The sequence below is a fragment of the Phaethon aethereus genome (genome assembly GCF_964289735.1).
Source record: "Phaethon aethereus genome assembly, chromosome: Z".
NCBI lineage: Eukaryota > Metazoa > Chordata > Aves > Phaethontiformes > Phaethontidae > Phaethon > Phaethon aethereus.
The window spans coordinates 65,938,819-66,010,907 of NC_138577.1; the positions used below are offsets into that span (position 1 = coordinate 65,938,819).

Consider the following 72,089-nt stretch of genomic DNA (forward strand, 5'->3'; position numbering starts at 1 on the left):
ATGATAAAGTCTGATAAATTGTAACACATGCCATATGTTATGGCCTTGGTTCAGAAGCTTCCCAGAGGCAAGCTTTGAGAAACTGATCATTGCAAGACTGGACAAATTTCCCTCTTTCCTATTCCTCCTGAGTTCTCAATAGACCCAAAATGATTTGCAGAAGGGTGTCAAATTTGGCAGTGGCTTTAGATTAAAAGCAAAAGCAAAACAAACAAACAAACAAACAAACAAAAAGACATTAACTGAACAAACAAACCCAAAACCATTGCTGGGACACATAAATTTTGGGGCTTTTCATTTACATACCTTCCAGAACTAATGGCTTCTTTACCCAAAGTTTCACTTTATGTTTTTAAACAGCATTGACGTTTTAGTTAGAAATGATGCATTTGCTTATAAATTCACAAATGTTAACTGGAAATGTTCTAAAAAGGCTGAAATGGCTGGAAATGGAGAGAAGAGGCTCTCTGAGTGAAACTCAAATGATTTCCTGGCTGAGCACTAAAGAGAAAAAGCCCTCCGAGGTGAGCCAATGTCACTGGCTTTAAGATTTTTATTTCATTCAGAATGTCCCAGTTTTGCGCTTAGTATCTTTATGCTAGACCAATATTGAAAATACACTCTGTCAAAACCTGAGGGGCTGCTGATGGTCTTTGTGTAACGGTGACCTTTAGGATCCAGGATTTTCTTTAAATGAGATAAACATGAAACAGCAGTGCTCCTGTGAATCTAGATCAGCAATATTATCCCTTTCAGAAATTATGCTTAGTTCCCACTTTCACAGTTGCTGACTCAGTGATGCTCATATTTATCGGCTACTTTTAGCAGTATGAGTAGTCCATATGAATAACATCTTTAAAGAACAATTTCATGTAATAACCCAGAGTAGATGTTACTTGTCCTTCATCTCTTGTTTTTTTACTGACCACCTGCCACAGATATAGCCCTGAAACCGGTATGACTTCATAAAGGCTTTCCAGAGAAACAATGACGACTTCTACTCCCACAACTGTGACTAGAGAGCAAGAACCAATCTGCAGGATATAACATTCATTGAAATTGAACGTTGCCTTTGACATCTAGCCGCACAATCGCATATTTAATGTGAAATACCTCGAAACACTGGGCTAATTGTATTTCTATGAAGAGGGGGATGCCAAAGTTAAAGAAAAGCCTGTTAGAAATTGAAGACGTGTCTGCTTCCTCCATACCTTGCTCATTTTCTCCCTCAAATGTCTCTGTTGCAGACTCTTTTAATCTTCACACTATTCTTTGTAACCACACCAGCATTAGACAAAGGGGGTGGGCACATCGTCTCTTGACTATAGAAATGGAAATAAAATTTGTTTTGTCCTTTGCTGTAATTTGGGTACAATTGCCAGGAAAACGTGGAGTTCAGGGATTCTAAACAGCTGTTGGCTGCATCACTGTATAAAGTGATCAAAGCTGCAGGTGAAGGAAACCAGTCAGACATTTATTCAGGTCTTGTCAGTTCAGATTTAACTCAAAGAAATGTACTAAAAACCAGTATAGTGTTTACTATATATTGCAAAGAAAATACTGGATGGAAAATTTCTGCTATAGCTTTATTTTCTATTCCAGACTGTTGGGATAAAATACCTTAAAGCTATTGGAACATTCATAAAGATGAACCATATGAGCATTTGGAGAATACCCTTCATAATTATATATTGCTTTTTAGCAATTCATTCACATTGCAGCAGAAACCAGTAAGTTTAGTTTGATGTTAATGCATAGGTACTAAATAATCTGAGGCCTAATTTGTTGAGTGTACCATTCTCCTAGAGTGACTAGATGCAGATGCATTTGATAGCCATGCAAAAAGCAGGCTGGTAGGAAGAAAATTTTTCTGACACATTAGGTCTTCTCTTTTATCTCAAATAGCATAAGTAACTGAACTCATAACATGAAGTTAAAATTTAAAGAGACAGTGTTTGATGGTGGTCCTCTTATCTGCATGAAAGTCAGTTCTGTAAACCTTCCTAAATTTTTGGCTTCACCTCTGAAGAAGAGTGCTTACAAAGCTTTCTTTAATGAAGTTTAGTAATAGCTGGGTTGGCTCTAAAATGAGGAAAACCACACAAAGTACTCTAAGCATTTTAAAATTCACAAAACAAGAAAAAACTAAGTAATTGACATAAACTGCTGTCATATAGATAGAAAAACCAAATAATTGTTCATGTCAAATTTTCTTCCTGGAAAGGCTGAAAAAAGATTTTTTTTTTCTTTACTAGAATAAAGAACATCTTTTATTTCATTTCAGGACTGAACGTACAATTTCATATCTATCCATCGTTTGGTATTGACTGACCCCTTAAACTTACTAGAGGACCAGTCTTCAAGATTAAGCAAGAATGATGCCCAGAAACAGATTTACACTTCTATATTCAGTGAAATGCATAATGAACTATTGTCTTTTAAATGTATATGAATTCCTGTAATCCTCCTGAAGGTATGATATGAAGTAGCTGATGTGCCAGAGTTAACGGGTAGAATGCAGATGTTACAAACATACTTCCGAGGGGTGATCTGAACGCTAACATGAGAGTAAAATTTGCTTTTTTACAGCCAGTTATCCTGGTGGTTACGTGTGCCTTGACAAAGCATGAGGCATCTTGAATGCGACCAGCTGAGCCCAGAGAGACTGTCCTTATCCTGTTACGTGTCATGTTGTGCGGGTTAGGAGCAGGCATGCAGGTACAGATCTGCTCCCACGTCTCTTCTTCACAGGGAGCGCGGCTATGGCCAGCACGTCAAGTGTTTTATGTCCATATGGTAGCATGTACTACCTGGTGGAGTTTGGAAAGGTGAAGGTTATTTGGAATAGCCAAGTGGATAGGAGCTACGGCTCCAACCGAAGCAATAGTTTTTATACACAAATTGCATGCGTCTTGCTTTTCAACCTTTGTCACTTGGGCTGGTGCAGGGTTTTGGCAGCTGATGAGGCCACTTAAGTTGTCTTTGGGACCTGTGTTGGGGGCCCCTCAGCGACTGCTTCTTCTGATGCCATTACTAGGTTACATGCAGCCACAAAACCCATAGTTTTAGCACAGCCCCATCAGAGTCTGACAAGCAGACAGTCATGGTTCAGAATTTTACATGCTAGCCTGCGTATACCTGTGGAAACCAGTGCACATAAAAATATATAAATTGTTTTAAATAGAGTACAGAAAAAGAAAGAAAAGGATAAAAATATTGGAGGTATAAAGCATTGAAGCCTTTTGTTTATTAACATGGTATTGCATTCCTGTTATTGCTTTTCCATTCAGGTAGAGAGGGATTGCTATAAGGGAAAAAAACACCTATCAAATCTTGTTCTTTCAGATATTATTAAAAAGAACTAAAATTTCCCATTTTAAGTGAAAACTCAGTTAAGATGTGTTAGGCAGCTACTCTTAGAAGATCTTGCATTTATGCCAGGGCAGCGACAGTCAGGTACATGTGCATAAGAGGGGACAAGACCCGCAGCTTCTCTACCCATTGCCAATACATAGTGAGGCTGGTGCTAGAGAAACCCACCTCAGCGTGTGATCTCGTTAGTCCCACTAATTCATCCGGGCTCTGTGCAGCAGCCCACGTCACTGCTTGTAGCTGCTGCTGCTGTGGTCACCAGCCAGGCTGGAAAAGACCCGATTTTAGCTGACAAAGAGTGAGAGGCAAGGGGGAGCGGTGGCTCAGAGGGGGTACTGCTGCGGGGGCAGGATGCTGCTGGCGGGATCCAGACAAGCATCACCACCACCTCCAGAGCAGCCTTGCAGATCTCCCCCTTGGCCATACTCCTGTGGTGGCCATCATGTGCCCTCCCTGCCAAGCACCTCGGGCAGGCATTTGCCAGCTTGCATCAGGTATGGAGCCACTGAACCAGGGCAGGTATTTCCTGCTGTCCTGCTGAGCGCGAGCTGTGGAGTTTCTTCTGCCCAAGAGTGAGCATGTGGCTTGCTGACTGGGGCTAGCTGGTTCCTAATAGCCTGACCCCGTCAGGGCTGGGCTGCCCCAGCAAAGGATGCAAAAGTGCATATGGAAGAAAATTGTGCAGACCATGCTCCCCTTTCTGGACTGTGTTCTTAAGCTGACCTGACCAACGTCCTTCTTTTCTGGCCATTGAGACCAGGAAGGTGCAGTGGTGTTGGGGTAAACATGAAGATTCCAGAGACAAAGCAGCTGGAACCAACATATATTAAAATCAGAAGTTTTAGGTCATTGATTCTTCAGATGTTCTATATCTTACTAAGTGTTTTTTAAATCACTGTGAAGTGCAGCGGAGGCCTGAGCAACCTCATCCCGCCCTTAATATTTACCAGTAGGGTCTAAAATCTTGCACCTATCTTTCATCTGTTGTTTCCTCTTTTTTTTGTTCGTTATACATGAAATGAAAATAGTTGTTGATGATTACTAGTCTGGAAAGGTCTCCCAAGAGTTTCAGCCTTCTGCAGCAGTATGAGCTACCTGCGTGGCTGTGATACTGCTGGGAGAAATTTATGCAATTTGTCTTGAGTGTATCTGAGATTTTCCAAGATGCCCTGCAGCAGTGGCCGAGCCGTTAGAAAACACTTCCTACCATTAAGCCTAACGCCCCCACCAAGATTTAGGCTCTTTGTTTCCTGCCCTCTCACGGACCAAGAAACAAGATTTTTCCCCTGCTCCTTTGCAGCTGCCTTTTGTATACTTCAGGAGTGTTGTCATGTTCCCCTCACGGTAAATTAAACAGTCCTATTTCTTGCAGTCTTTCCTCGCTGAGCACATTTTCTAGGCCTCTGGCTATTCTCACTGCTCTCTTTGGACTCTCTCCAGCTTCTCCCCATCTTGCAGGAAGCGCCTTGCCCAAAACTGGATACAGTAGTTCGGCTGAGGTTTTGCAAAAGCTGACAGGAGTGGAACAAGTACTGTATAAGTACTGTATAAGCTGTATAAGCCCAGTAAGTTATGCCTCTGTTTACATATTCCAGTACAGTATTTGCTTTTCTAGCAAGAGCAGCAGATTAACTCCTGCTAGCTTCAGATCTGCTATGACCCCCAGATCCCCTTCTACAGAAGTACTACCCAAAAATTTGAGTATCTCTCTAAACACTCAATGATAGACACTATCTGCGTGTAATACCTTCTTATTGAACAGCACCTGCTTAAGAAGAAAAAAAATCAATTTGTCAAGATAATTTTAAGTGTTCATGGTGTTTACCAGTGCCACTGCCTGTACCTTTAGCTCAGTGCCTAAAATTCAATAGGGTTGCTTCCTAGTTCGATATCCTAGTTGCTGAAAATGTTGATTTGCACAAAGACAAGGACTTAATCTATGCCTGTGTTTTTGTATTAAACGGCTGAGCACTTTTCTGGTATGGTTCTCCAATTTTGCTCACACCCAACAGTACTTCATCCTGACCCGGTTTGCCTAGTTTACTTATAAAAAGATCACATCAGCCAATGTCAAAAACATAATGAAAAGCAAGATTTATGGCTTCTATTGTTTATTCACAAGACTTTTACCTTATTGTAGAGGAAATGAGATTGGTTGGAGGCAATTTTGTTCTTGATGAATCCTTGCTGTTAAAAAATGGTTTGTATAGTATCAGTATATCCCTTTTTTCCAAAATTTCAAACTTTTACTATTTTTTTAAAAACTTTTGCTGATTAGTTAATTTAGTTGTCTAAGGCAAATTTCTGTTAGCCTGCCCCACTTAAACTACAGGATTCTGCACAATACCTTGCAGTGATGAGCAGGATTTCAAAACCTCTGATGCAAGGCATTGCTGACTCTAGAGGAAGATCAGCCTATCCAAATTATTTTAAGGAATAGATTACTAGACATGGGTTAAAATAACAACCAAATCCCATAACTCTGGTCCGGCAATAAGAATAGATTCTTACGCTCTTAGCAAGCAAGTCACCCAAGAAGAATAACAAAGGCATAGAAAGACTTGCTTATGTTAGTCAGTGTAATTACTCTGAGTTTTGACTACCGGTAGTGACTATTAAAAGCTATAATAGGGTTTTTGCAATGGTGTCTTCGAAAGCCATGAGTAACTTAAACTCTTTAGGTGGTCAGGGTATAGCTTACATTAAGAGTAGACTCAAAAAGCAACAAAACCCAAAATGGATACAACAAACTTACAGGTGGTCCTGATAAATAAATCAGGGCTGAACACGCAGGGAGGAGGAAGAGCCATTGATGAGACTAGAAAATGTTACCAGCAGAATAAAGGAATATAATTCAGGGAGAACCTGTGGGCTGAGGCAAAGTACTGTTGGCTACAGCAGGTATTCCGTAATTGTAGAGATCGGAAGTGTCAGTAACCGGTTTTCGGAATCATTGTAGTAATAGTGTGTAGAAAGGAATAATGGCAACTGTTGCATGCATCTTTCACACTTCCATGAATGAGATCACCACGCGTTCGGTGTTTCACAGCGTCCCCGTGAAGGATGTGAAGGATGAAGGTAGTGTTTTATGGTGGAGTTGTAACAAAAATGGGCCATGCAGCAGGGAGAGGCTGGGTGAGGTGGGGCTTTGGCGTGCCAAAAATTATGCTCCAACATGGAACGTGTAGGTAGGGTTTTTTCTTCTTCTTCTTTTTTGTTTTTTTTTTTTTCCTTTAGATCTGACAGAGAGTGACTTGCCTTAGTTTGCATAAGAAATCAGTGAACTTGACCGGTTTACCGTATTTTTTTAGTGTCACGCTCTGGCCTTTGGGCTATTTTTAACGCACACTTTTAACTTGTCCTCAGAGAACCCTGCAGCCTCTCACATTACTAAACCTGATGGTCAGTATTACCTCCACTTACACCTGTAAAAAGGAAGCACAGAAAAGTTAAACCTACATTTTCAAAAGCGTCTTTTTCGGCTGGCCTATCAGGAACTATGGGTTTGAAGGACTTAAGCATACCCACCGCTTACAACGTCTGTCGCTGTCAGTGTGTCCTCCTGGGTCTTCTGCAGCAAGCGGCACGGGCGTGCTGGTGCTGGGGAATAGGCTTTTCTGGTGCAGCCATTAACTTTCTCCCTCGGGGATTTTAACTCTGGTTTTACAACTGCTTGCTTTTATTAGACTCAATAATTTTTGTGAACGCTCAAAGAGCGCTGTGTGGGTCAGATATCAAGCTGGGACGTGTAGCTCGTTCGCTGTTAGGTTTTCTCTCTACTTCTTATGAGTGCTGGGTAATACAGCAATAAATCAAGAAAATAGCACGGCGCTGGACGTACATGACTGTTCAGATTGGCAACATGAGGTGCATTCTCCCCCTAATGCCATGGTCCAAGACAGTGACATATTTTTATTTCACAGGAAAAAAAAAAAAAGATATATTTAGCAACCAGTAGAAGATAAGGAAATTCTGAGTGCATTGGACAAATAAATTTCTCTGACCTGATACTTCCTTTTTGTTTGTTTTCTTTTCAGTAGCGTCCACATATCATTCTGGAAACAGGAACGAAATCAGAAAATCAGTTTGCGGCACAGGCTTGGCATGGAAATGGTGTACTTCAGGGTGGTAGAAGTTGAGGCCTGCCAGATCAAAAACGAATAACACAGTCCAACTAGCCACAAATACACACCTCCAAAATACAGTCAGTAAGCAGCTGATTGCCACCCAGAGCCATTTCAGAAGTCACCCCTCTCTCAGGCGCAAATAGAAGGCACCTGTGGCCTTGCGTTACTCTTGACACACTGGCATACTGAGGGTACAGCATGCTAGTTTGTGCCCTCTGAGATCCTAAATTACCAAAAAGGACCTGTTCTGTAGCACGGGAATTGCCTGCGGTGCTTAGGAAACAGAGAGGTGTCTGGTGACCGTCACTTTTCTGCCCGCTCCCAGAGGGACGGCAGTCATTCCTGTCCTGCGCCTTTGCCTCTTGCCTGTATTGCAAAAGCTAACTCCTGGCTGAGAAACAGGCAACGTGAGGCCCTTAATCCGCTTTCCTCTTCCACACTGAACTTGCATGATCTGCAAGAGAGCCAGTCCAAATCGGGTTTTTCATAATCCAGGAAAACTCTGTCTGGATTGCCCCAGCGGGGGTTTCCCGAAGTGCAGAGGAGTGTGATGTTCACCATCCTACTTCTGGCCATTTGCTTTAAGAATATTAGTGCTAAAAACTGTCTACATAAAATGTAGAAACACGGTCTCTTTTAAATACGGATTTTGCCTTAGATATACCTGCCACCCTGTCACTAAAATTTGCTTCTTTGTGACCCTTCGGGCGGAGGGAACGGGAGAAGCGGAGGGGTGTAGCACTGGGCTTTGGCAAGATGGGAGGTTGGGTGCCCAGCTCCCCGCTTCGGACTTTAGATGTTCAGATCCTTCAGTAGAAGGACAAACAGCAGAGGAAGGTTAGGGAAGAGTGCAGTTTTTTCCTCTCATGTGTGATCTGGCAATGCTGTGAGCTTTACCAGTTATAGCAAATTGCAAGTCTGCTAACTCAGGGCTCCCCACTGAAAAGAACTTGCTCAAATTACTCAAATTGCTGTATTTCAGAGTGAAAAGCATGAAATACATCCTTTCTCACTTTGTTGATCAAAGTGCACTTTTAAATAGTAGCAATTTTGCACTTTACATAACTGTTTCCTGACATGGTTAGCTTTCCAGAATCTGACAGAAATGTTTCCTGCTGCTACGGTTAGCTTACTGCTGTTTATTTACAGACGCAATGTTCAGGCATCCTTTTTATACTCTCCCCGCCCCTTTTCTTTTTTTTGGAGGGTGTTTTTGCCCCACAGAGCCCTGTCCTCATGCAACCTTCCTGTGAAGAGCACTGCCAGCTTGGGTGGGCTACCGAGGAAACACTGAGAATTTGTTGGGCTTGAAACGAAAGCCAACGGACTGCGAATTTGTTAGAGGCTACAGGTGGTTTTGAACGGCTGACTGAAGCCTGTGCCGGAAACATTACGGCTCCTGAGCCTCCCAGGGGACTTCACCCGGCGGGGCTCCACAATCGCGCTAGTGACTCATGGGCAGAAGCTCACCTCCGAGCAAACAGTAGTGAGGAAAAAGTGACCAAGCCAAAATGACTCACAGGGAAATGAAACCCCCAGAGACAAGGCTGCTTTGACAGGCTGCTAACGCACTTAACTCTAGCAACACTCATGCAGCTGTCAGTACAGTCAGTGATGCGATTGATTGCATAACCGGTGGGAAAGTAAATCTAGGTATAGCCATAAACCTGTGGCAGTCTAGTCCTAAACTTAGCAACCTCTAGGACTTGCTGTCCAGCAGTTTTGTTGTAGAAAGTTGGATGGCCAAAGGTAAGTTTTGAGTGGATGGGTGCAGAGAATATCAATAGGAGCTTAAAACACACTGAAATTTCCAGCTAAGAAATGCAGCATTAAGGACGGCGAGGTCTTGAAAGGAGAAATCATGGCACAGAGAACTTTCTGGGTTCTTATATTTGTTAATGGGAAGCCGTTGAGATGAACTGAAGAGTCAAGAATGCAAAAACCACCTGAGAATACATGAAAAAAAGCATGAGAAACCTGCTCAGCTCTTGAGCACAACTTGAGGATGTGTCTTGGAAGTAAGAAGTCCCTACTGCTGTGACTTCTTGAAACTTTCAGGATCTGTTCTAAGTTACATAAAGTAAATTTCCCAATAATACTATTATCTGTCTGAACAGATTCAGACACGTGCAATATGAATCTGAAACAGTGCTGTACAAACAGGATACTCTTTCTTTGTATGAAACATCAGCTGTTGGGTCACATCCCTTCCTCTGGAATCAGCAGCTGGAAAATGTTAGATGAGTCACAAGGAGTTGAGAGCTTTGAAAAGCAGCACGCACCAAGTGACGTACCGGGTGAAGTCTCTAAACACACAACTTAAAACACCAAATTGGAGCCTTCAGAGCAGGAATACAGCTAAGCTGCTCTGAAAAGTAATTTATGTTGCAAATTGACAAATGGAATCAAGCTAAGGCGTTCAGGCAATATCAGAAAGGGCATGGTAGAAATGAATGCACAAAGAGCATGAGCATCCTTCTGACTTTTTTCTTTTAAGCAGCACTGATTTTGCAGTTACACTGCTTCCTGAGATAATTTACACCAGCTTACACAGCACTTTGAGCTCTGGCCATAACCTGGTAGACAGATGGTAGCCCAGAGCTCTGGATGCACTTACAAAATAGTTCAGATGAATTGGTGTAGGCAGTCAGGATTGTCAGTACCCTAGTAGGTTACCTAGGAATTTTAGTTTATGTTTACGTAGCAATTAAACTATAAATGCAGGATGTATTTTCTTCTTTATTCTGCAGCATAGGTAGACAGTATTTGAGTATCCAAATATTGGACTCATTTTCAGGAGGACTTAACTACAGCGTGTCTGCTCTGTTTTAACATGTTCCCCCACTTAACCTGAAACTAGAGACACAGTGGTGGCTGCTGTGTGAATGTTGCCAGGCATGTCCATGTCAGTGGCAAAGCCAGGGTCTTCAGGCCCAAGCTGGGCTAAGCAGGCACAGCTGAGGCATCAAGGCATGCCCCTGCTCCCCACACAGCTGGCCAAGAGTCTCATCTCCTGCTACCTCTTTTCCTAAAGGGGCTGCCAGCCTGCCTCTTCTCCTGCAACTCCTCACTCACAAAATGTGGGCAGAAAAACCATCAACAACTGTCCTCTAAAGTCAAGTTTGCTTCCTGCGTGTTTTCACACAGGTCAAATAAATCGTTCCCCCTGCAATGAGCAAGGCTGGCAAACCAATAACAAGATGAGGAGAAGGCTGAGGTACATAAACAACTTCTTTGCCTCAGTCTTCACTGTCAGTCTGTCTTCCCACACCTCTAAAGGAGATGGACCTCAAAGCAGGGAATTGGGGAACAAAGTCCCTCCCACTGTAAGAGAAGATCAGGTTCATGACACCCGAGGAACCTGAACATGCACAAGTCTATGCAACCTGATGAGATGCATCCTGAGGGAGCTGGCTGATGTAGTTGCCAAGCCACTCTCCATGATATTTGAAAAGTCCTGGCAGTCAGGTGAAGTCCCTGGAGACTGAAAGAAGTGAAACATTGCACCCATTTTTAAAAGGGTTCAAAAGGAAGACCCTGGGAACTACCAACCTGTCAGCCTCACCTCTGTGCCTGGGAAGATCATAGAACAGAACCTCCTAGAAGCTGTGCTAAGGCACATGGAGGGCAGGGAGGTGATTTGAGACAGCCGGCATGGCTTCACCAAGGGCAAGTCCTGCCTGACCAACCTAGTGGCCTTCTATGAAGGAGTGACCACATCAGTGGACATGGGAAGAGTTACAGATAACTGTCTATCTGGACTTCTGTAAGGCCTTTGACATGGTCCCCTACAACAGCCTTCTCTCGAAACTGGAGAGATATGGATTTGATGGGTGGACTGTAGGGTGGATGAGGAATTGATTGGATGGTCACATCCAGCAGCTGGTGGCCAATGGCTCGATGTCCAGATGGAGATTGGTGATGAGTGAGGTCAATACCTATGGGGTCCATACAGGGACTAGTACTCTTTAATTCTTCATCAATGACATAGACAGTGGGATCAAGTGCACCCTCAGCAAGTTTGCAGTGACACCAAGCTGAGTGGTGCGGTTGACATGCCTGAGGGATGGGATGTCATCCAGAGGGACCTGGACAAGCTGGAGGCATGGGCCTCAAGGACAAGCTCAAGGACTTGGGGGTACTGGTGCATGCTAAGCTGGACATGAGCCATCAAGGTGCACTCGCAGCTTAGAAGGCCAGCCGTGTCCTGTGCTGCATCCAAAGAACGTGGCCAGCAGGTCGAGGGAGGGGATTCTGCCCCTCTACTCTGCTCTGGTGAGACCCAACCTGGAGTCCTGCATGCAACTCTGGAGCCCTCAGCACAGGAAAGACATGGACCTGTTGGAGTGGGTCCAGAGGAGGCCACCAAAATGATCTGAGCGATGGAACACCTCTCCTGTGAGGACAGGCTGAGAGACTTGGGGTTGTTCAGCCTGGAGAAGAGAAGGCTCCTGGGAGGCCTTATTGCAGCCTTCCAGTCCTTAAAGGGGGCTTCTAAGAAAGATGGGGGCAAACTTTTTAGCAGGGCCTGTAGCGATAGGACAAGGGGTAATGGTTTTAAACTGAAAGAGGGTAGATTTGAGGTAGATATAAGTAAGAAATGTTTCACAATGAGGGTGGTGAAACACCAGCACAGGCTGCCCAGAGAGGTGGTAGATGCCCCATCCCTGGAAACATTCCAGGTCAGGTTGGACGGGGCTCTGAGCAACCTGATCTAGTTGAAGATGTCCCTGCTCATTGTCAAGGGAGTTGGACTAGATGACATTTAAAGGTCCCTTTCAACACAAACTATTCTGAGATTCTATAGTTCAGCAAGGCATTTCAGAGCTCTGCGTCTGAAAAGGAAAATATCTATTACAAACTGGAGTGTAACACTCATGTTTGTCTCTGCAAACCTTGCATCTCTTCAGCTCTAACTCAGACAGGCACAACTTCTTCTGGATTTCCTATTTCCCCTTAACTGTTTTCTATATCCTCTCCACATTTCTTTTTTTTTCTCTTGGTCTTTCATTTCTCTCAGCTGGAGTGTAAGTTACCCATATTTTCATGGCTGTAGCAGCAAAGCCCATGTAAGATCCTGTATTTCTATTTTCTTCTCATGAATTCAAATGAATCTTGGAAAACAGTGATGTGAGTAACCACAAGAAGGGGTCCATGGGGGCCATGCTGTGTTTGCCAGGGAAGTTTTTAGGAAGCCATAAAAAGACAGAAATTCCCGATTCTAGAACTAGAATAGTTCTATATTCTACCTGTATAAAGATATAGTCTACCATTGCTTCGTGGTAGGATCATCTGGCTTTAAATTACGGGTAATACAAATAATGACAGATATTTGCCTGTTCTGAAAGATCTCAGAAGATGAACATCCCACAGCCTCTCCCTTGGCACCCTGCTCGAGCACATTCCTACCCTTCCACCTTTGAAAGCCTTTTCCACATTTCTAGGTATTACCTCAACCTCTTTTATGACATTGAAGACTACTCTGTCTTGCTTTACCTCCATGAAGAGCAGTTTGTCAGCTTCATTTTTGGACTAAACCAACCCGTGTCTTTCAGTCACTGCCTGTCAGACACATTCTCAGCCGTCGTTCGCACCACGCTTGCTGCGTTCCCCTGGACTCTCGCCACTGGGCACCCATCTTCTCTGAGCTGGGGTGCCCAAGTAGGGTGTCTTTTTCCAGCTGTAGCCTTGCCAATGCTGAGTAGTGCTAAACTATTACCTCACTTGGCTTGCTGGTTATACTCCGGGTTATTCCAGTATAGTGTTTGGTTTTTTTTTTCACAGGAACATGATGCTGTTGAGACAGATCTGGGCTCATTTTCATTCTATTTAAATTTGCTTTTTGAGTTTGAACTTCTTATCTGAAATATTATTTTTTTTCTTTTGTAATATGGTAGTACAGCTTTAATAGTGGAAATTTAATTGAAGCGTGGCATTAAAGTAATATTGATTTAAAACTGTTACTGTTCTTTTGCATAAGTTTTATATGCATGCAGACAGAATTTAGCTAACTTCCACTGAATAAACTTATGAATATGAATCAGTATTTTTAACCCATCTCCTCAGGATGTTGTTGTCAGCATAAACTCCAAGGTGTAAGGCTTAATATTTTCTTCATTTGGTAATTAACAATGTAGGCTTTATCAAATTAATTGATAAACACATGCTGTTTTGCCCTAATTTTCATTTAAAATATAATGCTCAGTGATAACAATATCTAGTTCCTAATTAATTATTTTATCTGCATAGCTTAAAATGTGCTGTGAAAAACAGGTATCCATTATTATTCCTATTTTGCAGAATTCATCTTTGTTTTTTTCGTGTTTGATTTGCTGAGGGACAAAGATTGATTCACCAGATCCTCCATGATAGGTTATTGCAAGGTGAGAACCAACATTTCCTGAGTCAACCTACATGTCCATAATGCTTTGAAAACACTCTCACTAGCTTTTCTATTACACAAATGATTATTTAACAAGGGGGTTAAAAAGGCAGCTGTACTGCATCGACTGACTGTGAGACACATAGACTGCTTTTTTCTCCCAGTCCTTCTAGTCAACTTCCCAGCTCCAGGAAGCCTCCCCGCAAACCCGAGGAGCACGGGCTTGCTCCATACCACCACCTCTCCGGATCAGCTGTTACGCTGCCGATTCTCAGGTCCAGCTCGAGGTCTCTTTGTGCCATAGGCAAAATCAAATGTTGCCGTCCCAAGGATGAGGACGGTAGAACCTCCATCACCTTCGCTCTTGATGCAGCCAAGTTCCGCTCTGCTGCGGCTGCGTGGAGCATACAGACGGGAGAGACTCCCAGCCTCCCTCCTCCCCCGGCTCCCCAGCCCCAAGCCCTGGCACAGGGGTGCGAAATACCCTGCTCACCCCAGCCCCCCATGTGCACAAGGGCTGTCGTATGCACGCCGGAGAGGAGCAAACGTGAGTTAATGTCTCAGAGAGTCAAACTGCATCATCTTTTCAAAACGTGCCTAACAATGGTGATTCACGCAGCATTACAGGAAAGACATCTACGAATTCCTAGGGGCATTCCTTAAAATGACCACACCATTATTTTTTTTAGGTATGGTTACTCCGTAACCTTTTTCTCTTGTTTAAATCTGACGAAGCTGATGCTACATACGTGCCACAGCCACTATTGCTGATGCAAAAGTGCATGTCACCTTCACCTATTTAGGAAGACTCTATTAATCATAATGTATATGAAATAATCCTTGGCAAATTTCTGTCTCTAGAATGTCAGCATATTAAAAGTTCTTTTACACAGTAAGGAGTCCTTCATGTTTATTATCAACAAAAAGACCTGTTATTTGTGGTATTCAAGAATGACTTTTCGGTTGTAGTTTGATCAAAGACCCTAATCTACGGATCCTTATGTCTTTGTTAAAATGTGGCATGTTGCTGCGAAGATTAAAAACCAGTGCCAAAGGTCAAGCAATCATTATTTCAGCAGCTGCAAGTTCCAAAGGAGTGTGCAACCCTTTTAAATATTTCAGCTTTAAAAGCTTTTCTTGTGTAGCAAATTTAAATATTACTAACAATAACATTGGGATTTAAAAAGGCCTTTCAATCACCTTTCATACCTCTTTTGGGTATGGTTCACTTACTTCCCAAAGCCAGTAGACCACAGGTTAAGAAAATAAGATCAATTAATCAATTAATCATTGCGCTAATTCTATTCACTGTTTCTCATCATTTACATATGTATATATAGATGTGTATATATATAACATCTCTATGTATATACCTATACTACAGGTAGGTAAGATAAAACTGCTTTCTAACCAGAGGGTTAGCTCTAGCCCAAATACACTGCTGTCTGTTGTGCTTCCTAATGGTGAGGTCAGTGGCCATTTGCATCAGGAACTCTGTGTGCATGATCAGTCTTCTATGGTACAACCGAAGTCCTCAAACCAAAATCAATCCCTGTGTAAATTCACTCAGTGGGAGAGACAGTCAGGGCATATGGAATTGCACTTATTTGGTCTCATGTCTGGAAAATTTCAGGGGCAGACCTACATCTGGTATTGATTGGTAGATCACTGCTTGTGTTTTTAAAAAAATGCTGCCTTATCTTTTTTCTATGCTAAACCAAAACCAATATATGTTCTAAAACTTACAAATGCAGATATTACTTTTTCCCCCAATAAAAGTGGTTTTAAAGAGAGGACTGTATCAACATTCTTTTAAACTGTATTACATGCATTAGGAAAACGGCCTTTTAATTCTGTTTATGAGAGGTGGAGAACGAAATATATTGTGTTTGCCATGCACAGGCCCACAGTCTCCTCCTGGGATTACTAAAAATGGCATCAAGTGTCACGTCTGACCCAGCCACTCTGCAGCCTTGAAAGCGAAGTACATGCCTACCATTGTCTGGCAGCGATCATTTCCCAGATGCAGGTCTGGCATTTAGGTTAGCTTAATAGCTATTGTTTAGCAGACAACAAAAGGAATCACCTTTTACTTCACCAGATATTCCCCAAAAAACCCTCAGAAGTCACGTAAAGAACAGGTGTGGACAAACAGAAAAGGACCCCTCCCCTTATTGTAAGGGGGAATTTCTTCTTACAGTATTCTTATTGTAAGAAGGAAACACAGACATCACGGCTACCCTTAGAGCTTGCATATTTATTGAACAAATCCTACTAAAATAGCTAAAATACATTGGGTACTTGTAGTGCATTATTAAAGATCACACTGTTACAAAAGCCTGCGTTTTCAGCAGTACACAACTGCAACTATACATAAATGCCACAACTGCTGAATATTACTTCTTGCTCTATATACAGCACAGTAGACATATCTAATCTAATCTATTGGAAAACAAAATGTACAAGAAAAGGGATACAGAAGGTCAGGAAAGGAAAGAAATCTAGGAAGTGCAGTGCATGCATTGGTATTTAACAGTCAGAAGCTAAAACAGTTCAGAACAAGGCCTGCCCTGTAAAGGAAGAGCTAAAAGACAGAGTTATATAAAAAATTAAGGTGGGCTTTCAGACTGTGTCTAACACAACAACACTCCATGAGTAGATGATACTGTTTAGTTTTGTGTTTTGTGTTGTTTTGTATTGATAGTAGTCTGGGAGCAAGAACAAAAATGTAAAGTCCACATGTTGACAGTACCGTGGAAATGTACTCTTCTCCTTTAGGACTTCTCCTCCCAGAAATTTCCTGTGTTTTTCTTACTATATCCCCTATTTTATGGATTTGAAGAGGACATTAAAAATTGCCCCTTCTTTAAAAAAAGGCTTTTTTAAAAAAAAAAGACAGAAATAAAAAGAGATTTTGAGAGGTTGGTGGAAAATTATTGCTTGTCTTTCTCCTTTAGGTGGATAGGAGTCAAAAAGGAGATTTTACGTAAATTACAGTTTTGTGATTGCTCCCACTATAACTGCATGTTTTTGAGTGGACCCTGATAGGGAATCAGTTCCTCACTTGTACACTATAAGTAGTTACTCACCTACAGCACTGAATAAGAAAGCCACACTGAAGACACAAGTAAACAAGTCAGTCCAGTCTAAAGAACAACATTCAGAAAAACAAAGTACCAACACCTTCTCAGAACATGGAAATAAAAAATAACTCCATCCAGCTACCTTGCCAAGGAGCATATTTAAAGTCCAAAATAGCACCATTCATCAGTGTCTCAAATCCCGTGGCAGCATCACAATAACTTACCACAAGGAAACCATGAGTTTCATACTACTTCTATACATCAAAAGACTACATGGATAAAATATAGAGATATACAGACAATCAATGAAAATAAACTACTAGGCTTGTTACATCTAAATGAAAATAAAGGGGGACTCTTAGCCTCTGCAAGAAGCAGTTTGGGATGGTGGAAATGGAGAGAGTGGTTTACCGGTTGTGTGTGAGCAGTGGAGTTTGAGTAGTGGAAGACATTGCTGTGGTAGAACTAGGCCTGAGGGCCCACCTGTAATGTTTGTAAACATGGATTCACAGTGTGAAATTCTGAGAGCTTTCGCTTGAGTCAGAATGTTAAAATCTATTTTTTATGGTACACGTTTGTCCACTGTTACTCTCTAAAGCAAGGCTCAGAGTCCCATAGTTTCTTCTTACACTTGATGATTTACACAGAAACAATTCCCGATACATGACATCATGACCTCATCAAACCCATACACCATATGTAATACAAATGGAGAAATCATGATTAAAAAGAGTAGAGGTAATTGATTTTGGTGAAATGGTGTCCATAGCCGTTTAGTGGAACCAGGCGTGCCCCTTCCGCCTCACTTTTCTTCTTGCGATTTACTTCCTTCGAGATGGGGAGACTTCCCTGCAGAGGGGAAAAAACAATATCAGCTGTGCTTCGTGAAGTCAATACAGTGGGGTCCTCCTTTTTCCTATCCTAAGGTGTCCATAGGTCCCTAGCTTTAGGTCAGAAGTAAACATCTACTAAACATGTCTTGAATCAACTGTAAATACTAATGCCACAGAGAGCAAAGAATTGTCTCAAAGCCAGGCAAGCCATGCAGCATCTGAGGAAGACTCTTCAGCTGGGGATGAATGACTGTGCCCCAGCAGCCAAAACGCAGAAGAGTTGAGCCAACAATGTCCTCCCCTGCTGAACTGGGGAATTTGGACTTTTATTGCGGCTGGGGAGACCCCAACCACCCGAAGTTGTAACTTGGGTAACTCCAAAGTTACAGGAGAAGGAGTGATGGAGTGACAACCCTTTCTGCAGCTCACCACCAGTCATACATCCTTACACTATTCCTCAAAATTATTTTTCTCACTCCTGTCAAACCAAGCCATTTCTATGCCCTTCACAATAGCTGGGACAGCTCAGATCTAAAATGGCACCTGCGGGTCTGTGCGTGCAGTAGTTCTGGTGTATAAATAGGGCTGAAAATGAGCAATTACCTGTCCTGCACACATGAAGCACAGGAGGCAGACACGGTGTCCGAGTGTCGTGAATGCAAAACTCATGGCCACAAATAGACAGACAGCACCGAGCTCCTTTGAAAATATAACTCAGTACCAACTTGGGGAATCAAAAAACTAATGTTAGTTGTATCATCTACCAATAAATTAATTTGCTTGCTTGCTTGCTTTTTAATCCCCAAGCTCCATTCTATGGCTCCACTTGGCCTTCAACATAAAAGTGCGTTCTTAGTTATGAAAGAGCATCTTGTTATTAAGATAACCTTTTACAGCTGAGACCTCTCATCTTTTAAAAACCTTACAGCTTAAGCAGCTAGCATACACTACTAAGTGACTTTCCCATAGTATTTCATTGCAAAGAGCACTCTGAAGACACTACAGTGTGTTACTTATCTCTGGACAAGTAAGGAGATGGTGTAGCCTATCAACCAGCTGCCTCAGATAGGTTTTCGTGAGCCGTATTTAACCATTCACTGGCTGAAGTCTATGCCTATTCAGCAAAGCATTTAAATCTATGTTTCACTTTAAGCCTCAGAAGGAAGCCTAAAGGCTAAGCATGTGCTTAAAGTACTTTGCTGATATCACTATGGGGTCTTAAACAAAAAGAATTTGTTTAGCTAGTAATATACTGGGAAAAAATCTGTGGGCTTTGTGTTTAAAAGATTAGAATTGTAAAGATGCTTTATTGCTTTTACTGCTTAGGACATGTTTGTTGTATAAGCAGATTGCTTTTAGTTTGTTTAAGAAATTGAAGTTATCTTCTCCAAGTTCAATTTTTCTGATGTGAGAGTTGTGAATATCTGAATTAGGAATTAAACACATAGCAGTCTCTCAACTAACCAAGAAAGTGCAATTTTCAGCAATTTTCTTTTCCTGGCTCTTCAAAGCCGTAATTTGCACTGCAATGTCGATATTTGCTACATATACTTGTGCTGGCAATGAAGCCACCCCATGGCTCTTCCACTGCCTTTATCACAGTTTACAGGATAAATTCTGCTTTTGGGTAGATGAATTACCCCCCCGCGGTTCTGCACTGCATACAGCCAGGAGCAGTTTTCAGGCTGAACACAGGGTAAAATCCTTTCCTAGGGGCAAATGGTTCCCTCTATCTTTGGGGCATAAGAAATGGAGAAACGGAGCAGACTTCGATCAGTACATGTGCCGAAGGGCTCTGCAAGCCAGGGGAAGAAGTAGGAGTAGAAACATACCTTGCCATTGCTACAGCCAAACTGAGGATTTTGCAAGAGACAATTTCAGAAAGAAAAAATAACGTTTACATTTTAGTGACTGCACAAACATGTATCCCCAAAGGACTCTAGAAAATTCCATCCTCGTGATAATATTTTTGCTTTTTTTGTTGACTAGATTTGCTACTTGTGTATCATTCCAGGATATGAGAAGAAAACTAGAAACTTACACATGCAAACAGGCACACCACACAGACCAAAGGTCTGGGCAAATTTCCAAAAGCATTGTGTTGGGCAGTTCCTTTTCAGCTGTGAAAACAATCTCAGTCCTGAAATTCTGCCATACAATCATAAGATAAAAAGTCCCGTATGACCCTTCTAGGTCTGGAAATAAATTGTCTTTAAGAAATTTATCCTTTTATATTTGTTGGTTGCATGAAAACAAACAAAAAAAAGCACTTTTATCTGAAATAAGAGTTTTAAAATGTCTTTTTACTTTATTCTCTCAGCAGTTCAAGCTGTGTAGCACTCAGTACATGACTGAAGGACTGAGCACTTTGTGCAGTCTTCTTCAGCAATTTACCCAGCTTAATTTTATAAGATGGATGAAAAAAAATAGATTCCAAAGGCACACGGCTTCTGTTAAGGCTGATACTCTTCTACAAGCTAGGTTGTGTGCAGCTAATATTCAAGTTGCTTTTGAAGATCAATTGTGAAATAAAATTTGGAGTTAGTTCTAAAAACTGGTCCTTGTAAGCATATGCCAAATATCTTCTGAAGAATTACATGAAGGCTAGAAAAAAATGCATCATATTTAAAAAGCAGGAATCGAATCACTTTAAAGGAAAAGAAGTATAATATTTTTGACTAGTTGAGAAAGAATTATCCCTTCTGATAGACTTTTTTTAAGCTATGTACAACTAAAAACATGGCTATTCATAAATCCAATAAAATGCATCATTGTTACTAACGGTGCTGCACATAGTTCACCGCTTCATTCCCGTGTTTCAGGAGCGACTGTTTAGTGATGAACGACAACTTACTAAAAGCTGCTAAGTTAAAATTTTGAATAAAAATCATCTAGTTAACACATAGGTGATTCACAAAATTAGCAAATTCACTTCATGTAAGTATGACCAGATATAGCACACTCACCGTAATCTGGCATTGCTATTAGCCTACTCAGCTGAACTTCTGAAATACTTTGAATGTTAAGAATGGCAGTACTGCCATGTATGTTAATTTAAAGACTGGCGTGTTGGCACATGAGTCTGCAAATAGCAGACTGCAAAGAGCCCAGCCATAAATTTTAGAAGTTCCTTTATAAAGAAAAAGTGTGGAAAATACAGTGTTATCCAGAAGGAACAGCAGGAGCGGGAGTCTAGATAATAATTGAAACTTAATAAAAACAATTTTCCATGTGCTCTCTCCTTTACTTACCTGCCCCTTTTTTTGCCAGATTTTGAGTCAGTAATGAAAGGGAATATGAAAATAAAATATGCACATTCTTTGTTCCTGAGTAACTGTTATATTTTCCTACTCAATTTTCAAATTGATTTTCACAATTATGAAACCAGCAGTGGTAAGAGAACAAAATCTTATGAATCTCGTCTGAGAAGCCACATCTTCTGCATTTATGTTGGGGTACTTCTTGTCAAACTCAGATGAATACTGCCATGTTTTGCATGCTTGTTACTCAAGACAGGTAAAACACAAGCAGAAAAATTAACAGAAAAAAGAAAAAGGACACCTCCTTCCTCCTTCTGTATTATCATTGACTTTTTTATCTGCATTGCTAAGAGAGAATTGCCAAAAGCAAGCATTCAAAACTTAGATGTCATGCTTGTAAAATCATGAGACAGGCTTAAGAAATATGAGTTCTTGAAAATTAGTATGTTTTCTTTCTGGTATGTAGCCAGCAAGAGTCCATGTTTTCTGCAAGCCTGAAGGCTAAAACATCATTTAAAATGAAAGCTGAAATCCTCAGTTAACTGCCTGGCTCAGGGAGCCAAGGCTTTAAAAAAACAGAATACCATGAGACTCGTGATAAAATGAGAGCTAGCTACTCTCTTGAAGCAGTCATAAAATAAAATCCATTGAACTTTCAGTGTTTTGGTTTTTCTCTGAAAAATTTCATATTAGTAAACTATTTATTAGATGAAAGAAATCACATAAATAACTTTACCTTTGGAAATCCCCCATCCCCTTGGCTGGTTGGAAAGATTTTCTGGCTTACCCAAATCATTAACCTTGGTTGATAAACCTGTAGTGACATAAACATACACAATTTCTTACTATGAAAAAGAGAGTCATTAAATGCAATTAAATGGTGTTCATGTGACAGACCGCATTACTAAAACCAAGAGTCTAATGTCAGTTGAGCTTGGCCCAGAGACTTAGCTGTGTTTTATGCTCAGTACATATTTTTGAGTACCCATGACAACAAGATCTGTCCCTAGAGTATGTCAGCTATATTGTTTATGGCAATCTGCATTCAAGAGGCTTTTTAAAAAGAGCATAGGATGGATTTTTTTCAAATGTCTTTAAGAAACATTGTCTAAGACGATGTCCGTACTTACTGAGGATGTTGTGAGACCACATGCCCATTCTCTTCTGCCAGAAGTCACTAGCAAAAGACTATTTAATGACGATTATTACCTTTGCTGATGACTACAGGAGACAAGGGCATCACATCTTTGATAATCCTTTCACAATGAACAGTGAACTAGAATTACTAAATTCTAAGACCATTGACACAGATATAATTCTGTGTTAGCACCCTATATTTTAGACATTAAAGGAATTCTAACACATTATAAAAGACATCAAATAAAATAGCTGGCAGCAGGATTTAATGGTTAAGATACTGGCCTATGACTGCTATAGGAAAATTTTACTATGGAAAATGGATAAGATCCTACAGTGGGAAGCTAGAGTGAATAAATGCCAGCCTAATACACCTCAGTTACAGTGAATCTGAGCTGGAAACCTCCTGTGCTTCAGTTTCTCAACGTCAGGATGAAGATCAGAGCATTTCTTCATCTTGCTCTCATTAAACATTGAAATGGTCAGGTATAAGTTGCATACAACACTGAAGATCTTAGATTTATTTTCCTGCTGGGAAATTTTTATTTTTCCTCCTGGGCCTTTGAGGTTTTGTGAATTGAACTCTTTCTGCACAATGCCTGAATGTCAAACTGTCAATGTTTTGAGTTGAACATTATAAATTACACCATTCAAACTTGTTTGCACTTTGGGAATCAAAACTTGCCTTGTCACTTGAATTCCTGGTGGGCCAGTTTTACTCACATGCTTACTATTCTATTTATATTGAAACCTGAGGAATGTTTTCATTTCTGTGGAGTTGCATGTTGACTCTTAGTTGTCACAACTGCACTAGATGTAGCTTGGAGAAATTACCAGAAATTTATGTGAGTCATCTTTCCAAGAGAAAATCCTGAACTCTACTATAAAGTAGGGAACAGAGGAGGGAAATTTAAAACACAGAGCCTAAGGCAGTGCCTGCTCTGATACACTCTCCTATGATTTCCTGCAGTACAAAACACAGTGCTTTCTACTGATTAAAGCATCAGATTTTATTTCATATTTTAGATTACTATATGATCTCAGACAAGCCAGTTAAGATCTCTGGTTATGGCTGACATAGAGTAACTAATACACAAGACAGGGCACTCTGTGAATTCATCAGTTAATGTTCACATTGAATATTTGAGACACTTGCATGAAAGATACCAAGTAACCCCTGAGCTCTCCTGTTGCTATTTATAATGACTGATTACCCATCCTGCAAGCAGGGATTGATTTTATTGTGTAGTCATATTCTTTGTATGCAAACTCTTGGTGGGAAACAGTGATAGAAGTTCAGCTCTACCACAGGACATGCATGCTCAAAGCAGCAAAGTATACAAAAACGTGTATTTTCCCATAGAAGAAAGGAATAAACATCAGAATACAGTATTAGTCATTATGATGAATATGAGTTTCTATATTTTCCATGGAGTCTGAGATGTATTCAGGTTAGGCTTATAGGCCTTGTCATCCTAGCAGGAAGAAAGTAAGCACCTGCAGATAAATGATAAAGAAAGGATCCTCAACTTAAATTTGTAAGAACTTAGAGGGACTGTAGTTTGAGGGAGGATTTTTGGAATGAGGCAGGAGGAAAAAGAGGTAAATTGTAAAATATACTCAGAGCTATGCTCCAGGGTCAAAAAACAAAACAAAATAAAACCCCACCAACACCCACCACCACCACCAAAAAAACCCTACACAACCCCCAGCTATCTTTCACAGTAATTTTCTGTGGAGAAAAGACATCATTAATGTCCTGTTTTCTTAATATCTCTTCAAAAACAACTACTGTGGCTAATAATGGTAGATAATAAACATGTGGACCTACTCCACAGGCAGTAACTATTCTGCTAGAACTGTACCAAAGTCCTGACTGGGCAGCCAAAGGACTTCAAGTATCTGCCTTGTGAGCAATGGTGAAAGGGTGGGGAATGATGGTTTGGATCCTGGCTAAGTGGAGGAAGATTCTGGAATGGAAAAAAGATGCCCATGTAGAAAAGTCCACTCAGGATTTCCTACAATCCACTAGGGGGGAAAAAAAAAAAAAAAATGTTTTGCCATGCTACATGCTTTATTAAAATGCAGAAACTACGTAGTAGCTCAAATATACTGGTAACTATGGTGTTAGAAAAACACAGCAAGAACTTCTAGTCAATTACAGCGTCTCAAAACAACTGATACTAATGTTGCAAGATGAGCTATAGAGAAAAAGTGCAAAGCAATGCTCCATTACAGAGTAGGATGTAAGGCTTACAGCATTCCAGCTGTTAGCATGAAGCAAACACTTCTAAATAAACGCTTCCATTGATACACACCATATTTTCATTTCTTAGTACATCCTGTGTGACTCTTATGCGAGTACAGGCTTGGCTTAAATAACCAAAGTATCAGGATTCAGAACAGAATTACCGAACTTTAGGATGGACTGAAAACTAAAGTTGCTGCAAATCTATACAATGCATGAGAGTCATATGCTGACTCAAATTGATAGCCTCAGTATTTGATAATCATTAGGAAAAAAAATCAAGCTAGTAAACTTTATCCATAAATTATCAAAGTGGATCACCCCTAAACATCTGACTAACAGCATTACTACCCTTGGAAGCCTGCCTTCCTGGCAGAACATGTGATACACAAAACCATCCACTCCCACTTTAAGAAGTCAGGGGGGAAGAAACCCACTGATCTGGGAAGTGCTGTCTGAGACAGTGTTCTTACAACAACAAGCAATTCTGCCTGAAACATCGAGGCCAACTTGAAATAGGGTATTATGAGCTGTGAAGAATTTGTTTTCAATTCTTTAGCGTCCATTCTCTTGAAAATATACAAATAAAAAAAACTAAGATTAAAGATCAGAGAAAGCAAAGGTGGAGGAAAATAAATGCCCAGTCTATTTACTGGCTCTTACAGCACCCAGACTCCAGAACGACTTACTGCTACTTTTTTTTTTTTTTTTCAAAACCAGAAGGATTTCTAGAGTAGACTCTTCTTTTCTCCTCTGCCCAACAAACTGAGAAAATTGTTTTTTGCTATTTCAAAGGCTCTGTTTAACCAGCATTTCAAAACTCTAATGCCTATTATTCCATTTTAAGCCATGTCCTCTCTAACAGCAATAGTAGGGGAGCACAAACTTTTGCCCAACTTTAAAACAGATACATAAAATAATTTTAAGAGAGCTGGACTAAATATACTGTATCAGTCACATCAAAATGCTACAATTAATTTCTTGCTACCCACTCTTCATTCCTACTCACTAAGAGCACCTTTCAAACATCAGATACATCCATCAAGAGGGAAAAAAAAAACCCCAGATTTAAGGCATGCTAAACTTAGTAAAATGAGCACACTCCTGTCAAGGTTTTTATAGTTAAGAAACAAGCAAGAAAGCTTTAAAAAGAAAGTTACTTTTTCTATCTTTTTCGTCTCCATCTGGCCCAGAACTGAATTCCTGTTCACTAAGTCTCATTCAAGACTTAGAGGAGTTGAGTTCAGCTGCTGTCTGGATTTCAAAACTACAAATGTGATGAAGAAGACTAACTGCTCTGAGCACATCAGCAACAACTTTTGAGAAGTTTCAGGTAACTTCTTTACCATAAAAACCAATTGGGGGGCGGGGGGGGGGGGCATGAAAACAAAAAGGAAATTACAAGTACTCTACAAATTCCCCCAGTTCCAAATAAAAGGTGACCATCTCTAGTAATTCTGCACTAGCCTACCTAGGAGAGGAAAAAAGAAAAATACAAGCAAGAGGCAAAGCTTTGCTATATGGATTAGCAGTCTAATAGCAGACATGAATGGCCATGGTCTGGGGAACAGGGGCGTAAAATGACAAGGGCATGTGTTGAAGAGAAGGAAAGAAAGGGGCATGCTCTTCCCCTCCGCAGCACTAAAACTACACTTGTGCAGCTGTGAGGACTGAGGGCTCTGCCCGCCTGTAGTGCCCAATCCAGAACAGTGAGCAGACATCCTCCTACCGTGCTCTCCTGGGATGGGCTGTATAGCCTGAAAGGAACGCTGCTCCTCATGCCTGTACCTGTATTTCTTTAAAGTAGTTTGAGGATTTTTCACTACCATTGCTCTGGGTTACAGTGACACAAATCAATGGTGTTAAGGCTCCTAGAGGAAAATTTGTAGCTTATTTCCTTTGTGGCTGGTCTCAGCATCACTAAAAGTGTCTAGCAGATTTTATTTCCAAATTGAGTCCTTGATGCACTTTCTTTTGCAAAAAAATATAACATAGTTGCCTACTAAGTTGAAACAGTTATAACTTGCAGGGTTTTTTTTTTTAAAGTTTCGTAGTCACCAGCTGGTTTGAGCTGTAGTGACTTTTCCCAACACTTTCTACCATGCGCTTCTCAATTCCCCAAACACCTCCCACTGCAGTAAAAGGTTCTCTTTGTAACCAGCAGCCAACCATCACAATCCAGAGGCATAAACAGCAAATCTTACTGCACCACTGCTTGAACACCAAATAAATAATTCTGTTAAAAAAAAAAAAAACCTAACTCATTTTAAACAAAACTGGAAGGAAAGCTTCTGCTAGGATCAATGCATTTACTTGAGTGCAAGTGGTAAGCTAATGCTCCCATCTGCAGTAGCTGTATTTTTAAGACTGTGAGGGGAACATTATGAAAACATACAATATTAATGTCCACCATGTTCCAAACCTACCATGCAGGTTTTAATACATACAGCAACTGCTAGCTGAATGGTTGCTGCTTTTCAAGAGTTTAGCTGGGTGGCAGTCTGATATCCATCAGCTTTTTCTTCTGAATATTCTGGAAAGGGCACTGACAGGGCTACATCAAGGGTATTGATCATTACTCCTTATTTCAAAGTCACTGAAGCTTTGTTGGACCTTTGTTATATTTAATAAGCTGTACTCATGATCAGATGGGATGCTGCTGTTGTGGTAGGCTTACTCTGAAACAGACTCAGTGAGGAAGCTTTCCCTACTGAAACATCAGAAACCACAACTTGCCCAAGTTAAAATGCAACTTAATTACCTTAGCTTAATTATTTATAAATACTGTGAACATGTGGTTTAGCAGGTGTGAGGCCTGCCAATTTGGTGAACTCGATCACCTTTTTTGTGTGGCTCTGCATCACAAGTCTGAGCCTCTGGTCGAGGTACAGTGACAGTTATCCCCAATAACCTGTCTTCATATTGCCAGTATACTGTCAGGGCAGCAGGTTTTTCTCTCAGTCCTGCTTTCCATGTGCCATGAACATTCAGATATTGGAGGGAGGGAGGATAATTTACAGTCATTTCACCTGGTTAATTCCACACAGCAGATAAAGGTAGATAAATGGTTTGAGGGAACTGATGAAGAATTACACCATCATTCTCCTGGCTGGGATTGCTTCAAGTGGCCCACCTTTTTGGTGAGACTTCACCTGCCATTACAGTAAGAATTAATACACAGCAGTATATCAGCAGAACATGGCAGGACAACCGCACAGCTGAACTTGCCTTTGACTTCTGTGCATCAGCATCCATGCTGGATGTATGCAGCACCCCCATGCCTTTTCATGGAGAAGATATTACTGCTGCTTTTTATTCCTCCCCATCTGATGACTCAAACTCACAACCACATAGAGATGAAAAAGCCTAAATGAGACAAGTATGCTTTTCCTCGCATCCCCCTCTTCACGCTGCACATGAATTAGCAAGTTTATTCATTAGGGGGTTTTTGCAGTCCTTGTTCATCACTTCTTCAATTTCTGTCAATTTCACAGCACGTCATCTGCTCCTTCCCTACACAACACAGAGAAGTCACCTTGGAAGTAGTTTTTCTAGATTGTAAGTACAAAAATTCTCATATAAACCCATCTTCATCCTGTTCTTAAAGGTCCTATTCTCCAGGTTACACGGAAGTGTCTCTTCCTATGCAGTCTCCTACCTCAGCTCATCTGTATCAGCTTCTACAAAGAATTCACTCCTGTCCTTAACCATACTATATAGGTTGCATCTTTTATATATGTATTTACAGAATCCCATGGCATATATAAGGAAATTATCTGAGTGACTGTGCAACATTTGCTAAAATGCTTTTAAGACTAATGGGCTTTAGTGCTGCAGAGACCCTTGCTGCAGGAAAGGATGCTGGTAGATACTAAGCACTCAGAGCAGGCACATTTTTCCAAGAGATCTCTTACATGAATACTGGCCTCCAAAACTCAGAGTATGGTGTTGAGGAGGGGGGAAACACAAGATAATCTAGCTTGAGTATGCAGTCAGCACACTCCTGTCAAATTCTTTAGCTGGTAAGAACCCTCAACAGAAACTTTAGCTGTCTTCTGGCATACATGACTGAGTTAAGTTAGTTGTAGAAAACATTTTCTTTTTCCATGGAGAGGAATCCTGCCCACATCACCTGAGTGTAATGCAATTTTTAGGCAGAGATCAATTTGCACTTTCCTGCACTAGTCAGAAGGAATCTAGCTTGTGTGCTACAAGTGCTCTCATGCTGCTTTTTTACTTCATTAATATGCAAAAACTACTGCAAACCTTTGTTAATATTTACCACACATATGAAGAGTAAGAGAAAAAGAAATCAAGTGGGACATTGTGAATGCTGTCATAAATGCTCATCCAACTTCTGACTGAATTCATCAGTTCAACAAACATACTCATTACCAGAGTATCACACTCCTTGAAAGGAAAAGAAATGCAATATTCCCAGAACAATAATAAGAAACAAGGGTATATTCTACGGAAAGTTCCATTAACCAGTGAAATGGCTGCAAACTACTTTATTCCACCAGTAAACTTCTGTGCATGGGCTCTGAAATTGTAGCACAGAAATCTAAATAACCAAATGAGCCTTCCAGAAAACCAAAGTTAAAACCCAGTGCAACCCAGCACCTTTTCCACTTCATTTGCCTCTGCACTACAATGGTAGCTTTTGTTATTTTACTTAACATGCACACACAGAAAAACAACAGTAATAGGCCTAAGAATTAAAATAGTATTTGAGTTTTCAGTCAATTACATAAGAGTTTGTAATTTGTTCTTCAAGTGCAATAAGGTAATGAAAAGCTTAATTAGTAACCATTTGTATCTACACCTAATGGTAACTGCAGAAGTAAGTCTTTTGTTACAAAGTCAGGTGAACACACAGTGCGGTAGCAAAATGCAGGACCAAGGGCTGCACGGTTAAGTTCTTCAGTAGTTTCATACCCAACGCTGACAAATTACTGGAGCAACTGAGGAGGAAGAAAAGCAGCATTGTCACAGGCTGACCAACAAGTCCATTTAGCCCAGTCTCCTCACTCCATCGAGTTTTGATCTTAAGGGAAAGACCAGCAAGAACAGTGGCCAGTAGGGGAATCATGAAGACAGAATAAGAACAGACAGCCCAGAATGCTGCTTCTCCTGTGTGCTCTCCCAGTTCCCTCCTTCCAGTCTTGGGGTATACAAAATGCATACATCAAGCTGAATCCCGAAACATGTTTCATTTTTTAATTTCCTATAAACTTTCTAAATTAATGGCCTGAATACTGTAAGTTACAGAAGACTTAATATACTGCTTTGGATGAAAACTGTTTTGTTTGTGTAATTTTGTTTGAATTCCTCACAAATACCAGAAAGATGACCAGAAATCCAACAAGTGATGCTGTTCTCCAAGTGGTGGCAAGGTCACTGCCTCTGCCGACTGCTTTCCTGCAGAGCCCAGACACGAAAGCGTTTCCCTTCATGAGTTACCAACTTCTTGCCCAACCAGCATATTCCAGGCCAGTATTAAACGCCCCAGTGGTACTCTTGGAAAGGGGAGACAGAACCACATTGTACAGCCAGTACTTACCTCTTTAAAAGAGATGTAATGACCACTGCTAATGATACTGTAACAGGTGCTTAAAAGCATTATGGTACATATACCTGAAGTCACCATATTACCAGCATCTAGTATCGTTTAACGTAGCTTAACTGCTACTCCAAGTACAAAAAACACAAACTGTGTCATGTATGTCCTGTAGGCTGAAAGTAATAAAATATCTGTGTGTTCTGGGACTCATCTAATGAGGAGACACACAGGAAAAGTGTGTCCTGCCAAGTATTGTTTTTGGGTTTTGTTCATATTGCCTTACATAATCACTTAGCTGAGAAATTAAGGGTAGGGACATTTACCAATATTTCCACAGGATTTTATTCTGCCAGCAGGAACAGAGTGACTTAAATTCATACTCATTCATGATGGAGATTTATCACAGATACAGTCATGTTAAAACAAAGAAGCAAGATTTGTTCCTCTCTAACTTAATCTTTGTGAGTAGGTCTATGATGCTAAGGTGTGCCTTCTAAACATCAGTGCTGTAAGAATTCAAGACTTCCTTCTGATAATGGATATATTAAGCCAAGGTTTATACCACCTTCAGTGAGAACACACAAATTTCTTTTAACTTTTTTCAGTTTACTCTCACACAGGTACACTGTGCTAGTAGACAGACAATAAGGTTAGTGTTAACAGAATTAATCCAGAAACATTTCTTCCTGCAGGATGAGAAAATATCACATGTTCTGAGGGTGATTTTTTTTTTTTTAATGCAGTATTTACAGAAGGAAACATCAGGAATCCTCCCAGGAACATCTACATAAGGATTCATTCAGTAGTGCTACCGTGAATTTGCCAGACCAGCAGTCTAAATTGAATTTCATGTAACACTCAAACAATGATTCATAGTATCATTCTAGATTAAACATTTGAAAAGAACATTTTTGCACCTTTCCAGATTGCACCCTCAACCAATATGGTTTAATGAGGTGAATAAATATTTTAAATAAAAATAAAATACAGATATTTAAAAATATTTTTATTAAAATATCCTGTCCTAGTCAATGATACTGAATTATGTTTATGAAGTTGTTCTAGGGCTATTAAGTTTAGTCCCTCTTCCCTCGCTTTAGCCATATACAGAGATCAAAGCTCTTGTGTGGGGCAGCAGTATTCTGATGCAAAAAAAAGAGAAGAAGATTGTTGCTGAAGGCTTTAGACCCCAAGACTTAAAAATCAATGTCATGACCGTAGTATTACAAGGTGTGTATTAATTTTTATTTCTGATTTTCTAAGATTTCAGCCTTTGTGAAAAAAGTTCAGTAAAGATTTGTCCTGGACAAAGTATTATGTAAACCTCCAATTCCATGTGTCAACACAGTTCTGTTCAGATAAAGTATGCTGGTGCACAGTTACAAAATTTTAGCACCCAGAGCATGCCTGTGTGTGACTGGGTAGAAACACCTATGTACAGAGCTTTTGTCTTTTAATGTGCATATGAACTATACCATAGAAATAGCCACAGTATCTATAGCTTTGCACAACAATTACTTCTTTTTTAAACGTCACTTCAAATTTTTCTAGCCATAATCAAGTAAAGGTGTTTTTCTGCACAGTTGAACAGCTGACTCAGCAGAATTACTGCAAAAAATGAGTTTGTATTTCTGCTTATTTACTTCATAAGCAGGAAAGCTTTAATTCTCCCTAACTTTTCAGCAATCAAGTAGCTTTGAGCAAACCGCACCCAATGTCTTTTTCATGCACAATACATAAGCATAATAAAAAAAGCACAATATACACATTCAGATGGCCAAAACTACTTAAGTTTCATCCCTCTTAATTATTTCTCTTTATCAAATTCTGCCCATGAACAGAAGAGGATCTGATATAGTCCTACAGCTCCTATGCAGTTCTGAACTACCATAAAGGAGATTACAGTTCCAGTTCCAGACTTGGTAATAATAAAAAAAAAGTATTAATTTTCTCATGCCAGACCAGGAGCTGCATTTGTCCAGTATGTATCTAGTATAAGGCTGGACATAATGTCTCATCCTAGTATCTTGTTCTTCTTATTCCTCAGAGCACCTAAAAGGCTCAGAATAATGCCTGCCTCTACCAGACCAATCCCAGGTTCCATTCTTCCTAGATAATCCTAAAGTTATGAACAGTTGTTCAAACTGAGGTGAAGTCATTTTATAGACACAGAAAATTACAGATCGTGTAAAGATACCTGCATATAACTCACAGGAAAAAAGGTTTGTAATGGCTAAACTGGGATGAAATCTTAAATACAAGCTTTGCCTCATAAATATCTTCACCTAACTTAAACTATATTAAATACAATTCCCTTTGAACTGCAAAAAAAAGAAATGTGATGGTGATCTTTTTTCTCTTCAGCCAAATGCAGGTTGTCATTTCTTTCTCTCTGACCTAATGAAGAAAAGTTTCTCCCCAGCTGCTTTCTCTTGAAAAGGCCAGCATCCCATTTTTCTCGTTTCCCCCAAGTAAGACAATAAAATGCAGAGAATGCAAATGATAGAATAACCTCAAAATTGATCCAGTTCGGGCAAGGATATGCTACTGGAAGTGTTCAGCCCAAATTACCTCCTTCTGGGGCCTTTTTGCTTTGGGATGACACAGCTGCACTGTACAACACCTAGCCTAGAGATACCACACCACTAGTGCCTAAGAAGAAAGCCACCTAATCATGGTGAGTCAGAAGTAAATTAATGAGCTCTTCTAGAATATCTTTTGTTTATTTTCAGGTAGGTCAAGACTAAATTATGAAGGATGTGTCTGTTTACTGATACACACTTTTATTAGTGTTACTTGTTTAAACTCCTTAGCACCTGCACTGCAAACTCTCAGAACTGAAGTTAAAGTCCAGAAATGAACTGCAATGAGAGCAGGAGAAAAGGACAAACCTGAGTGCTTTAGAAGCAAGCAAACGGGCCACTTTGTCAAGTGTCTAAAATGCCCATTTGATTTCTTTCTTTAAAAACAAACATTTACCAGTAAAAAAAGCCCTTCCTGGTTTTACTAAAAGTCTTCTTTGAGGTCACAGAAAACTGGAATTAAGACTTCCTTGCTCTCACTCTTCTGACAAGATCCTTTATTGTAATGACTGGATCACATATGCCAAATAAATTTGAAAAACAATTTTTTTTGTTTCTTTTTAGTTAGAACCCTTTTTTCCACCCCTTAATTAGCCCTAAAATCTCAATTTCTATTTTATGATATACAGCACTTTCCATGAAGTTTCAAGTAAAAATAGCAAATCATCTCAGGACTTTATACATTGCAAATAAATGTAAAAGGTTCGTTCTTCCTTTAGGGCTTCATTTAAGGAAATATATCATACACAAGTAAGGACAGATCCTCAAATGGCAGGTGTTCTTGTGTAAGAAGCCTCAAAATGTCCATGAGTTAAAATTTTAAGTAGAAAGTACACTCTTCTGCCTTTCTATTTCTTTTAAATTATTGATGATGTAATTATTATACATCTCCAAGATAGATTAATGAACCATGTATGAGGAAATCATAATTCCAAGTCTAGGAAAAGGAGAAGCAGCATTGAAAACTAACCTGCTAAGTTATTTGTTTTCACTTGTAATCAGTTTAAGAAACATTTTATGGAATAAGAACATTAAGAAACTAAGAAGGAAAGATAGCATTCATTTGTTCTCTCTCAACAAGTTTATTCTAGTCACTCTTAGTTATATTGTAAGCTTAACTAAATAATTAATGAACTTTCAGTTTAGCAAAGAAATAATCCAGCCATTTTCCCCCATTTTTTAAGGTTTAGTTCAGTCTGGTGTAATGTAATGAAATGAAATGTAACAGGTAAATGTTCACTGACCAGTGAAAGCAGAATAGAGCCTTGGCATATGCTGTTATATTGAAAACAAAGTAAGCACATTTACAATCACGTATTTCAGTGTAGAAAGTGTTGATAGGTAAAGAAGAATTTTTCCTGCAAATTAGAATGGCTAAGGAGACACTTGCAATAAATACAAGAAATATGCCAAAGACAAGTGCGTCCACTACTGCAAGGAAAGTATGTCAGCAGTGTGACTTAAAATTACGTTCGGTGTTACTGTGCCAAAAGTGAAAGAAAGGGAAAAAAAGGGTGGTGGTAGGGGAAGACATTCTGCCAAGTATCACATCTTAAGCAACCTTGCAAGTTGGGGCAAAACCTAGTCTTTTGTACATTGAAATTCTGATCAACAGTCACAAAAAAGTGGAATTGGGCCTTTTCATAACAAATAAAAAACTTTTCAAAAACAGCCAAGTGAGATTTTTAACTATGTTACACTGCAAAACAAAAAATAGGACTAGACAGGTGGGTAACTACATTTTATTTCCTGCATTTGGATAGTTCTAAGTTGTATGTTATGTTCTGGCCTGGAGACTGGCTTTACAAAACTGATTTCATTGACTACTACAGGAACCTTGCTGGATTTATAGAACCATCTGCTGGCAAAAATCAGTGGCTATTTTATGCCTAACTAACTTAAAATAACCTTTTGTTCCATAGATAGGCATGTATTGCACATAGCAGCCTGCATGCCATCTAAAAATGTGGGCTGATTGTCACCTGGGTGTTGGTAGGAAAACAGTTGCCTTATCCAATATTCCACAGTTGTGTGAACAAAATGTATTTTAACGTGATTTCTATTCACAGTTTAAGTGAATCATTTCCCTTTTAATTCCCCACCCCCAACTATTCATTTATACACAGATGAGCAAAGCACTTTGATGAAAGTAGGTTCCAGAATAGACTTAAACTCCAGAATTTGCAAGTTTATTTTTGCAGACAGGAATGATATAAAACAAGGAGCCAAAAAGAAAAAAAAAGCCATTATAACAGATTACATATTTCCTTATTTTAAACGTGCTTTGATCATCCCTCTTCTCCCAAATCAAAACAAAGAACCCCCAAAACAACAGACAAGTATAATATGCAATTAATTTAACTCAATCTCAATAAGAATATGTCCCTGAGAACCTCACACTTTGGAAAATGTTCTGTGCTAATGTACACCCTTTGCAGTGATACTTCAGACATGTTATTGCCCCATATGAATTAACTGATTTTTGACCATGATATTATCATGTAGCACCCAAAATATATCACATTTGTGTCAATACATGTGTTCAGACATGCTTCAGTGATAGCTGCATCTTCAGTCCAGAATGCTACATGACTACACAGCCTCTAAACTAATTCTGCCTACTTTATGTACTTCTTATGTAAAAAATAATTTTCTTTGTCCTGATGATTCTGAGAGAGTCCTTCTCAGAGAATACCATATTTAGAGAATATTTAGATGTATAATGTTTCAACTATAAAATTAGGTATTTGTCATCAGTAGTATCTCAGAGTCTAACAAATGGGCTTTAATCACTAAAAATATAAGCACAACACTGAAGGAAATGGGTCATTGTTGAATATTGTTCAATAAATGTATTCCAGCTAAGTGCCTGTAAGTGCAGTTAGGATGAGGCCTAGATATTTTTTTTCTGAAAGAGATTTGTATCACAAAGAAAGACTAACCTTCTGAAAAAATTACCAAATAATAAGAAAATTTAGTTTGTCTCTTATGTACTTCCCTGACAGACTAACATTAAATCTGTCACTTACTAAGTGCAATGACCTATTTCTTCTTTTTGGGAGGAAGGTGGCAGGGCTGAAATTATTGGATATTGTTTTGTCTGCATGTATTCCAACATGTGTTATGATGTGTATTTTTCATAGTAACCTAAACACTTCTTGTGTCAATTAAATAAGCCTTACTGCACAAAGAGAGATTTCAGATTTTTATTCAATAAATGCAAGAAAATCAAAGATCCAACATATGGATGTTCAGAGTACATCAGTCATTGTATGGCAAATCCCCAAGGCCTCAAAATGTGTGTCTTATAGAGGTTGTATTGTAAATGAGTATTGGGAATGGGGAAAGAAGATTTGTATTTATACAAAAAAATATTCTTTGCTAAAGCAACTAGTTCTTACCATTTTTAGATTCTGTTAAGTCTTGTGATTGCAGTTTCTCTCAAGTAGCACAAGGAGAACAATCTGAAAACAATTTAAAAAAAATAAAAATGAAAAAAAAAAAAGTAATTCCAACTGTTGCAATATTTCATAGGTATTTTTTGCCAGCATAAGAGTGGTTGAGCCAAGTATAAGCTTCCATGGTTAAGAATAAAGTCATGCACATTATTCTAACCATATGTATGCTTATATATCATGCGTCTCTGGACTTCAGTGGTCTGTAGGCTTAAATATAGGACAAAGGAATCCCTGGTACCTGGATTTGCAGAACCCTCTGCTATACTTAGCAGGTACACCTCTGAAGAGCACTGTACCTAATGGTTAACACATCTAAAAATCAGTCAAGCGGACAAAAAAACCGTCGCCCTATGCTTACTGTAAAGGTGGTCCATTGTTCCTAGGCATACTACAAAGTGTGTTTTTTTGCAATCAAGTAACAAGTATAACAGTGTCAGGCTTTCACAATGTAATGGCCCAGAGAGCAGGTATTTTTGGAAATGGCACTACATTACATAACCTCCAGATTTCTCTCTCTCTGTTCCACACCCCCCCCTATTTTAAATAGGGAGAGGAAAAAAAACCACAGAGAGTAGGTCCTACCTCATTTAAATGGCACCTTAAATTACCACTCTCTTAATTGTCTGAATTTGTAGCATACCTCCTTTATCAGTTTTCATATAGTGACAAAAATTAAAATTCTCTTCTATTGATTATGTGTTTCTTACCTATAGTGTGTATATGAAATGTAATTATATATGAGTCATATGTTTACACACAAACACACACACACATATTGGATTTAAAACTGCAAACTCATATATTAACGAATGTACACAGAAACGTTTGAAAGAAAGCACATCACTAAATGTTCATCAAAATACGGTTCGTTTTGTTTGTTTGTTTGTTTTTTCCTAAAGAACCACCCAAAATTTAACTGCTGCACATGCAAAAAAGCAGAAGGCTGTTGCAAGAATGACTGCTTTCTAAAAATAAACCCCAGCAGCCTGAGAGGAATCCAGTGTCAGGGCGGAGAAGAGGGAGATTCGTTTTACAAGGGAGAAGAAAAGAGATGAAAAACCAATCCTAGAGCCTTGCATGCATGCTAAGAAAGCTAAGTGCATTAGGTTCAAAAATGCATTTTGGTGTTTGTGGAGTGCAAAAGCGAGAAAAAAGAAACAGTTTTAGAAAATCACTTCTCATCTCCCCTTGCATGTGTGCAAAAAAATCCCCAGCCTAGAAATCCAGCTTAAAGCATAAAGACAAAGAGTTAAATACATATACTGCACGTTTTCTCATCCTCTTTAAGAAAGCCTGTTTGGAAATGTGCACCGAGAGGGGGAAATGCAAGCTGCAGCAAAGTCCAGCTAAGGACAAAAGGAAATGAAAAGAAACAAAGGGGGGGGGGGGGGAGAGAGGGAGAGAGAGAGAGAGAATTAATTTTTAAAAAATAAAATTCTGTGGATTGGAATTGCATATACTTACAGACAAAAGCCCCCGCTCCCTGCTCACTTTCTGTCCTTTCTACATGATCTGAAACACAAATGTGGATTAAAAAAGGGCAGCATGCTACAGGGGGAATTTATAGTTGGGGGAGTGGAGAGAGGGTAGGGGGTGTGGGGAAGAATGACTGCACCTCTTCCAAAGTGCAGTCTTGGAGAAAAAAAGAAAAAAGGGGTGGGGGTGGTTGGGGGAAAGTCTCTCCCGCTCTCTCAGGCTGGATTTTGGTTGCCAGTGCCGGTTATATTGAACAATGAGCTAATTCTGATGGCAGCTGGCTGGCTGCCAGCTCTCCCCCCTCCCCTCCCGTCCCCTCCTTACACATACACACACACCCCCCCGCGCCCGCCCGCCTGCTCCCGCCCGCCTCCCCCCGCCCGCTGCTGCAGCGCCAGACTGCTTAGTCTGCAATAATCTGCAGCCCCACGTCCCCGCGCTGTCTGGGAGCCAGGGCAGCGGCCGCCCCTCCGCCGGCCCCGCTCCGCCGGGCACCGCCGCGGGCGGTGGCCGGGGCCAAGGGGGCCGGTTGGCGGCGCCTCCGGAGTTGAGGGGCCGCTGACCGCCGCGGCGCCGAGAGGAGCGGCAGGGTGGGCGGGGAGCCGTTAGCCGTTAGCTGTTAGCCGTTAGCCGTTGGCCGTTAGCCGTTGGCCGCTGGCGCGCGGCCGTTGGTGTCCGCGCGCCGCGCCACCCCGCGCGCGCGGGCCCGGGCGTCCCCCCGCCCTCCCTCCGCAGGAGAGCGGCGCGGGCCTGGGAGGCGGCCAGGCGCGGAGCGGGGCCAAGGCGCTGCACAGCGGCGGCGCCCGGCCAGCGGCGCGGAGCGGCGCGGCGCGGCGCGGAGGGGCGGGGGAGGGAGCAGCCACATACTGTAATAATAACCCTGCAGCGGCAGCGGCAAAGGGCATCTGAGGAGAAGGGGAGGGAGACGGAGGCAGCCGCGCGCGCGCCCGCCCGCCCGCCGCTTCGCCTCGCCTGCCCGCCGCTTCGCCTCGCCTGCGCCTGTCTGGGAGGGAGGAAAATGGTGGGCGAGGAGGAGGGGGCGCCGCGCCGTGACACAGGCAGGCGGGGGCCGCGGCGGGGAGCGGCCCCCGGTGGCGAGGGCAGGCGCGGAGTAGGGCCCCTGGGGTTCGCTCCCCGCGGCGACTGCTCGCCACGGGAGGGCCGGCAGCTCGCCGGACCGCTGCGCGCCAGCCGGGAAGCGCGATCCACCGGGCGCTGGCGAGCGCGGCGGAACCCGGGAGACAGCGTGGGGCGTCCCGCCGCCAGCTGGAGGCGCGGGCCACCGCCGGACGGCCTGAGGGGGAGAGCGGCCGGTGGCCTCGGCCCCGCAGGTGCAGTTGGGCTCCACAGCAGGGCTGGCTTAGGCACCGCCTGTGGGGCCGTGGGGCGGTGGCACTGCGTGGACGGAGTACGGGCTCGCCCCGCAGTGCAGGTACACGCACGCGCTGCAAGGGTAGCCTCCTCGGCCCGCGTGTGCCTGCAGGACGGGCAGAGAGACAGCGCAGCGGCATCCCGCAGAGGGTCTGTGCCGGGTCAAGCACAGTCTGTCAGGGAGGGCTCCCACGAGCTTTGCAGGAGCAATGTCACTTCATACGTTATCGTAAGCGGCCCCAGTTCTCGGCGTAGGGGCATGGGACGAGGGGCGGAAACGGCCAAGTAAAGTGAAACACCACGGTACAAAAGACTGCGTGAAGGTCCCGCTATATAGGCACCAGGGGAAACGGAGCAGTGTAGACAAAGCACATGGATGATGAGCACCAGAGACCGTACGCTGCTACGCAGTGTCTCTCCCTAAAATGCTATACAAGGATAGATGGCCAAAAAATAGAGAAACAAGTGATAAGAAGCAAGATTTCCTGTTACCCTGCAGCATGTATAGTTACCTTCCTGAAGGTTAAAATGTCGCTGGCAAGTGTGGTTAAAATGGTATGAAATCATACATGCTGCAGGCTAATAGAAGGTTAAGCTTTCTTTATTAGGCCTAGGTTCTGAGCAACTAACCTCATGTTTTAAATCCACTTCTATTTTAACCCCCCATGAAACTGCATTTTTCTGTGGTCCACACAGGATTTCTGTTGCTGGAAGATTTGTGTTAAAGAGTCACCACTTGTAGGGATTTGACACTGGGGAATGAAACTAGATACCAAAGACATAACTGTATGGGAGGTGGGAAGCTTGCATTAGTGAAGCCCCTAAGAAGCTGAAGTGGACAATGCTGTCACCTGACACTTCAGGGCACAGATGGGTTCTTTTAGAGATCATTGGCAGAATGGTGACAGCACTAAATCATAGTTACAATTGAAGATTTATATTCTTAACAGCGTATTATGATCAGTATAGCACAGAATTTATTATTAGCATGGCACAAGATTTCTACAAGCAAAATCAATGTAGTACAATCTGTAAATAGCATAAGAAAGAATTTATAATACAACTTAACTTACAATTTCTCATCGCTTAGATCCTAGCTTAACATATAATTTCAAATCACCTGGACCCTCTGCAGGTCAGGTCAGGTTTTCTGTACCGATGTAACAGTCATCGTCTAGAGTCGAAAATCACGTAAAAGCTGACGAGTCACTCACCTGGTCCATGGAGGAGGCAGGTGACGGTGGGGGTGTCCCTGGCCAGCGGAGAGTCCCAGGCCTCACTGTCCAGCAGCAGCAGCCTCAGTCCAAGTTCGCCACTTAGGGCGCGTAACTGCGTGATTTTATAGACGATACTCTGGGTGCTGCTACGTTTCCCTGTTCTGTGAGGGGGGCATCACCAGCACCCAGTTGGCTGGGTGCCTGAGACCGTCAAGGCTGGTAAGGAAGGGAGTAGTCAGCCTGGTGCCCAGGATCCTTGAGCCCATAGAGAGGGGAGGAAGGAATCTCGTTGGTTTGTCTACCTGGTGCACAGGACCTTCAGGGCTTCATAAAGAGGGAAAGAGAATGAATACATGAGTCCCTCAGTCACAGAGAATAGCTGGTTGCCTTACAAAATGGTGTTGGTTATGCTAACCACATTACCAGGGGTTGGGACCATGGCGGTACCTGTCACAAATGCTGAAGTGGGCTGAACATGCCAAAGCTAGCATAAAGCGCTTTGGATGTTACATGGCATTTCCTGAAAAGCTGTGGAGAGGAAAGATGAGTTCCCAGCTAGAGCTCTGGTGTCCTTCTCCCTCCCCTGCTGCATCAAGACTCTGTGTGCCCAGCTTCTGTAGTCCTTTCTCCATATATATTGCTTCCCTCCTCACTCCCTATTTGAGAACCTACCCACAGCCTAGTGTTCCTATGGAACCACCAAGAATGGTTGTGGATGGGTGTAAACCTCCATTTGAGCCCTTGGAGCCTTCATTTTCCTCCCTGTGACTTGGTTTCTTAGCCCAGGTGAGCAACTGGGTTTCTTGTGCTGTTTGTACTTGACTGTACCTAGAAAGTCCTACCTGCTTGTTGCCTGTGACAAGCTAAGTTGCTAGGATCTGCTCAAAGTCTGCACTGTTTAGTTAGGCTGCAGTGTCTTGAATTTCCTTTCCCTTAGCCAGCTTCCATTAGCAGCTCTGATGGAAACTAGGGAACGAAGGTTTAGCTGGTGGCAGGAATAAGAGGGCAAAAGCCTGCACGGGAGAAGAGGAGGCAGTAGAAGGAGGCCCCCACCGTGGGACAGGAGAGGTTCTGCCACTCCTGGTTCTGGAATTGTAATTACTTGTCTAAGGTTTGCAAGACAAAACTTAATATGGAGGATATTGACCCCTGACAATGAGGTGGAGACTGAGAATGGTTAAGAACTAACGCAAGCAAACTGTTAAGACTGAAGTGAAAATATGTTTGAAAAACACTTTACTGAAATTATTAGTCAAGAAATACATCGAAAGAAATACAATTTTTGATCATGTCTCTGTTAAAGAGGTAAAGAGCATTAGGATGCTGAGAAACACCAATAAGTCACCAGCCTATTAGGGAAAAAGATTGCCATTTCTAAAATGCTACATTCTGAGGAAGTGGAAATCTTTTTGCCCCTGCAGCTGGGACCTTCAGCCTGACTGTGAGTGCAGTGCCAGCCTTCCCTCTTTTAGTCTCTAAACACTCATATAAAACTTCATTATTACAAATGTGGCATTCAGATAAACTGTCCTGCTGTCTTCAAGACTGGTTTAACCCCAAGCCTGATCTTTATACCCTGTGGTTACCTAAACCAGCCTGATTTTCTTCTGCAGCCAGTTATAGATGGGGAGGAAAAGTTTGTTCCTTTTGCTACCTCTCATCTGAGACCATTTCCTTTGATTCTTTTTCCCTTTATTTTTTAATTTGGTGTGACTTATAAACCTGAAAACTGATAAAGCCCTGACCTACAAAGCAGTATGATTATACAAATAGCCTAAAATGGGCTTGCAAAGCAGAGAGACCAGAACAGGCTCTTATGGTTGAGGGGAAGGTGGAAGCCTCAGAAGTTACAAAGATACACTTAATAAATCAGTTTATTTGGAAACTGGGAAACTCCATAGCTTGCAACGAATACTTATAAAATAGTCACCAGAGAATGACTCTGAAGTTGTCCGTCCCAGGCCTGACAGGGAGCAGAGAAGCTGTGTCCTCCACTACAGGCCACAGTTCCCACTCATCTTCTCACCTCCATCCTTCAGCCATCCAATTCCAACACTGTGCACAACATGCAAAACGAATAAGACTCTCATCTGGAAATGGGTCGGATTCAAGCCTGACAGAGGTAGTGTAGAGAGCTGCCCGCTCATGTCACGAATTGCTTGTGTATTGCCTGGAGCATCTGAAATAAGAAAGTGGGAGGAAAGCACATGAAATGCTGGGTGAATCTGGTGGTTTGGCAATTGGAGCCAGGTCATATGTGCAACTCCTTGTAAAACCATCCAAACCCCCAAATTCGGTTATGCTTATTTGCAGCTTTTGTGAATATGCAGCTTCCATTAATGGTATCTGCACCACTGCAGCACTTTCAGGGGTATATCCTAAAAGTATCACATAGCACTAAAAAGAAAGTCATTGTGTGGGCATAAAGATACAGCATATAATGACAGATTTCCTTTTTTGCAGATTCTTTTGCCTCTTATGCTATTCTTGCTCTTAAGTTCTATTCATCAAAAACTTAATTCAAGGAAGAAAGTGGGTAATTGCATTGCTGCAGAAAAAAATGTCAACAAATTTTCATAGCTGTAAAGGGGGCAATGTAGATTATAAACTAGCTATCAGAAATGATGTGTGATATTTCTGTGGAAACTAGATTGAAGTTAGAGGGGAAGAGTATGAACTGACTTTTTAAGAAGATATAAACTGTGGTCTCTATTTGCAGTTTAGTTTTCTGGGGGCTGGATTCAGAGGGTTTCTTTTTCCTGCTTATCTCAAAATCTGTGAGAATTTTGTTTTCCTTTATTTTTATTGCCAAACAAAATGAGCTATGCATAAATAACTGATGAAATCAAGTTGTCTGGAAGATTTCCAACTAAGATTAGTTTGTCATTAAATAAACCAAATGCTAAGGATTTTTCACTGGTGATCCAACAGAGGACAGCTTGGGTGGAAGAACTACACATCAGCTGCTATATGAACATGTTCATTTTTAACAAACTGAAGTTCCTCACACTTCCAGAATGGATTATTGGTTCACCTATTGTAGTTCCTCTGCAATAATAACTGACATCGAACACTTGACAGGAAGATGTAAAATATGCAGAATACCTCAAAAATATACCAGAGGAAGGAAAATCATGGCAAGGTCTGCAGAGTTAGATTAGTTCCCTTGAGCTCAGTGAAACTACCTATAAGTGTACAGTTAAGTACCCTGCTGAGGTTAAGCATATCAAAGTTAAAGTGAAATTCTAGATCCACTAAAATTCTTGGGAATTTTACTATAGGCTGAGAAAAATTGTTTTTTCCCCTTAGACCAGACAGAGAAATAATTTGAGAATGTTGTAGTAGAAAAAGTAGTGTGATTTGATCATGATTGGTTGTTACAGGGAAAAAAATGTAAAGATGGAGCAAATTTCTGAGATACAGTGAAGTGAGCAGAGCTCTGAAAGCAACAGCAAATAGTAAAGAGAGCTGATATAGGAGGGAAGAAAAAGGTAGTGGTACTGACTCTGTTCATTTCATTTCAGTCAACAGCAATTCATGATTTCCAGCTTTGCAGTTGTGCACTTGGAAAACAGTAGCCACAGTAGCAGTACAGGCCTGAGAATTCAGGAAAAGTCTTGCTTTGCACTTGCAGCACAAGGAGCAGAAAAAAAGTGGCTACAGTGGCTTGTTTGCCTGGTACTCTTTGCCTGCGTATGCTCTTCCTGGATCCTAATTCAAGGGTGCTCCCTTGAAACATGCTGCCTCTGCGATCTGGTTAACTCCGGCAAGCCCTATTCATGTTTAAATTATAGCAGTTACCAGACTGGCTCTTAAAAATTGTGGTTATTTGTGCTGTAGGAAAAAAAATGCTATGTCTCATTTTGTATCTCCTACTGGACAAGTCCCTTGATTATCTCCTAATTCTTATGTTTGAGTAAGACAGAATAATGATTGCCTAATCAACGTTCACAATTCTCATAGGTTTTAGAGGAAGTTAGGGTTTCTGTTGTAGCATCAAACCCAAATTATCTGAATTAGTGAATTGTGTAACAAAACCCAGAACCTGTTGGTCTGTCTAATTTATCTTTTCAGAGCACATGCATTTTACTTCTCAGACACTTTGATTTATTTATCAGCTCCATTCGTACAAATATTTGTACCAGAATACTAAACATCGATAGATCAAAAGACATATTCATGGCTGGTGAATTGAATTTTGAAGAAACTTTGCATACTAACCAAAAATTGCATGAGTAAATATTTAGAACTTGCCTTGACATTGACCTTGTCTTTTCCTATAAAATCAGTAAGTTCTTCAGTTGTACAGCTGCATTGCCAAAATATTCAAAGAAATATCTGCATGTAGGGAACAACGAATCTCCTGAGTTCAGAAGACAACCCTTATGTGTGGTCTCTCTCAAGCACATGGCTTGCTTTGTTGTATGACATTGCCATTTTAGTGTCTAAATGTTACAGAGGCACCATTAACCAAAGTTTTGTGGATCATGGTATGATATCTACCTCATTGCCTAATTTTCTTGTAAGGAAATTATGATAAATTACTTGAACAAGACACAAAGATTCAGAAACTTGGAAAAGAATTTACAGCTTGGGTTTGACTCATTGCAAACTCAGGTGCTTCAGTGTGGAGAACAGTGGCAGACCATGTAATTCTGACTAAGAATCACTGGGAATTGCTAGTTCTGCCAACTAGTTCTACACTGGAGACATTGAGAGCAAACAGGGGAGACAGCAGAGCAAGTCTTAGACATTATCAAACTTCAGAAGAAAAGTTAAAATACAGATCACAGCGTATGTTGTTGATAAGTATCCAACAAAATCACATCCAGAGTAGATAGCACTGTGAACAGTATATGTGTGTACTTTGCTCAAACCAACATGAGACCTTTCCTAACTTACATTGGCACTCTGTGAGAGACCTTTCCTAACTTACATTGGCACTCTGTGAATGTCATTCTGATATATATACTTGCAATGTTGTCATACTTGCATTGTTTAAGAGACATGAGTTGAAGCCTAGCTCTGTAACTCTTACTTCTGAAGCAGTATGTATTCACACTAGTGGCTGCACAGAAGACAATGTGTTAAATGCTGTTCCAAGTAATGGTTCAAGAGATGAGCCCTTCTATTCAAGTTAATTAAATAAACACAGTATGCTTAGTTTAAATTTGTGAGAATTCATTTAATTAAAAATGCAAGCTACACTTTTTTACTACGGGCTGTGCATTCAGTTATTCTCAGCAATTTAGTAAGAACCTTAGTCAACAGTTGATGAGTCTAAGTCAAACTTAAGCTTAGCTGTAAAGCTGAGTTTAAGATTAAATTTCATTTGACGGTAATGCAAGAACAGAGAATCAATTGTTGCTAGTTCACCAATTCTTGAAAAGCAGGATTAAAAGATAGGCATTTGATTTGAATCAATTCTGTCAGCTTATTTTCAAATGTCTGGATTTTATTTTTCCCCTCACAACAATGGAAGTAAATACATTCAATTGAGAAAATTTCATTCTAGATTAAGTACAAAAACACTAAGGTTCACCACTGCCAATCATGCTGACAGTTTCAATGATCCGAGCACATTGTATTACAACAACAGCATTGTGGTTCTATTAGAAAACAATTAAATATCCCTGAAATTTCTGCACCCAGACCTGGAAAGCAGGATCTGTAAAAGTAATCATAAAAGGGAACACAATTTGGGTCAAACACAAACATAAATATTTGTGTTTGTGGAATATATAAAGAGTTACAGACCACCCGACCAGGATGAAGAGACAGATGAGACATTCTGTAAGCGACTGGCAGAAGTCTCGCATTCGTTGGCCCTTGTTCTTGTGGGGGACTTCAATCTACCGGACATCTGCTGGAAGTATAACACGGCAGAGAGGAAACAATCTGGGAGGTTCCTGGAGTGTGTGGAAGATAACTTCCTGACACAGCTGGTGAGTGAGACCACCAGGGGAGGTGCCTTACTGGACCTGCTGTTTACAAACAGAGAAGGACTGGTGAGAGATGTGGTGGTCGGAGGCCGTCTTGGGCTTAGCGACCACGACGTGATAGAATTCTCAGTTTTGAGCGAAGTAAGGAGAGGGGTCAGCAAAACTGCTACCATGGACTTCTGGAGGGCAGACTTTGGCCTGTTCAGGTCACTGGTTGAGAGGGTCCCTTGGGAGACAGTCTTGAAGGACAAAGGGGTCCAGGAAGGCTGGACAGTCTTCAAGAAGGAAATCTTAAAGGCGCAGGAGCAGGCGGTCCCCATGTGCCATAAGAAGAGCTGGTGGGGAAGGCGACCGGCCTGGCTGAACAGGGAGATTTTGCTGGGACTCAGGGAAAAGAGGAGAGTTTATCACCTCTGGAAGAAGGGGCAGGCAACTCAAGAAGAGTACAAGGATCTCGTTAGGTCAAGCAGGGACAAAATTAGAAAGGCAAAAGCCCAGCTAGAGCTCAGTCTGGCCGCAGTCGTAAAGGATAATAAAAAATGTTTTTACAAATATATTAACAACAAAAAGAGAGGCAAGGAGAATCTCCATCCCCTACTGGATATGGCGGGGAACATTGTCTCCAAGGACGAGGACAAGGCTGAGGTACTTAATGCCTTCTTTGTGTCAGTCTTTAATAGCCGGTCCAGGTATCCACAGGGTATTCAGCCCCCTGAGCTGGAAGATGGGGATGGAGAGCACAACATACTCCTCATAATCCAGGAGGAAGCAGTCAAGGACATGCTAAACCACCTGGACACTCACAAGTCTATGGGCCCTGATGGGATCCACCTGAGAGTACTGAGAGAGCTGGCGGAGGAGCTTTCCAAGCCACTCTCCATCATTTATCAGCAGTCCTGGTTAACAGGGGAGGTCCCAGACGACTGGAGGCTTGCCAATGTGACGCCCATCTACAAGAAAGGCCAGAAGGAGGATAGCGGGAACTACAGACCTGTCAGCCTGACCTCTGTACCAGGGAAGATCATGGAGTGGTTGGTCTTGAGAGTGCTCACAGGGCATGTGCAGGACAACCAAGGGATCAGGCCCAGCCAGCATGGGTTCATGAAAGGCAGGTCCTGCTTGACCAACCTCATCTCCTTCTATGACCAGGTGACCCACCTAGTGGATGAGGGAAAGGCTGTGGACGTTGTCTACCTGGACTTCAGTAAAGCCTTTGACAGCGTCTCCCACAGCATTCTCCTGGAAACTTATGGCTCATGGCTTAGACAGGTTTACTCTTCGCTGGGTGAGGAACTGGCTGGATGGCCGAGCCCAGAGAGTCATGGTGAACGGTGTTAAATCCGGCTGGTGGCCGGTCACAAGCTGTGTTCCCCAGGGCTCAGTTCTGGGGCCGGTCTTGTTCAATATCTTCATAGATGACCTGGATGAGGGAATTGAGTGCTCCCTCAGTAAGTTTGCAGATGACACCAAGTTGGGTGGGAGTGTTGATCTGCTGGAGGGTAGGAGGGCTCTGCAGAGGGATCTGGACAGGCTGGATCAATGGGCAGAGGCCAACTGTATGTGGTTTAACAGGGCCAAGTGCCAGGTCCTGCACTTCGGCCACAACAACCCCATGCAACGCTACAGGCTTGGGGAGGAGTGGCTGGAGAGCTGCCTGGTGGAAAGGGACCTGTGGGTGCTGGTTGACAGCCGGATGAACATGAGCCAGCAGTGTGCCCAGGTGGCCAAGAAGGCCAACAGCATCCTGGCCTGTATCAGAAATAGTGTGGCCAGCAGGAGTAGGGAAGTGATCGTGCCCCTGTACTCGGCACTGGTGAGGCCGCACCTCGAATCCTGTGTTCAGTTTTGGGCCCCTCACTACAAGAAGGATGTTGAGGTGCTGGAGCGTGTCCAGAGAAGGGCAACGAAGCTGGTGAGGGGTCTGGAGCACAAGTCTTATGAGGAGCGGCTGAGGGAAGTGGGGTTGTTTATTCTGGAGAAGAGGAGGCTGAGGGGAGACCTTATTGCTCTCTACAACTACCTGAAAGGGGGTTGTGGCGACGAGGGTGTTGGCCTCTTCTCCCAAGTAACTGGTGATAGGACAAGAGGAAATGGCCTCAAGTTGTGCCAGGGGAGGTTTAGATTGGATATTAGGAAAAATTTCTTCACTGAGAGGGTGGTCAGACATTGGAACAGGCTGCCCAGGGAGGTGGTGGAGTCGCCATCTCTGGAAGTGTTCAAAAAACGTGTGGATGTGGTGCTTCAGGACATGGTTTAGGGGACATGGTGGCACTGGATTAATGGTTGGACTTGATGATCTTGAAGGTTTTTTCCAACCTAGTGATTCTGTGACTCTGTGAAAAAAATCAGCCAATGTACTCAACTGTACCTTGGGAATAAGTGAAATTGCTACAGCTCAGGGACCCCTTAATGCTGTATTATAGGCCATAACATTTCCTTTAGAGTGTTTCAGGACTTGTATCAAGAAAATATGAAGCTGTGGAAGTGATGGGTATGGAATTAATTACATTTTTTGGCTAGCTTCATAGGCTTAAAACCAAAACTTAAATTTTTCCTTTAACCATAATGAGTTATAACTTTTTCACTACGGAAAGAGATGGTCAGAATTTGATTGCCTCACAATTCTCCTTTTTTCATTTTTTTCCAAGGAATTGCACTACGCTTTCTATCACAAACTGTATCATCATTTACTTATTCCCTCTTTCACATGCCTGCAGGGTATATCTTAACTTCACTTAAAGCCATGTTGTTTTACTCTGCAGGAAAGAGTCATGACTCTGTTCACCGACAGCACATCTCCCATTCACTTTCAAGAAAGTAAGCTTCAGTCCATTATCCTTCATCTAATAATTCTCTCTTTTTCCTGGTATTTCTTATAATAGTGACCAAAGAACCAGGCAGCAAAAGATTAAAGTTAGAAGAAAAAGTTAAAAGGTCCCTTTTAAGTTGTGAACAGATGTGCTTCCTTAAAGACACGTGTGTGGGTGTGTTCGCAGAACTCAGTCTTTCTGTTTTGCCACTTCGATGAAGCCTGAGGTTCAGCAATCCCAGCATGTCATAAAAAGAAATGATGCATTTTTAACAACAACAACAACAAAATCCTAATGACCAAATCCTTCCTTGATATACCAGATGAGTTCAGTTATGCCATATTTTACACTGATTAATGAAAATCCAGTTCTGGCCCTGGAGAGGTAATTATCCACCTGGCATCTGCCAAATATCCTATGTAGAATATCAGACATGCTTTTCTTATGTTGTCTTCCCTACACACCTGCTTTGCCACTGTCAGAGGCAGTGCTGGGTTAGATGGACTTCTGTTCTGAGACCAAAAGACTGCAATCAGTCTTTCATTCTTACGATATAACATAGCCATAAAAATACAATATGCTGCTTCCTTCAGTCTCCTGACTTATTTTTAACAGCATAATATTTTACCAAGGATAATGCTGGTTAGTTCTTAAAACTGGCTTTTCCTCCCCGTGAACAGATTCAACTGAAGTATTTAAACCATGTGCGGGAGATGAAGGACTGGGACAGAAGGTCATTGTATGCCTAGACAGCTGCACTTTACAGTCCAGAGTGTAGTCACCTCTGCAGATGGCAATGGTTACTTGCTGTTAATAAGTCAATAATGTATTTTAAGTGGCTTTTGGTGGAAGCTTTCTTGGTTTGTGTCTGGCATTACTTAAAAAGAGCTTTGTTCATGATAGTTCTTTTGGCGTTGTCTTTTTTAACTTGGCAAGCGTACTTTGCCATTATGTAGAGCTGTTCTAGAAGCAAACCTAAAGTCTGATGAGCGCTCAAAGCTATTATTTACCACTATTAAAAAAAAAAAAAATACACAGCTGAGGGGCATTTGCACCTTAAAAAAAAAGAACAAAACACCTTTGTGAGAAAGTTTAGGATGGGAATGCAAAAGAACTGTGGAATAATATTTGACAAGCAGTAGGAAAGATTCAAGTTAAATGTTGGATGTTAATGATGTTAAATTTACTCGTTTGGTTCCACTCAGTCATTCATACATAGCATGTCTGACAAGCGTTCTGTCTTTGTGAACACTCTATGATCGCGTCACACTGTTTACATCATTTGCAAAAATACATACTCTCAGAGCAGAACCCTCTCCAGCAGCAACAGTGAAGGGTTCCAGAATTTTGAAGTTATCCTGTTATTTTTATGAAGAACTAATAATAAACACATTTGAAAACTACAAGCTCTTTAAAAAAAACAACTTTTAAAATACTAGAGTTTCTCCCAAATGAAAAACATACTTCCTTTCAAAGTCCTAAATCTCAAAAACATCTTGTCAAATTAATTTCCAACCTTTCTCAAGGAAATGCATCTTGGGTCAGAGACTGCACATGAAAAAGAAGAACAATAGAGTTTTTTAAAAGGTGGTGTAGTCAACATCAGGCTTGTCATGAGAAATAATTACTAATCTCTGCTAAGATGTTGACTGCAGAATTTTCAGTCCAGCTGTGGACTCCATGAAGCCATGCTTCCCTTCAGTTCTGTGGTTTTGTAAATGGCTAGTTTAAACATAAGTTACATTTTAGAAAGCAAAGGCAAAGCCATAAAGACGCAAGCTGGCAATTAAGAGTAGAAGTTTTTCATCGTAGGTTTTCCTGTGGTGGTCAATGGCTTGCTCTTGATTCCTGTGCCGCCAGTGAAGGGGACATAGGCAGCACATAGGAACTTAAAGCAGTGGAAAACTGCCAGGGGCAATGGGCATGGGTGCAACCAGCTTCTCATTGAAGGAGTGTGCAGAGCAGGACAAGCTCCTCTGCAAAGAGGCCAACATGGGAACAGCTAATTAGACTGAAAAGCAGTTTTCTCAAGTAGCCAGTGGAGACAGCAATGGGAGGGTCTGAAGTTACATACCTACAAAGTGACTTGATTTGTAAAGGCCATGAACACATACCATCCTTCTTCACTTCATTAAAAACTGTTTTTTTCTGTCTTTGAAAACTGGTGCACATCTTGACCCAATTGTGCCTGATGAAGGATTTAAGATCCTGATTATACCTAAGAGTTGGGCACTTTATGTGTTTTTAAAGCAGACATGACTGATACTCACACCAAGGTCTATTAACACTGCCAGAGAGGAAAACTCTAATCTTGCATATGGTGACATGATATAGTTGTTTGACTGAGACTACAAGTTTGGCTGATAAAGTAAATAAAGTTGATGCAATGACTTCTGTTTAGCGTTTGACTTGGCACCCATAATGTTTTGATTAAAAATTGAAGAGAAATTCAAAATCCCCGTGGCCTGGATGAAACCCCAGCTAACTGCTAGCAATCAAACTCCAATTGTGCACAAATAAATGGGTATGTACTGAAAGGTGACGTGGCTGTTGGCCTTCTACTGCTTAACATAGATCAGAGATTTCGTCTCTAGAACTAGAAGAGCTGCTATTAATGTTTGCAGGAAGTGGTACATAATGCAGGGAAAGCATCAGCCAAGCAGAGTGATCAGTGCTGCACCTCATCACTCACAGAATCACAGAATCATTAAGGTTGGAAAAGATCTTTAAGATCATCAAGTCCAACCATCAACCCAACACCACCATGCCCGCTAAACCATGTCCCAAAGTACCACATCCACACATTTTTTGAACACTTCCAGAGATGGTGACTCCACCACCTCCCTGGGCAGCCTGTTCCAATGTTTGACCACTCTCTCCATAGAGAAATTTTTCCTAATAGACAGTCTAAACCTCTCCTGGTGCAACTTGAGGCCATTTCCTCTCATCCTATCACTAGTTAGTTGGGAGAAGAGACCAACACCCACGTCCCCACAACCCCTTTTCAGGTAGTTGTAGAGTGTAGATAAGGTGTCCCCTCAGCCTCCTCTTCTCTGGACTGAACAACCCCAGTTTCCTCAGCCGCTCCCCATAAGACTTGTGCTCCAGACCCCTCACCAGCTTCGTTGTCCTTCTCTGGACACACTCCAGCACCTCAACATCCTTCTTGTAGTGAGGGGCCCAAAACTGAACACAGTATTCAAGGTGCAGCCTCACCAGTGCTGAGTACAGGGGCACGATCACTTCCCTACTCCTGCTGGCCACACTATTTCTGATACAGGCCAGGATGCTGTTGGCCTTCTTGGCCACCTGAGCACACTGCTGGCTCATGTTCATCCGGCTGTCAACCAGCACCCCTGGGTCCCTTTCCGCCGGGCAGCTCTCCAGCCACTCCTCCCTAAGCCTGTAGCATTGCATGGGGTTGTTGTGACCCAAGTGCAGGACCCGGCACTTGGACTTATTAAACCTCATACAGTTGACCTCTGCCCATCGATCCAGCCTGTCCAGATCCCTCTGCAGAGCCCTCCTACCCCCCAGCAGATCAACACTCCCACCCAACTTGGTGTCATCTGCAAACTTACTGAGGGAGCACTCAATTCCCTCATCCAGATCTATAAAGATATTGAACAAGACCAGCCCCAGAACCGAGCCCTGGGGAACACCGCTTGTGACCGGCCGCCAGCCGGATTTAACGCCGTTCACCACAACTCTCTGGGCTCGGCCATCCAGCCAGTTCCTCACCCAGCAAAGAGTACACCTAAACCATGAGCCACTAGTTTCTCCAGGAGAATGTTGTGGGAGATGCTTTACTAAAGTAAAGGTAGACAACATCCACAGCCTTTCCCTCATCCACTAGGCAGGTCACCTGGTCATAGAAGGAGATCAGGTTGGTCAAGCAGGACCTGCCTTTCATGAACCCATGCTGGCTGGGCCTGATCCCTTGGTTGTCCTGCACATGCCCTGTGAGCACTCTCAAGACCAACCGCTCCATGATCTTCCCCGGTACCGAGGTCAGGCTGACAGTCCTGTAGTTCCCGCGACCCTCCTTCTGGCCTTTCTTGTAGATGGGTGTCACACTGGCAAGTCTCCAGTCGTCTGGGACCTCCCCTGTTAACCAGGACTGCTGATAAAAGATGGAGAGTGGCCTGGCAAGCTCCTCTGCCAGCTCTCTCAGTACTCTTGGGTGGATCCCATCAGGGTCCATAGACTTGTGGGTGTCCAGGTGGCTTAACAGGTCCTTAACTGTTTCCTCCTGGATTATGAGGAGTTTATTCTGGTCTCCATCCCTGTCTTCCAGCTCAGGGGGCTGAATACCCTGCGGATACCTGGACTGGCACTCCCCAGTATTGTATCTCTAGTTGACAAAGAGATACAGATTAAGCCACTTCAATGTCAGTCACTGCTCTATGAAAACCTTAGTCAGGACAGTCTCAGGGAAGACGCTGGCATCCAAGCTGCTGGAGGGTATTCTTCTTAAATGTTAGTATGGGCTGGTGTAAGAGACTTCGCCTCAGATGACTCAGCTACCAACAGACCTAGGTTACACAGGCAAGCTCACCATCTATGGTGAGCAGACAAGTTCACCATTCTATGAGCAGGTGACCCGCCTAGCGGATGAGGGAAAGGCTGTGGATGTTGTCTACCTGGACTTTAGTGAAGTCTTTGATACTGTCTCTTACAGTATTCTGAAGAAACTGGCAGCTTGTGGCTTCAACAAGTGTACTCTTCTCTGGGTAAAAACCTGGCTGAATCAAGCACATCCTCAGTAAATTTGCAGATGACACCAAGTTGGGTGGCACTGTTGATCTGCTGGAGGGTAGGAGGGCTCTGCAGAGGGTTCTGCACAGGCTGGATCAATGGGCTGAGGTCAATTGTAAGAGGTTCATCAAGGCCAAGTTATGGGTCCTGCACTTCAGTCACAACAACCCCATGCAACAGTACAGGCTTGGGGAGGAGTGGCTGGAGAGCTGCCTGGGAGAAAAGGACCTGGGGGTGCTGGTTGACAGCCAGCTGAATATGAGCCGGCAGTGTGCCCAGGTGGCCAAGGCGGCCAACAGCATCCTGGTCTGTATCAGAAATAGTGTGGCCAGCAGGAGTAGGGAAGTGATCGTGCCTCTGTACTCGGCACTGGTGAGGCTGCACCTTGAGTACTGTGTTCGGTTTTGGGCCCCTCACTACAAGAAGGACCTTAAGGTGCTCGAGCATGTCCAGAGAAGGGTCCAGAGCACAAGTCTTATGAGGGGCAGCTGAGAGAACTGGGGTTGTTCAGTCTGGAGAAGAGGAGGAGACTGAGGGGAGACCTTATCACTGTCTACAACTACCTGAAAGGGGGTTGTGGTGAGGTGGGTGTTGGTCTCTTCTCCCAAGTAACTAGTGACAGGACAAGAGCAACTGACCTCAAGTTGGGCCAGGGGAGGTTTAGATTGTCTATTAGGAAAAATTTCTCTATGGAGAGAGTGGTCAAACATTGGAACAGACTGCCCAGGGAGGTGGTGGAGTCACCATCACTGGAGGTGTTCAAAAAGTGGACATGGCACTTCGGGACATGGTTTAGTGGGCATGGTGGTGTTGGGTTGATGGTTGAACTTGATGATCTTAAAGGTCTTTTCCAACCTTAATGATTCTGTGATTCTGTTTGTGATCTATTCTTACAATGTCTGTTGGAGGTAAAAACTTGCAGTACAGCAGACCAAGGTGGCATTGGTGGGATTGCCAAATTCACCATGTCTACCAGAACATTGCAAGTGCTGAAGGAAAGAGAAGGCAGTTTCCCACTCGATTGTCCTGTCACACTGATGAGAGGAAATGCCAGGAAACGTGGAGAGTGGGGGAAGAAGCACTGCTTACCTCTCCTTATGCGACTGGTAAGGCCACTCTCCCTCACAGCGGAGCAATTGACCAAACCGAGTCCCACCACCTGACACACAAGTTGCTGTAGTCCAGGAGTCTAGTTATGCATGTAAATGTGGCACTAATTCAGTCAAGTCCTATAACCTGTGTAATATAAGAGGTTTCAGATAGTTAATCATGATGGTTCTTTCTGCTGCTATTATATTTCTCTCCTTTAAACCAATCTTTGTATCCTTTTTTTTTTGGTATCCCTAGGGCACCAAATGAGTCCATGCCCAACCATTTATTGATTTTAGGACCTTGGACTCCCATACGCAATCTTGAAGAGTCTATATTATAACTTAATACTGAGCTAGCTGCTTAGTAAGGACCCTGTTATATGTTGTTGTTATTTGCTGATTTTTGCTTGTTCCCCTTCTGTTTTAAAATCTGGCCTCCAGCTGCCAAAAAAAAAAAAAGATTTTTATCTGATGTGCTCTTCATTGACACTACAATGCAGAAGTATCTGAAAGAATATGAAGACTAAGATGTTAATATCATATTGTAAAAATGTTTACAGATTTCTAAAAAAAGTAGTGCTTTTCATTTTTCTCTGTAATTATTCGGTAATGGAGTTTATTGTAAGGGTGCAGTTCTGGCACTGTGTTCACGCTCTACTGAAGTAATGTTGGTGACATAACTGTGAAATGATCCTGTCCCTTAGAGTACCATGTTTTGCTTTGTGTTGTCTGACAGTGCACTTTCATTATTTTCTTCAAAGAAAGCATGTGGTAACCTAACTCACTGATTAAATACTTTGAAAAGTATTTCAAATTGATCAAATTGATCTTTTGATAAAATACTGACACAATAGAATTTAATCTGAAGAATTTTGGCTCAGTGCCTTTACTGGGGTAAAGAATGGTTGGTGACTGCTGAAGTGAACAGGCAAAACTGAGATTTGAAGGGTCACATTCAGTCACATTTATAGTATCACGTAATGTTACATTGTTCTGTAATATTATTCTGTTTAACATTTTCATTAATGATCTGGATGATGGGGCAGAGCGCACCCTCAGCAAGTTTGATGATGACACCAAATGGCGAGGAGGGGCTGATAACACTAGAGGGTCGTGCTGCCATCTAGAAGGGCCTGGACAGGCTGGAGAAATGTTCTGACAGGAACCTCATGAAGTTCAACAAGGGGAAGTGCAAAGTTCTGCACCTGGGGAGGAACAACCCCAGGCACCAGTACAGGATTGGGGCTGCCCAGCTGGAAAGCAGCTTGGCAGGAAAGGATTTGGGTCCAAGTGGAACATGAGCCAGCAATGTGCCCTTGCAGCAAAGGCCAATGGTATCCTGGGCTGCATTAGGGCGAGTGTTGCCAGCAGGTCAGGGGTGGTGATTCTCCCTCTCTCTACTGTCCCCACTGGTGAGGCCACATGTGGAATGCTGGCTCCAGTTCTGGGCTCCCCAGTGCAAGAGAGACATGGACATACTGGAGACAGTCCAGTAGAGGGCCACCAAGAGGATGAAGGGACTGGAGCATCTCTCTTAGGAGGAAAGTCTGAGAACTGGGACTGTTCAGCCTGGAGAAGAGAAGCCTCAAGGGGATCTTATCAATGTACATAAATACCTGCAGGGAGGGTGCAGGGAGGACAGAGCCAGGCTCTTTTCAGGGGTGCCCAGTGCCAGGACCAGAGGCAGTGGGCACAGAGTGAAACACAGGAGGTTCCCTATGAACATCAAGAAGCACTTTTTCACTGTGAGGTTGATCAAGCCCTGCACAGGTTGTCCAAGGAGGTTGTAGGGTCTCCATCCTTGGAGATAGCCCTTCTGTGATGCTGTGATATACTGCACTAAGGCAGGATGCAAAGACAATATTGAAGAGCTACTACTGAATATTGTAAGTTGTTTCAGTACCTTTTATATTATTAAAGTGTTCTATATTAATTTAATTGGATACTTTTCTATCTCACCTGAAGACTGGTGTAGATACTGACTCCATTTATTCACCTGGTGTCTGGCACTTTTGACCTGGTACAGGTCTGCAAATCAGTACAGATTGATAACAGTGTACAAGTCTCCCTTTGCTTCAGGAATTAACTGTACATCTGTATTTGGTCATGTTCATATCTAAGGCCAAAGTGCCACATTTTAAAGGAAATTTTGTGCTCCTTGGAAATAAAAGGAAGTTTGAAAGGCAAGGAATGTGAAGAGAGAGAAAGAAGAAAGAATCAACCAAGCAGCAAGGTCCAGTATTTAACCATAGGCTATGGAGGTCTTCGTAGATTACTCTTCCTGAATCTAGCCAGACTATCATCTGACACAAGGTGAACAACTGTGTGTGAAAGACTTGGTGGATCGGCTTAGTCCATAATTTATATTATTTCACTCAATCCTTGCAATCAGGAGTAGCTGGCGTTCTCATTTCCTGACACAGTAAGAAAGGGGTGGACTAAAAAACAATGCAAACAAATTGAGAAAGTCCCTTCAGGTCAGTGCTGTCACACTCTTGTCAGCGGTATTGAGGAACATGTAACCATGTGCCTTTTGCTTTTGTCTTGTCTTTCATAATGAATCCTGTCTCTCTCCTTGTCCTCTTCTGTTACTCCACTATGTATCATGAAATGTTGTATTATCACAGTAAAGGCATTGTTTCCAAACTTTAAATTAAAGAGAGAATATGTATGTTTTCCTTTCACTTTTACTACTAGTATTTGTTTTTAAATAAACGTTTTCCATCACTCTTCAGATTCTGCTGCTTGATCCTATGGTGAAGTCATAATCCTGAATTTACATCATCGCAGCCTGTTGCCCTGGAAATGGCTAATGGTGAAATTCTGACTTTGTACTCCCACACAACAGCAATTTAAAGATAGATTGTATAGACCAAAATCTCATTTTCTATGTTTAACAACCATGCTTTCTCCATTAAACATCTTTAGGATGACCAAGAAAAATAGTGAAAAATAGTGTGTTAAGTCATAGATTTAGAAGGAATATTCAGACTTCAAAACTATCACAAGTTAAAAATGATCATTTAATGATAACTTTAGATTCCAAGTTAAAAGTGAGTTGAAATTTTTTTAAGGTCAGCTGGAAAGTTAGTAACAGTGTAGTCACATTTTTTTGAGAGTCGGGTTCTTTCCAGGATTGCTCAGAGGTTCTGGACAATATTTTTCAAAATTGCTTGGCAAAACTGTATTTGACAAAAAACCCATCCATTTTGACTGGAAACCTTCTGCATATAAGAAAATAAAGCATGAAAAAAGCAATTGTAAAGAATATCTTAATAATTTTATTTTTAGACAAACTAACTGTACTTTTAGCTTTTCTGTCTTGATTTTTCTCCTTACAGGTTGCAACCGTATAAGCTAATACCTCGCAAGAGCATGTTTTTTCCAAAATACGTCACACTTCATACTGATTAAGTGCAGACTGATTTGTCACAGATGCACCCTTCATATTCCTCATTTAATCTGGATTTAAATCTATGGCTGGGGGAAAAGTACTGGGTGATTTGGCCTACAGTACTTTCATTATGGTGACACTTTTATCTGGCAGCTTGATTCAGCATCAGCTGAACTCGGTGGGGCTTTCAATCAAGCCCTTAGTCTCATCTTCAGCAAAACAACTCGAGGTCTCTGCTTTCCAACTGCCTGACAATGACAGGTGCTCAGATGCAAGCTGCTTAGCTCAAATTCACCCCATATAAAATGAAAGTCATGCAACCTGATAGGTAGAGCGATGTATATCTGCCCAACTAATGAAAAGCTCATTATTCTTATCTCAGAGAGGTTTGCAGACACAGGATTTTACTGGAATAATAACTATAGCTTGAATTTGAAGGTAACCATGGTGACTTTAAATGTTTCACTGTATTTATGAGCCAAGAGACCGCCTTATCCAGAAATGGTCACCTTAGTGCACTTCTGCTGCCCTGTCTCATTGGGCCACGATGTATTTTGGCATTAATTAGGTTTTGAAAACAACTGAAGGCTTCGGACAGTGTTTACCATGGCAGCTCACCTCTTACCTGGTGTGGACTTCTGGGTTTCTCTACCTCTTAGATTCAATGGCCTGTATTTCCTCCTTCATGTTATAATTCACAAGTCTGAATTTCTGCAAGATCTGAATTTCTGCAAGTTTCGATTCCCTCAGAAACTTTTCCTTACCTTTGTGTTTCTTGCCTGTAGGATGATGGCCAAGATGTGTTTGCTCTTTTCTCCTAGAAGGGAAATATCCACAAGCAGACTATGTTTATGTTCATAACAGAATGATCATGCTATGCAAATTGCTTTACTTCATATCTGGATGGTACCTTCATAATGTGTCCATCAGGGCATGGTGTGAGGCTAATTAAACACTTACCTTACCAGCCTAGCAGGAGGAAGGGATCTCTTTGCTGGTAGCAGGTGATTCTTTCATAGCCATGAAATTGTGCCAACCTCTGTGGTTATTTTTATTTCAGATCACATAATTGCAAAATATTTCAGGCTGGAGGTCTCTAGTCCATCGTCCCGCTCAAAGCAGGGTCAGCATCTGAGGTCAGACAGGGTTGCTCAGGGCCTTGTCCAGTCGGGGCTCGAAACTCTCCAAGGACAGACAATGCCCAGCCTCTCTGGGCAAGCTCTGTCACGGCTTGACTGTCCTCGTGGGGAAAACCTTGTGGGGCTTTCTTAAATCCAGTCTGAACCACTCATTTCAATTCATGCCCATTGTTTCTCATCCTCCTCCCGTACACCACCAGGAAGAATGTGGCTCCGTCTTCTAAGTTGGTTGTTTACTCAGCCCTAAGACATCAGACACATTTGACTATGGGCAAAGGACACCAACAGTGTCTGAATCATAGTTCCAGTATGGCAGCAGCAGGAGAACTCACACTACTATAAGCTGATAAATTAAAAAATATTTTGTCAAGCAATATTACAGCATATACCATAAATTTTACTACTGAGCTCATACTAACTCATGTTATTGGAAGGTTATGTGATCTGTGAGTTTCTGAAGCATTTTTAGTCAACTTGAGGTCTTTCAGTTATTTGTGTTGTTCCAGAACTGTGGAGTTCAACAACAAACCCATCACACTGCAGAAGAGATAGACACTAGTTTTAATGTCAGAAGAGAGAACTAATCTTTTTGGAGCTTCTCTAGATAAAAAATAAAAAATCAAATCATGCTAGAGCCATTACTAACCACAACAGATAGCACTAACCATCTCTAAGCAGGTGGAAGAGAAAGACAATTTTCAGCGTTGTTTCTCCTTTTGTAAAAGCTCACTGTTGTGACTCCAGAGAGTAAGTAGCTACTAATGGGCCAGCTCACCTTCAGAATGAGCAAGAATGGAGATCAGGGTTGCAGAGACAGAGCGAGCGGGAAGTAAGAGGCCATTTGCATCAAAGGACAGGATTTTCACGCCAGTGGAGTGGCCTGCTTGGGGCACTCTCTGGGATGGCAAACGGCAAGCCGGAGAAGATGTAGCCAGAGATGTGCTAGGAAGGAACAACCTCTTCCACAGAAGTGGTGGAACTAAAGGGCATCACCAACATTTGATACAGAATTATGACACATTTCTGAAAGAGATTATATGTTGTGGTATCTGTCACAGCAAAAGGCTAGAGTCAATAACCCTGGAGGTTCATTTCTCTGCCATTTTCCTCTGCTCCTTCTTCTCCCAATTTCTGTCTTCATTCCATGTCTTAAAACTTCAGGAAACTGGAACACTGATTATTTCTCTGTTTCTTATTATCAGCTGACAGAGATATTTAAGAGCAGGACGGAAAAGCGTAAGAGAGTGGGAAAGCATCCTATAGAAAACGGGAAGGATGATGCAGCTGGCAAGTGCTATTTCTGAGGCCTCCACTATTACATGGACTGCCTTCCTTCCAGACCTGAAAGAGAAGTTTTCGCGATGTATCAGTTTCTACACTACTCTCTTTCTGGGTTGTCCTTTCCAGAATGGAAAAAAAGAAGGACAGAGGAAGTCCCTGTTTGGACTCAGATGGCCAAGGGGCGGTGGTGAACAGGAGGTTGAATACGCTTCTGGTTGTGCACTGGAGTAAAGGACAAAAATCACACACTGAACAGACTTTTTCCAGAAAAGTCAAAGAAAAGTTATATAAGGAGTTCTATATCAAACCAGGGCACATGAGTTTTTAGGAAGCATACAAGGAAGCATACATGTGAACCATAATTATTGATTGACATGAAGCCACCCTGTATATTCGGAAGTATATATTACACTTGTGTTTCCCTGAAGGAAATTCCTGTTTCTTTTCCTCTCCCCTGACAACCAATCAGTGCTAAATGAAACAATCCAGAAAAACTTGTCTTAAGAGTTTATTGCATACCATTTTTAGCAGTAGTATTAGTGTTGGGATCAACCAGCTGGTACTGTAGGAATACACAGGAACTGTGGTGCCTTCCTCAGTTGTACACATAAAGATACTCATTAAAACTGTGGACCCCTTCAGTTAGTGAATCATTTACGTTTCACCTTGGACCTAGTCTGAAACTCATTTAAGCTGGCTAGATTCTTGTTGACTTCAATAACTTGGGATGAGAATTCTAGCAATCATTACTTTTTACACACTTGAGAGAGCTCTTCTTTTCTCTTACAGAACTGCAAGCAAAATAAAATTATTTCCAAGATAGGTTATCCAAGCAGATGCAAAACCTACCTGAAAATACTGTAGGCTGGGGAAAATAATGATTCCTTTACCAATAATATTTTTGAAGAAAGACTTTGTAGGAACTTTGTAGAAATTATGTAGAAACTTTTTGCGATTGTATTAGGAAAGGCTAATCAAAATGTATCGCTTCTATTTCTACTTCTGCTGAGAAAAGGTTCAAACCAATTTAGAAAGTTTACGCTGTAATAAATTAGTACCTGAATCTTAGAAGCCAAAGAAGGATCATTTAAAAGACTATAAATTCTAGTGAAGGTAGGGCAGACACACTGACAAACTAGAAGAACTTTGGTAAATGCAGATATACTGTGAAATATACATACAATTATATCGACCAACCAACTGCACATAAAATACTACTTTGCCAAAAATTGTTCAAATTTAGTAACATTCTGAAATCAGGGACATGCATAAAGATCTAGCAATTTTTATGAGTTTGGAAAATTCTTAGCACAGGTGAAAACTGAGGCCTTTACATAGACGTTTCTCATTTGCACAAAATCAGGTTGTGAACAGTTTCAAAAATCACAGGGTCTCTGTGCCCTTGAAAATAAGGTTTTGATATACACTGTAAATACATAATCAAGAAGTTCCCCCCGAGTGTTCACAGTGCACATGTTCAAGCTAATCCTTGAACAGGGGCATTTACTGGAAATAATAGTGGTAGATATTGCAGTGTTCAAGAAGCTCATTCTTGCATAGTAGATGTATACATCCTCAGTAACAGCGAAATGCCCACATGCATTACGAAGTTATTAACCTGGGTACTTATAGTCCAGTAGAAACACTGTCAATAATGTATTTAACCTACTGCTGAGGAAAATGTCCTTAATTTCTGCCTTTTCCTGACCCTGTAGCAATGTGCCACGTCTCGGTTCTACCCGTAGGTAATCCAGTTTTGAGGTGCAGGCCACGCCGGCAAGTTTTAGCCACACAAGTACGTTGGCAAGGAGCCAGGAAAGCATACGTACCTCATCAATAATGCTGTGGCAACAGAAAAGTTTTACAGGCCCGGTTATCCTGTCACAAAAGTTTCTTCAGTGATACAAGTTAGACCTGGTTTAGAGTATACAGGCAAAAATACTGCAGTCAGCTAAAGTACTTTCTACACATCTCACTCTACCTGCAAGCCTTCTTAAATGTACACCAAAACCAGCAAATTTTTGACCCTGGTCAAAAGTTAACATGAGAAATAGGTGGAAAGAGTAATCTCTAGCAGTACGCATTTCATCCCAGTCAGCAACCAAGCATTAATAAAACTAGTTTTGTGGTTGGGAAGATGTTGGTATTTTATCCATATGTACTAATAAACATCTCCACTGCTTTTTCTAATTTTTAATCTTTTAGTTCTAAAATATTTCTAAATATAGTTACGACCGAATGGTCTAGCACAATCTATTTTATTGTCAGTCCGTTCCCAGGAATTTTCAGGTGATTTATAACCCCTATGATTCCCATTTTGAAGTGAAACTTCCAAAAATAGTCAGCTTGTTCACCTCCTTTTGAAGCAAACAAGCGGCATTTGAGGTCATCATACACCTCAGTAAAAGGAGTTTAAGACATCTGGGCTTCTCTGTATACTTTTGCTCCTGAAATCTGTGAGCCCACATCTGCCTGTCTCTGAAACGGAGAAGAGTTTCAGAGGAAATAAGAGTAAATTTGTTAATTTAATATTTGTTTCAACTTGTGCTATGAGGAAAGTATTTTCTTCATGTCTTACAGCTCACAGGCTTGTGTACATTAACATGTACATTAAAATATACAGCTTAGCTATGTCTAACGGACTGATATAAAAATTATGCAAAAGGGATAAAGAGAAAAGGAACTCATAAACACGCCATAATGCCACCTGAAATGCTCCTTCCTTGCTTTATCACCTCCCAGCACAATTATGTTGTAATATTTTTCTCTCCAGTGAAGCATGTTTCAGGAGTTTCAGATGACAATAAAAACAATTTGTATAGGAAAGGCGCCATGTGAATGTCGTGCTCCATTTCCTTGACAACCAGAACTGGTCTATAACATACCCCGTGCCACCATGCGTGGGACGAGAGGGGAGCGTGCGCGCCACGGTGGGGCTGCAGTCGTGCCGTGACCCGGGCACCACCGTGGCCGGGGCTGAGGGGGAGCGAGAGCTGGCGTGACGTGCTGCCGCGTCGAGGCCACTTTCCCTTCCCCTTGGCAGCCTGCAGAAGAGTTGCTGTAGCTTAACCTCTTCCATGAAAAACGAGAGGTGGTTTTGTCCTTGTGTTATGCGACATGGTGAAAAGGAGAAAGACTTTTCACTTGAATCTGTGTTGCAGCGGAGGAAAATCTCGTGGTTTCTCGTGGAGCCTGCCCCAGCAATTCCACAGCACTGCTGTTTCACTCAGAAGTGGTGTGAAAACTGGAAAGGGCTTTCACTCTAACAGTGAAAAACTACTACCTGCTAAGCTAAAACTTCAGCATAAATTTCAAATGTTGAAGTAAAAGCAGCATAGGATATCAGATTATGCTTTATACCACAAAGAAACTGAAATACTGCAAACTTAGTCGTCTTTGCATTCAGGAGCAGTTTTGAGGTTGTTATTTCAAAATCGAGAATTTTCTGCTTTGTTGTGAAATAGAAAGGTCTAGTCCTTAACCAACTGTATCACTTTCTATTTATGGCTCTTTTGCTAATAGTTAACACAGAGTTGCCATTTCTCATACTGTAAATTCACTCTGACATCGCCACTATATTGTGAAGAAAGTATGAATCTCCCGCTACCTCGTTTTCAGCTACAAGACCTTATTTGTTCATCACTATGGCAACTGCTGCCCCAGCCCAGCTTAATAGGGTGCTTGTCTAGACAGCATTAAACATATCTGCACTTATGGGTGTCTGGTTTTAACAGCCAGGTGTGCAGAAGGTGTGGTGGAGAGAAGAGAGGCAACAGAAAAGGAATGAGCAAAAAAAGAGTAAAAGCATTTCAGAAGTCATCACACTTTACATGAGACTTTTTAATTCTGGAGGCCGTTCCTGGGATGCAGCGTTAAAATATGTTCTTCGCTCAGGACACACAGATTTATAGGTCTACATGGAAGAATGCCAGACTGATTTCTAACTGACCTGAGTAAGGGCCACCACTGTCTGTGGGCTCCTCCGGGAGCAGGAGTATCTCTCAGGGGCAGAAGTCCATTTCATGATTCCTGTGGACGTGGCACTTCAGTCACCCTGAAACTTCTATGAATATTGTGCCCGTCTCAGCAAGTACTTTCCATGCAATAAAAGAAACCCATATTTTCAGCATTAACTGCACAGTGAAAGAGGGCACAGGTTGATGGTGAGCTAGGATATGGGAGACACAGACTTGATTTTCTGGTCTTCCCCCTCCCAGAAAATGTCTCAAACAGCATGCTGAGATGGGGGATGCTGAGCTGTCAGTGCGTATTTTTTGGAACTGTCTTTACTTCAGTAAGTAAACACAGACTAGAGCAGGTCCAGGTGACATCCAGACATTGACCAACTTAAGCCTCCCCCCAGCCAACATCTAAGTAGGCATCCTTCCACCTCTCCTGTTCCCACTGTGCGTGATACAATCAAATACTCACTGAGCCGTAACAAATGAATGTTGAGATGTTCTCCCAGAAGACAGAGGGTAAAATACCCCTGACAGATGCAAGAGTTGAAGTAGCTTTCCCACTACTGGAAGTGGCAAGCAACAGCATGAATCTAACCCTTCCTTCCTATTTATTATTTTATGTAAGAGGCTGAAAGACCTAACGCTTATTTCCACTCTAAACTAAGCAAACATATTAGGAGGCAAGAACACTGAGAAGGCAGGGGAGGAGAGCAGTAAAAATTAAGTGGGAGGAGTGAGTCTCAATTTCTGCTGAACTAAAAAGTACCTAATTATTCATACTCTTATCAAATGACCCTTTTATTCCTAGGTAGACAAGATATAATTTTGTTGCTCACATGTGATAAGCAAATACCATGCATGCATTCCTATGATGAACACCCAAAATATGAAAGGTGTGTGGCACCACGAGCTGCACATAACACACAGGATCATCCTTGGAAATACTCTGTGAATTGAAGCACAGTTTCCAGGCAGAGGTGTCTGTGGAACTAAACATCTGGATTTTTAACCTGTTAACTAGGGATTTTTAAAATATTTAACCCCTAATTGTGCCCTTATTGTAAATTAAAGGTAGCAGACAAGTACATACTAACCAGGCCAACATGTAAACTCCCTACTGCAGCCACAATTAGTGAGTGTACCAGCAGATAAAAAACACTCTCTCTGATACTTACATGTTCTTTTTTTTTTTTTTTTTACTAAGAGAAAAATTGTTCTGGAGTACGTTGTCAGGCATCAATCTTCCGGCTGGCAGTAAGGTGACAGAGAAATACTGAAGTGTTCCAAATCAATTCAGAGACCTGCTGCCAAACAGACTCATCACAGGAAAAGCCAGAGAGGGGTGTTGCAGCTACCTGTGATGCCAACACAATGCTTGTGTGTTGTGGGGCTGATTCGTTGCCAGAACTGCTGAAAAAGCAAGCATCTCCCTTTGAAGAGAAGACAGTTAAGATTGTTGGTCAAGATACATATTCAGCACATTCCCAATGCCACCTTGTCTAGACAGACTGTTAACTGAATCCATGAGAAAATACTCTCCTGGTGGAAACACTAGCCACTAGCTCGCACTTATTTGACACACTGTCTGTACAGGACAAGGAGATGCAGTTTGCACTTTCTGAAACACATTGGGTAGGTTGAGAGCAAAGACTGAGAGGACCAGTTTTTAACAAAAACAGCATGTGTTTTTGTTAAAACATGTGATCATGTGTCCAGTTATCTGGCCAGGTCCACTGCAATGTAGCCATTTGCCCCTTTTAGCTATCCCAAACTCATGTTCACAAGATTATATCATGCATTCACATGTTGCATGCCAGTATTGCACCCTAATACCTGGAGAGTTATGCTATCCCCTTCCATGTGCTTGGTTCAGCATCATTCACTCTGAAGCATTTGATTATTCCAAAAAGGGATATTGTAACATGTTCACTCATTCCATAAATACGAGGAAATGGTAAACAAAACACCTACACATTATATTTTATAGTTCAAAAGTATCATACAGTCTCTCTTGCTGAATATACTATCTTGAAAAACAAGTCCTTTTCACTTGAATTCACTACGCTACAGTGTGCAACATGGCATGATTTTTGCTGATGTGTATAATTACATTATATTGACCTTTCCTACCCAAAAGATCCCCATTATTTTTACATTGCAACAGCACTATGCCAGCCTAGGTGTCACTGTGGGGTGGGCATTGACCAGCTGTTTATCATACAATACTAATAAATCTAATGGCTTGGCATTAGGAAAATCTCTTATCTACTTAATGCCTACCAAAGCCTTAGAATAAGAGTGTCCACCTGGTATAAATCACTCTAATGCAGCCAAATTAATTACCTGCAGCTGTTTGAAAATGCTTGAATTCTCTGAAACCCAAGGTTATTTTGCTTTGGGGTTGCAATTAAGCCCATGACAAGCTTAATGAGAGCAGCAGCATATATGGGGGTACCGTTGCTAGGCATCTGTGTGCAGGGTCCTATCAACTTAGTCCCAGCAGTTACCACAGAGAATTGGCACAATACCTTCTGCTTAAACTTCTTGAATTTCCTTTGTTTAAACACTCTTGGGAGAACAAAATAGCTTCCCAAGACATCAAGTGCCTAAGCTGAAGCATTACTTGTAAGAGCTTAATATTCTCCATCAGGAAGCCAGACTGCCGATGAATGCCAATAATTAATATAATGTAGAAGGGTTTGTATATGAGTAAGGATTTAATCTCAGTGTTAGTATTGCCCTCAGGAAAATTACCATCTGTGTTTAATAAAGGATGTAACTCACTGATGACATATGATTTTTGTGTGCATGAAGCCTCATGTTTAATGCTCAGCATCACTTCCATTTCTGAAGCAAAATGAACTATCAGGATACTTCCCACTCTTCATCTGCAAAAAGTGCACATGAAGAGGCATAGTTCAAATACCAGAAGAATGATGTCTATTATACGTACAGATGCTCTAAAAAGTTTATTCTTCTTCTAACCAGAACTGAAGTCCAGATGTCCAAAGGTGACTTTTGGCCCACTTCTCTCATGGGGCTGCCAGACATGCAGGAGAGCTGCCTGTGGGTGATGGTGCCCATGTTCTGACACCAACACCTCTATGCACGGGAAATACTGGATTCATACTGGTTTTAAGCATTTGCTTTAGAATATTAGGGACACATCATGCCGAGCTGGACTGATAAAGGAGTGTTAGATAGTGTTTGTATTTAATAGCAATTAATAAATATCTTTCTTTCATATAATGTGAAATGTGAATTTAAATAGCTGCCGTTCTTCATGAGTCATAGTACAGACACCACTGTACTGTACATTTGGTTGCTTAGTAAGGTAAATGCAATCGCTATCACTGCACTTAAAGAGGACATTTTTGTCCTTTTGTTTAAGATTTGTCGCAATGTTTAAGACTTGCTGGAAAGATATAAGCAGACAAATAATTTACCTATTATAACAGGAAAAACAAACTCCTACTAAAAATTTCTCATTAGAAATCATGGAAATCAAACACATGCGAAGTTCTACAGCAAGACAGAACTTTTTTCCTTAATTCACTGTTGTAATTGCCAAAAAAGTCAATGTCCTCAAAAACTTTACAACTGACAAGGCAACACTAAAATAAACCCAATCAAAACCCAAACCACTCTGGTTTAACTCTTCTGTCTATAAAAAGTTAAGAATTTCTATTTTTGCAGTATCGTTTCTATTTCATGGTCCTCGCTTGAGTGGACAGAGTTTTGTAATATTTGCAAAGAATTTTCAAGCTAGCATCTTATCTGGTTTTGCAGCTTTTCTGGCATACTGTTGTACATTTGCTATTTTTATTCTTCTTGGTGCATTTACTACTGCTTTCATCCTGCCAAACCCTATCTAGGAAGAATCACTAAAATGGCAGCTAGGCTAAATGGCCTAATGGAAGGAAGAAGGGGTTCTGGTTGCCTTGGAAATTTCTCTGGTGATAGTTTTATCAAGTAAATATTGATAAAGTTGTCCTGATAAAAGTCACAGGCAACACCACTTTTTACCAGCATAATGGGCATTTACTTCAGTCGGACGAGGATTAGGCCCATCTGTATGTTTTTACTGACAATCTTGAGCATATGTATAAAGCATTTAAAGTAGTTTTCAGAGCCTGACATCTTCTTTCTGTAACCTTTTTACAGTTGCTCATCAAAATGACATGCATTTGCCAGCTGAAGTAGTAAAACAGTACTTGGTAGAGATGCTACTTGATTATAACTAGAAGTAACAGAAATAATATCTATTTATGGTCTAACTTAGAAAGCTGCAAATCTTCCACAGGGCAGATCTTGGGGTCAGATTCTTGTTCCAGCTGTAGCCTGACAAATCCTGGGAAAGAGAGAAAGTGCTGTGCAAATGTAATTGAAAGCAGAAACCAGTTTTTGCTCATTATTTAGCTACAGCTGTCACTGTAGTATGTTATGGATCCGCATGGTGAACTTTATCTTACACATACATAACAACGCAGCAGCTGTAACTGTCTATACCTAGTCTGAGGGCTGCCAAGGGCTGTGACAAACACACTCTCCAGGGACATCCTGGTCTGTGGGAAAGCCGAAATAGGCCTTTCCATCCTGCTGTCTTCTCATGCTTCTACTGCAATCTCCTCTGGAGGAGAAGGTGCTGAAGTTTAAATATTCCTCCAGCAGCAAAACCCATAGGCTGAACAACCATTCTAGCATGTTGCTTGCCAGGAAGGCTGAGCACACAGGGTAGAATCTGGCTTTTGTACTTCTATTTTAGTTTTAGCAGCAACATTAATAAAGCATGGCAGCTCGCCCTCATTCCAGTTCAGTGGCAGCCTTATTATACAATGTACTTCGATGTACAGTAGTCTTTATTTGCTATCAGATTGGGAGACAAAATCATACTGCAATGAAGGATCTGATAATTTATCTCAATCTGACTTAGGAGCATGAAGGTTACAGCTAAAATGTAGAATTTGGTCATTAGATACTGGAATTTTTACAGGAAGTTTGTTTGGTTTTTTTTTAACTGGTATTTGAAATCCAGTATGATGGGCCTCTCTGTAATCGTGCGGGTTTGTTTCTGCTACACCAGTAGCAGTTTGGCCTTTCAGCACAGTATTTATGGCAAGAAGGGGGAAAAGCCAAAGGGGAGAAACACTGAACCCTGAGTATAGGAGTAGAACATTGAGTAATGGCTGCTGGATCTGACTGACTTTCAGAAATGGAATCATAAGCATTCCCAGTTCCTCCTGGGTCAGTGCTGTTACGGAGTAGCATTTTATTTTCAGTGTTCACTGAGAAATTGAAGACATTCCCTGAGAAAGATGAAGAGTGAGGCCCTGGTTCACTGAGCTAATTTTCCTTGGGAGAAAATTAAGTATCCTTAAAAACAAAAATTATGAAAATATGTTCCTAACATCTAATCAGTAGAGTTATTGCAGACCATCAAGTAATTAACCCCAAATTGGGTTTACTTTTAATATAGAAGTATTTTACTCTTTAGCCTTTCTGTCTAGGAAGACATGTATGTTTGTCAAATTAAATCTAAACGCCCTTAACGTGTGACCACAGAACATTGTATATCAAAATTATATATTTTGGTATTGAGGTATGGGGTGCTAGCAAGGTCCCTCAGCCTGTTGCACCAGAGAAAGACCTCAAAGGAACTAAAGAGTGTTCACCTAAGGGGGTGACACAGCTGACAGAGATTGGTCATCAGTGCATGTGAGCTAATTGTTGATGTCAAGATTGGAGGCAGCCTGGGCTGCAGTGATCGTGCACTGGCAGAATTTGCAAACCTGAAGGATAGAGGGCAAGCAAAGAGTAAAGTCAGGACTCTGAAATTTAGGAAAGCAAACTTCCAGCTCTTCAGGGAGTTAGTCAATAGGACCCCCTGGGAAACTGCCCTCAGAGACAAGGGAGCAGAACAGAGCTGGCAGGTCTTTAAGGATGCTTTCCATAGATTGCAGGAGCTCTCAATCCCCAGCTGTAAGAAATCAGGAAAGGAAGGCAAGAGACCAACACGGCTGAGTCGAGAGCTGCTGAGCAAATTGAAAGGTAAGCAGGAAATGCACCGGCAGTGGAAGCAGGGACAGGTATCCTGAGGTACCTAAACAACTTTTTTGCCTTGGTCTTCACTGGCAGTCTTCACTTCTATTCCCATACCTCCTGAGGAGATGGACAGCAAGACAGGGACTGGAGGAGCAAAGTCCCTCCCACTGTAAGAGAAGATCAGGTTCATGACCACCCGAGGAACCTGAACATACATAAGTTAATGGGACTTCATGAGATGCATCCCACCGTCCTGAGAGAACTGACTGATGTAGTTGCCAAGCCACTCTCCATCATATTTTAAAAGTCCTGGCAGTTAGGTGGTGCAGACTGGAAAAAGGGAAATATTGCACCTGTTTTTAAAAAGTGTAGAAAGGAGAACCCTGGGAACTACTGACCTGTCAGCCTCGCATCTGTGCCTGGAAGATCATGGAACAGATCCTCTTAGAAGCTATGCAAAGGCACATGAAGGGCAGGGAGGTGATTCGAGACAGCAGCATGGCTTCACCAAGGGCAAGTCCTGCCTGACCAATCCAGTGGCCTTCTATGATGGAGTAACCTCATCAGTGGACAAGGGAAGAGCTACTGATGTCTTCTATCTGGACTTCTGTAAGGCTTTTGACATGGTCCTCCACAACACCCTTCTCTTGAAACTGGAGAGATATGGATTTGATGGGTGGACTGTTGGGTGGATGAGGAATTGCTTGGATGGTTGCATCCAGAAGGTAATGGTTAATGGCTCAATGTCCAGATGGAGATCGGTGATGAGTGGTGTCCCTCAGGGGTCTATACTGGGACCAGTACTGTTTTAGTATCTTCATCAATGACAAACAGTGGGATTGAATGCACCTTTGGCAAGTTTGCAGATGACACCAAGCTGAGTGGTGCAGTTGACACACCTGAGGGAGGGATGCCATCCAGAGGAACCTGGACAAGCTCAAGGAATGGGCCCGCGTAAACCTTGAGAGGTCCAACAAGGCCAAGCACAGGGTCCTGCACCGGGGTCAGGGCAACCCCTGGTATCAATACAGGCTGGGGGATGAAGGCATTGAGAGCAGCCCTGCCGAGAAGGATTTGGGGGTACTGGTGGATGAAAAGCTGGACATGAAGTTGCAATGTGCGCTCCCAGCACAGGCAGCCAACCGTATCCTGGTCTGCATCCAAAGCGGTGTGGCCAGCAGGTCGAGGGAGGTGATTCTGCCCTTCTACTCTGGGTGAGACCCCCACCTGGAGTCCTGTGTCCAGCTCTGGATCCCTCAGCACAGGAAAGACATGGACCTGTTGGAGTGGGTCCAGAGGAGGCCACAAAAATGATCTGAGGGATGGAACAGCTCTCTTATGAGGACAGCTGAGAGAGTTGTGGTTGTTCAGCCTGGAGAAGAGAAGGCTCTGGGGAGTCCTTATTGTGGCCTTTCAGTCCTTAAAGGGGGCCTATGAGAAAGATGGGGACAGACTTTTTAGTAGGGCCTGTAGTGATGGGACAAGGTGTAATGGTTTTAAACTAAAAGAGGGTAGATTTGAGCTAGATGTAAGGAACAAATTTTTGACAATGAGGGTGCTG

The 72,089-nt window shown here is 41.9% G+C and overlaps 1 protein-coding gene across 1 annotated transcript; it reads right to left on the reverse strand.

The window, feature by feature from the left end:
* Positions 1-17,687: 17,687 nt before the first annotated feature.
* NREP (neuronal regeneration related protein) lies at positions 17,688-27,697 on the reverse strand (the record flags this gene model as incomplete). Its single annotated transcript, XM_082013321.1, has 3 exons — positions 17,688-17,813; positions 21,794-21,871; positions 27,671-27,697. The coding sequence occupies 3 exons, from the start codon at positions 27,695-27,697 to the stop codon at positions 17,688-17,690; spliced, it is 231 nt and encodes a 76-aa protein (XP_081869447.1).
* Between the last annotated feature and the right edge of the window lie 44,392 nt (positions 27,698-72,089).